A 72089-nucleotide genomic window follows, 5' to 3' on the forward strand; every position below is an offset into this window, starting at 1 on the left:
AATTTATATAAAATAGAATACAAGTTATTAAACTAGTTTGTTGGTAATCATATGTTTAAAAAATGAAAAGGGTGCTAAAAAATGTCACTTAATTAAAAGTAATCAACAAAAGAATTTGAAAATAAACATATTTTCAAATTCGTTTACAACAAATTAATTGATGAACAAAATAGTTAAAAAGAGGAAAAGTAGGAAAACTCTTTATGAAAACAATTTAATTGTAATTTTTTTAATAAAAAATTGCGGATTATTTTTTATTCATATTTTTGTAAATCTTCAAACATTTGTAGATAATAATTCTTTACATTTATAAACATAATAAATTTCCCACAATATATGAAATGCAAAACTTTTTAGCTATTTTCATTCAATGACATTAACTATGTTTTACTAATAGGTATAAGTAGACCAGTTTTCTTCAAATAATGCATGATTCAAATGAAATTCAACTTTTAAAATTAAAAAAAAGTTCATAGAATTTTTATTTTATTTATTATATTAATTTATCTTTTAGTGAATGTACAGAGTTTATTTTTATTATAAAATGTATGTAAATTGCGCATAGTAACTTATTTATCTACATTTGTTTCCCCAGTCCCTCCTCCCCTTTTTTCTGAGTTTTCAAGCAAAATTTTTTCTTTTTATAAAAAGAAAATTATTACACATGATGATAGAAGTTTTACAATGAAAATTGGAAATGCTAGAGTACAAATTTTGATTATCAATCAGTAGGCTTCAACTGTAGCTGCTCTGCCCCCCCCCCCCCTTCCCGCCAGCTACTAGTAGTAATCTTTCAACTATACTTCTAGATACCACTATTCCCTAAAATTATATTTTTCATACTTTTTCGTAGAAAAATTCTTAAAATTTGGCAGTTTTCTATGTTTATCAGCTTACAGTCGACAAAAGTATTGAAATAGATTCAATTGAGGTGAATAAGGCAATTGTTAAAACTTGATAATTAAGCAATTTGAACGAATGTACTCTTAAAAATAGGATAAGTTCTTTAAATATTCGAAAAATTCTTAATATTTATAAATACGTCATAATGTTTAGATAAGATGTGATTTTGTTTTATGCATTGCTTAATGATTAAGTTTCCTTCATAATGTACATTTCTCTGTAAAATAATATGTTAAACAATTACTTTTCTTAAATATATTAGTCCTGAATAAATGAATTAATGAATTGTTGAAAGAAGTAATGTAAATTAATTAATAAACGAATACTTTAATGGTTTAGTAAAAGGTTGAATAAATGAACGAATTGAACTATTTCACTTTGCCCAGCATGCACTTGACTAATTTTACAAAACTTTTGAAATAAAAATAAACTTAATACTAAAACAAATGAATACTGCACCAAATATTAGCAGGTCTCAATCAACTTTAAACAAAATCAAGTCCTGGTTTACAACAAAATATTAAAACATGAGTACCATAAAAAAAAAAAAAAATCCTTATCCACGCCGTATCCGGAACCGTATCCACGCTTTCGATTTTATTAATACTTATTTTAAACTGTTTAACCATTTTACTAAATATTGAGCAGGGATCGTTGATTTAAATCAGCTTGACTTAAACTATGATTAAATTCATGATTTTAATTAAGTGATTTAATAAAAAATCATTGATTTGAATCAAGTGATTTGTTTAACAAAATCATTGATGAAAATCAGTTGATTTTATTTTTATAAATTGAATTTAAATTTTTAGAATGCGTTGCTCTAAATTTAACTACACTGCATTATACAAACTTTAATTTCAACTGGCTAAACTACGCAGATTCCTCTTTCTGTGTGTGTAACAGATTTTCAGGCTCTTGCAATATATTGCTTTTATTCCAAAATTACAGCCCAGAAAAAAAAATGTATTTTTTCTTAAACACCAGGACTAATATATATAAGAAAAGTAATTGTTTAACATATTATTTTACACAAAAATGTACATGATGAAGGAAACTTAATCCTTAAGCAAAGCATAAACAAAATCACATCTTATCAAAACATTATAACGTATTTATAAATATTAAGAATTTTTGTCATATTTAGAGAACTTATCCTAGTTTTAAGAGTAAACTGAATGGTTCATTCGTTCAAATTGCTTAATTATCAAGTTTTAACAATTGCCTTATTCACCTCAATTGAATCTATTTCAGTACTTTTGTCGACTCTAAGCTGATAAACATAGAAAACGCCAAATTTTAAGAATTTTTCTACGAAAAATTATGAAAAATATAATTTTAGGAAATAGTGGTATCTAGAAGTATAGTTGAAGGATTACTACTAGTAGCTGGCGGAAAGGGGGGGGGGCGGGCAGAGCAGCTACAGTTGAAGCCTATAATCAAAATTTGTACTCTAGCATTTCCAATTGTCATTGTAAAGCTTCTATCATCATGTGTGATAATTTTCTTTTTATAAAAAGAGAAAATTTTGCTTGAAAACTCAAAAAAAAAAAAAAAAAAAGAGGGAGAAGGGACTGGGGAAAAAATTGTAGATAAATAAATTACTATGCTCAATGTACATACATTTAATAATAGAAATAGACTCTGTACTTTCACTAAATGTACATACATTTAATAATAGAAATATACTCTGTACTTTCACTAAAAGATCGAAATAAAAATTCTATGAAATTTTTTTTTTAATTTTAAAAGTTGAATTTAATTTCAATCATGCATTATTTGTAATAAAACTGGTCTACTTATATACCTATTATTAAAACATAGTTAATGTCAATGAATGAAAATAGCTAAAAAGTTTTGCATTTCATATATTGTGGGAAATATATTATGTTTATAAAAGTAAAGAATTAATATCTACAAATGCTTGAAGATTTACAAAAAATATTAATAAAAAAAAAATCCGAATTTTTTTTATTTAAAAAAAAATTACAATTAAACTGTTTTCATATAGAATTTCCCTCTTTTTCCTATATTTAACTACTGTGTACATCAATTGAGGAAGTGAGAAGCAAAGGGATGTAAGTGGAAAAATTAAAAATTTGGAGATAACCGGTACACGTGGTAGGTGAAATTCTCCTCTATCTTGGATCAAGAGATAGTACTAGTAGCCCTGGTAGTTGCTGCTATACAGCATGATTTAGAAAAAAATTTCAATGAAAGCCTACCTAGGATGTTAACTTTAAACGCGTTTTGCTCAAAACTTGAAAATATTCACTTACATCCCTTTGCTTCTCACTGCCTCAATTAATTTGTTGTAAACGAACTTGAAAGTAATTTTTTTTTTCAATTTTTTTTGTTGATTACTTTTAATTAACCAACATTTTTCAGCACCCTTTTCATTTTTTAAAGATATGATTATCAAAAAATTAATTTAATAACTTGTATTCTATTTTATTTAAATTTTTTTTCACCTGGCATTAAGTCATATGAATGTTTATTGTAAAAAGTAAATGAACAAGAATAAAATAATTCTCTTAATGCGTTTTTATTCATTTCTAAAATATTTTTCAACAAAGTTGAATGAACACTCTCCTCAGTTGAGGTTAGTTTAACTTTTAGGTCCAGAGGATTAATTTTAAATCATCCAAATGTAACAAATTACAGTACCCAAGAAAGTTCAATGTTTGTTATTTATTTCGTCCAATTTTTAATTACTCCTTACATGAATCGTAGCTCTTACATATCCTAAGTCTATTTCATGTGAATGTGCCATGTATTTATTCAGAACAACCCAAATGGAAAAAATTTTGAATATTACCTTATTCTTGTCTCTTTATATAATTTCATTTTTCTAACAACTCTAGGCAATTTGAATTTTATCATATTCATATATTACTGAATTTCAAAACATATTTATTCATCCATTAACACCAAGTGTAACCAATTCTAATACACTCTTCTTATCGTTCCTTTATAAGATTGCGCTATCTAATGTAAATAATCATGTATGTAAACGAAAAAGTCTATTTTTCCTTTTTTTTCCCACCGTAAACAATAAAGTTAACCTATGTAATTTTTTATGCATGAATATTTCTGCTAATTATAAAGAATAAATGAATACGAAAAAAAAGCGAACCTTCGTTAAGAGGGCTATGCAACCTTATTTTTAAAATTATTATTGATTGATACTCATAAATCTATCCACTAGATGGCAGCATGAACGATAAAAAAAATCAAGAAGAAATGGGGCAAGATGGTGTGTGTGGGGGGGGGGGGGGGCTCGAGCCCCCTTTAGAAATTAGAAATTCCTTGCTTTTAGTACTTTTTTTCTTTGCAAAAATGCAAAAACATTTATTCTCCAGCCATTAATAAATAAGTTATTAAAATTGTAAAATTTTAATGACTCTAATCTGTCCTGAAATCTGCTTTCATGGAAGAAAATATCCTGCTAAACCATGGTTAAAATATATGAGCGCCCACCTTACAATTTTGCATATGGGCGCCCATGCATTAAAGAGACGATCACTTAAACTATTTTTCCTTTCACATGTTGGAAAATTCTCTGAAAACTATACGTTTTTCTTTTTAAACTTATTTTATTGGAATGATTTTACAAATTATTTCGCGCATTCTACTTTATTCACTAACCTTGAATGCGCCAAGTGCAATATTTTTTTTTTGCTTGTTTTTTTCTCATTTAAAATATTGTCGTTTTATTGCAATTGATGGAATCAAAAGTTAAAAGAATTAATTCATACAGCATTAAGAATTCACATAAACTTCTCTTTGTACTAAGAGTCCGAAAGCTTGGTAAATCAGTTAACTGCTAATTATTATTAATTAAAATCAGTTATGCTTCAGTCGGGAAGATGAGAGGAATGGGACAGCTGCATTTATGCCGAAAGAAAATGATTCAGAATCTTTCCTGATTCTAATTTGCTACATTTACTAGACAAGAAAATTTTCTTTAAAATCAGCATAAATGCAGCTGTCACATTCTACCCGACTCTCACTATACGTTGCTTCGGATATTTTTAAAATGAGAAGTAACTTTAAGGTTTATGTTTTAGTTATAAGATTTAAATAGTTTTTAATTAGGAAACAGAAATAATGAAGCATTACTACCAACCATAGTGTAACAATTCACTTAAGTTTACACAGAAAAATGTTTTGCACTTTAAAAATTGAGACGTCTCTTATATTTAAGAAAATCTTCAGTTACGGTATATACTCGCGTATAAGTCAAGAAATTGAGTACAAAAAATGAGGTTTGAAAGTTAGGGGGGGTCGGTCGACTTATACACGGGGCAGAATTCCTGGAAAAATTTCACAAACTATTATAGGAAACAACACTCGAAAACGTGCACATTTTCCCCATTTTAAGTCCAACTCTGTTTAAGGGGGTCCGGGACACATTTTGAAATTTTTTTTATTTTGTACTTTAGAGTTTTGAAATTTTTTGAACTGATTCATCATTTATTTAATAAGCAAAATCATAACATAAATATGAAAAAAAATATTTTTTTATTTAAATTTAATTAGTTTTTTTCAAAAAAATGGGGTTGCTTTAAATTGTTATAACTCAAAATGTTGTTGGTCAATTTTCAATTTTTTTTCAAAAAAGTATGCACAAATATCTAAACTTTAATTTTTATTCGGCGATTTTAAAAATATTGATTCAATAAAAAATATTTGAAGAAAAATTTCGAACAATTCAAAGATGCTTTTTTTTTAAAAAATCATAATTTTTGCAGTAAACGTTTTTTTCAAATTCGCCGAATAAAAGTTAAAGTAAATTGCTTGAAAAAGATATGCTCCAAGTTTCATTACTTTATCTCTATCGGTTCCTGACTTATAAGAGTTTGAATGCAATAAATCGGGAAAAATTGCATCATGGAGAAAAACGCGTTTAAAGTTTTAAAGTTATGTACACATTCGTTAGATGCATGCAACAAAAATAACTATAACTTTCGTTCTATTTAAGGTAGAAACAAGATTCAAACGTTCTCTTAAGCAGAAAAAAACGGAGCAATTTTTCAAATTATATATAAAAAAAAAATTGCAAAATTTGAGGATTTTTGTGTCCCGGACCCCCTTTAAGTAGATGCTATAGAAGTAATTACGCACATTCTGCTATAATTTTTCATGATCTGACGGTGAAATAAAGAGTAAACGTCTGACTACGCGAAAATTGCCCGAATCGCCATATTCGCGATTTTTCCCGATTATCGGGAATGAATGCTCATTTTTTTAAAAAAAATAATGTATAATATGGTTTCAGTGCAGGGTTTTGTTGATTTTTATTCAAAATAAAAGCAACAAGTAACAAAAATCGTAACAGCGAAATCGAAACATTTGCAAAAATCGCGATCACAGAAGTGAACCGCGTTTTGTGCAAAAGAATTATAATCCAACGTTTTTTAACTTAAAAATTTTCATTGCGTTTCATTTCCCTCCTTTTGACAAGGTTTACATTCAAAAATAAGCGGCTAAACATTCCCGATTTTTTTTGAAAGTAGGGGCTCGACTTATCCGCTGGTTTTTGATTTTCCCCCGATTTTCCCCCTAAAAGTACACTGTTAAAAATTCAGGAAGATTTTCTGGTAATTGTTACTGTAAAATGACGGACTAATGCATAGCTGATTTTTACGGTAATTTATACCGGAGAAATAAGCGATCCCAGCGCCAATTGGTTGCTGCGGCCTACCGAGGATACCGTAAAATTTTACAGTAACATTTGATTTTTACGGTAATAGTTACTGGCAACATGGATGCCAGTAACAATTACCGTAAATTTTCCGGAAAATTTTTAACAGTGTAGGGTGTTCGATTTATATACGAGTATATATGGTATTTCCTCATCAGACTTTGATTTCTCTGTTTATTTCCATCATAACAAGGTCATTTAGGCTCCCTTGTCCAACATTGTCCTATAAACTTCAAAAATTTCCTTTACCATCCATATCATCTTCTACACCACCCATTCTATTGATAGAATCAAAACACTGGAATTCTCTAAATTATTTGCATAAATTTCGATTATTGGTCTGAATTCGGAGAATTCTGATTTGAAGACTGGGCGGGTTTTCGATAGTTGAGTTGGGGCAAAACGAATTGAAACTGCAACCCTTACCCGTCTTTCTTCATATTTCAACATCAAGTTTCAATTAAAAAAGGAAAAAGAAAGATATCGATTGCATTTATAAAACGTAAAATACGGTTAATACTGAGGAATTCTTTATGTGAAAATTATTGCTTAGAAGGCAAAATAGATACCAAAAGTTGCAAGCCCTATAAGTAATTTTTAAGCTATCTTTGTGGATGGTCAGAGGACGACAGAGCTGAGGGATCGGGGAAATTTTTGAAACTCTTAAAGTCTTAAAAAGTTTTAGTAAATCTCTTATGGTGTTAGGAAAAGTATTAGGGTTCCAAAGATATTTTTCAAATTGACATCAAAAACTATAATTTTAGGCAATTTTTCGTCTTATTATAAAAAAGAGAGAATAATGTGTCCTTTTCCAATATTTTTTCTCAATTGAAATCAATTTTTTCAATTTACTTTTGGTGAACTATCCAAAATAAAAGTTTTTTAAGGATGCAGTTATAGGTTATCTTGAGAGACGTTAGATGAGATTGCAGGTGGGAGGTAGTGAAATTTGTCCCTTGGAAAACTTTCGAAATTATAAAGACGCAATTTCGTGCTTTCTTTGGTAGTAATGTTAAGGAATGGGTGGAGGTTCGAGGGAGATCCTTGTGAATTAATTGAAATTGACGTTCTAAAAACGTATTCTACTCTTATCTTTGATGATATTTGGCAGAAAATCAGGGTTCTGGATATGTCTCTAGAAATATTTTTACATAGAAATTTCAAAAGTGCAGTTTTATGCAATATTATAAAACAGTAGAGTGGGGTAAAGGTGCTCTTCCTCGAAAAATTTTCAAAATTGAAGACCTTAAAATGCGCTCTTAGGATATGCTTGGTGACATTAGTTAAACATTTTAAGAGTTAAAAAGAGAAAAAAAAAAGATTTAAAATGAAATGAAAATAAAAAAAAAAAGTTATTTAACATAATTTACACATGAATAAGCATTACAACATCAGTAATGACAATTTCAGCAGGGGCCAGGACCCAGTAGGCCCCTTTGGCTACGCCATTCGCCCTTCGTGTTTTGAAACAGAAGATGCATTGCTAAAAGGTCGGGTAAGGTGAAGTAAAGTACTTTTATCTACCAGAGTGTCTGCTGAAAATTTTTTAAGCTTGAATTGAAATCTTTTCAATAAAAACTTTTGACAAATTTGATTCGGATTAACCGAAATTTCGAGAAGCAGGGGTACTGTAAATGTATTGTTGATTTTTTTTTTTTAAATATTTCAGAAAACCAATACTTTTCATTGTTTGATAGAAAGTATATTTATTTTCCTTATACTTGCTAAGATTTATTGCCATATCTGCAGGGCTGAGGAGTTGCCATATCAGCCTGGTCAAGAACTGAGGGCGTGGCCTAGAGTAGAATAGCAGTTTAGTATTCGTTTTATTGGAGGGAGGGGGTTCTGGCAACGAAATTGACTAGGGCCTTGGCTCTCAATGATCTTGTACACATGTGTTCATCCTAATTAGGTTTTTTTTTTTTTTTTGTTTTTTTTGTTTAGGGTGGTTGCAGCTAGGTAATGTTTTTCTACACATCGATTTAGGCATCTGTATTTTTTCAGATAAGTGATTTTGTTATTAAATTTGAATCCACATGGACCATCACTGTAGTACACATGATCTATTAAAGACGGTGCGTGTCTGGAACTTCTTGAAATATATTGATGAATGTACTATTAATGTTTTCCACTGGATTTTCCTACAAAAATTGAGCCACAATTTTTTACCCAGATCAAAAGAACTTTTGTTGATACAAAAAAAAAATCTTTTGATGCATTTATTGAAGTTATTATTATTATTTTCATCTACTATTTTTTTTAATAAGTTTCACACTATGCCAGTAATTTTTTTAATTGAAATGAATATTAGATATACTTGCTTTTGCATCATTTAATCATTTATCTAGTTCTTTGAATTTTCGAAATTTCACATAAAACACAGACTACTTTTCTGAATTTTTTTTTAAAGCTTGGAAATCAAAAACCTCGAATTTCTTCATGCGAGTAGTAGAAATACTGTTCTATATTCCTGCAAAATTTGAAAGTTGTCGGACAAAAGGAGTTAAAATACAACTTCAAAAGTAAAGTGTTTCTTTTATGGCACTAAGCACGTAATTGGGTTTCAATTTCAGCAAAGCTAATACATTCCTTAAAGCTTGAGATTAAAAAATATAATGCTTAATTGTATGAGAAAACTGAAATATCTTCAGTTTTTTAAACACGGTTAAAAGTTTATTATAATAAATTTGAAAAAGTTACTGAAAGCAGATGAATTGCCCTACTCTATAGAATACAACAATATTTAACTTTTATGTTTACATTAAATAGTTAGTAAATTACAAGCCTTCAAAAGTGCTTCATTTAGCATTTATGAGAATACTGTTCAATTTGACCTATTTTCAATCGCATGTAACTACTAAAATGAAAGGTATTAAGACAAAAGATTTTAGATGTTTTTATATAGGCATAAAGGGAACATGTACACCAAATTTCATTAAAATCTGTTACCATGCGGCCACCACTTTTTTGTCATTTTTTCTCATTTCGTATGGAATGACTTCTTCTTGAGAGATCTGTAAAGAATTGAATTTTTGAAAGTGTCCAATACAGTGAGTGCCGGATAATTGAATCAGTGGTTAATTCAATTAGCTGCTTTAATGAATCAAATCCTCAAAAACAACGAAATCCAGATTTGAAATTTAAAAACTGCCGAATACTTGAATCAAACACGCCGCTTAAATCAAGCGTATGTGACTAATCGTTTCCCACAAACACACAGTGCATCAGCGCAGTCTTTTTTCCATGCCTTCTTTTTGTCAAATGAGATTTTTTTTGCAATTAGTGAAAAGAGGTGTTGCACACTTTTAGTGAGCTTTCTCAGGAAAAGTCAAACAAAAGCAGTGAGACGGGGAGAGAAACCTATGGTGTCCGTATTGAGGGACTTTTGCAATTTATGCTTTGCACCATTCGTGTTTTTAAAAAAGAGAGTCTAACTTACTACTTATTTTTAGTAGTCAACAGCAGACATATTTTTTAAAGCGGATAAGTTAAAGTTTGTACTTTTTTCATACTATTTTACGATAAAATTCTTTAAGAAATCAATGAAATGAATATTTTGAGCAATCAACCTACTTTAAATGATGCATTATTTTGTTTGACTAAAATTAAATAGAGTTCTCTTAAATTGCTTTTAGAATACCACATTTGAAAAATGACTCAATTTTGCTTTAAAAGATGTCGATTTTATTGTACTTTTTCTTTGAAATATGTGGTATTAGTTATATGATTCTTTTCCTTTTGGAGTGGTTTCATGCGATGCAATGAAGAAAAAATAGCTCCCCCCCTCCAGCAAATATATATGTAACTACAAAAAAGTGACGTATGAGTTATTCTTTCGAAATCCAGTGCTGCGAGGCAGACCAACGTTCCCCGTGCATGGCGCACGTGTAACCTCTTTACAAGGCCCTTAAAAAAGTAATGTAAAAAAAAGTTATCAATTCAACATTCTCAAAAAATCTGATGAGAAATGTTTAGTGAAACTTATTGTAGAAAATCAAACTGCTCTCTAAATTTTTTCATGAGACAAAAAATGAAAAGTAGAAAAACAGACCAACATGCCCCACTCCCCCTACATATTAATTCATTTGCGAGCAGATATTATTTATTTTTGACTGAATTTCTGCTATAAGTTTAGCTTAGTAAAACAGACAAAATATTATGCTCACTCAGTGTGTTCTTTAAATTGAGTAAAAATTTATTATTTCACTGGAATTCCAATTGAATATTAGTGATTGGGATTTTTAAACTTCTCCAATATCACGTGAAATTTTGATATTTTTGAAAATACCTAAGCATTCAATCAAGATTTTAAAAACGTAAGAGTATTATAATGGGACTAAGTGGTTTGCATATAAAAAAAATCTGCCTTTTGAACTTCAATTGAAGACGACGATACTTCAATTGTATTACAACGCTGAAAAATATTTCACATTTTTAAATGTAGTTTATTGAACATCTTAAAAATGCACATTTCACCGATGCTTACATTTATTTACAGAATCTTTTATATCTATAGCAACTTTTGCTCTCTTGGCCTATTTTGAATGGAATTTGATAGTGTTCGATTTAGCCGATGAGGCTGAAGTTGCTTTCATAAAGCTGCAAGATTTGTCGCTTAGTGTTCTTTGAACAGTCGGTTTTACTGTTGATACTGATTTTGCAGCTGGGAGGGAACTTGAGATGGGTTTGTTTATCCTGAGTCGAGATTTTGGTTTTGACAGTGCAGTGGTTGCTGCAGCATTAGAACGGCGACGTCTAACTAATGGTACAGAAGTTCTTGGGTTAACGCTTTTAACAGTGACGACCGACGTTTCGCTGGATTTTCGTGAAAGATTCAAGCTTTTCTCACTGGATTGACATGAAAGAGATTTTTCACTCCCCCTTCGGGTGTTGCTTCCAAGACTTTGGTTTAATGATCTATCGCTAGATCTTCTTCTCTGATGCTTCGGATTATATACAGATGAGCTAGATTTCGCCTTCACTGGATTCTTTTGTAGAGAACCATTTGACATAAAAGATTTATTTTCATCCGAAGGCGTAGGAGGCATGGATTGAGTAACATCATAATTTTCTAGCTTAAGTGTTCGAAGATTTCTGTTTTTTGTTTCTGGTTTTAATAGTTTGTTGTTGTACGTTCTGGGTGATCGGTTATCTTTGGGATTTGATTCTTTTACACGTAAGTCATTTGAGTTTGATCGTGGAATGTTTATTTCGTTACTTCTTGGCGCATTTCTGAAACTTGACCTACTAGTGGTATTTTGTGATGTTGGGTCTTTTATTGTTTTAGTGATTGGTGAATTTTTGGATTGCAGGACAGGTGTTGCATTTCTCTGCATCGACAACCTCGTTGAATTCGATCTAGAAACATTTGACTTCGGTGTCTTGAAAGAAGATGAATCGTCATGCGTTTTATTGGGATGAGGAGCTGTATATTTTTCGTTTAATGAGTTTGGTCTAAGTAACGTCATTTTTTTAGTGTCCTTGAAAGTTTTATCGCTACAATTATTTTTTGAGCTTTTGCTATGCACTTTGGTTGAATCGGTAGGATTCTGCAAGTTTTGATCGTCTGCTTTTTCATTGTTACTCTCTTTTTTTTGCCTGAAGCTTTTCGGAGATTCCGCTATGTCAGTGTCATAACTGGAACCAGCTTCTTGCGATGCCGCCTCTGATTGTTGCGATTGCGTTTCTTCAAACCCTTCATCCTTTTCGGATTCTGTTCTGCTTTTTATCGGAAGTGGATAAGATTCAAAGTTTTTAACATTATAGCTTACCGGTGCAGCATGAACAATTTTTATTTGGTTTGGATTCGCTACAAAATTCTCCTTCAAGAATTTAGGAGTGATCATAACTGGATTGCATTCAGCAGTCAAGGACGTTTGATTTCCTTTTGAATCTTGCCTTTGATATCCTAATAATCGGGATTTATCTTCCGTAACTGGGTTTGATTTTTCTGCTCTCAAGCTTTTCCTTCTCATTGATAATACATTTTCAATTCGTGGACAAGGGGATTCACAGACGATATTACTTTTTCCCGTTTCCTCTTCGGTCAGATTTGATTTGTTATTAACTTTATTGATATCTGTGTTTGAGGATTTATTTACTGCTTTTAAGTTTTCTGATAAATGAAGAAGTTTCTTTGATAGTCGTGCTTTCAAAGATGTGGAATTCTTTTCCCTTTTCTTGGTATCTGTTAAAGCTTCAGATACTTTCGCATTTTCTTTAGGATCATTCAATAGCTTAATGATATCGTTTTCTTTTGCGTTTTTGGATTTTGCGCTTTCGTTTTTCCCAGTTTCATTTTCATTTTCCATTTTTTCTGAAATAAAAGTGGTTTTAGCTTCCGCAACATTTTCGGTTGTCATGGATTGGGAGCTATTGTCTTGCCTTATTGTTTTAGCCATTTTGACTATGCCATCTTGATTTTCATCTGCTTTCTTTTTCTCCATGTCAGATGCTTTATGTCGAGGTTTCGTCCTCCTCGTAGTTTTTCTTACAGCAGAAAATCTATCGAAATTACTCTCGTCCTCTTTGTCCGATGAAGAGTTTCTTTCTTCAGTCTCAGTCTTATTCCTATCAGCATTTGTATTGGTGAATTGTTTGCTTTCTGACTTCAAAGGAACCGAATCATTTAAATTGCTGGGTATTATGATTTGCCCTTTATGTAAGAGTACATCATCATTAGTCTGTTGAGGACACTTTTCAATTTCGATTTCCTCTCTTATTTTACTCCGGAAGTTTGTCTTATTATCATTCAATGCTGTTACTTTTTCCTTTTGCGACTCATTTCCATTGAGTCTCTCTGGTTTTTCATTGATTTTAGTGATTGTATTTATAGTAGGTTGTTCGATTGGATCTTTTGTTAGCAGTGAAGCTTGAAACAACTCATCTCCTTTGCGCTGATTTATTCCACTTTCATGCAAAGTAATTGAATCTTTCAGGTCTCTTGAATCGGGTTGCTCGTTCTGAGTGACGTCTGGACCTCTGATGTAAAAACTAATTGTGTCTGTTGTTTCTGGTTCTGATAAGTTTTTTCTGCTTCTACTGCGTCTCCGCTCATCATCGACTGATTCACTGCTGTTAGCTACATTTAGATTGCTTTTGCGCCACTTAGACTTATCTTTTAGTCGCCCCTCCGTTACTTCAGGTGATTTTTCGGTTACCAAAGCTGATTTGTTATAAGAATACAACTCAGAATCGGTTTTGTTTTCATGAGGCGTTCGGAAGTTTTCGATCGGGCTTTGGCAATCGTCCGTTTTATTCCACGTCGAAGTTATTCTTCCCCGAACTTCTTGTTCTTGGCGTTTTGATTTTTCCATTGCTATCTTTTCGCGCAGCCTCTTTTCTCGTTCTTGCTCTTTTTCATTTTCTTGTAGCCATTCTTCTATTTTGACACGCCATTGTTTTGGCTTAATGGCATGAGATGACTCTAAGCCTATCGCTTTTCTTTCAAAAAGCGGGGAATTACCAGGTGAGGCTGGACGTTCCCTCTCATTAAGCTCTGCAGACAATATTTCAGGTCTTCTCCTATAATTAAAACATGAAGTAAGTACGTCTTTCTATAAACATTATACACAGAGTTTTTTAAAACTTTGGTTAATTCTTTAGAAGGTGATATAAGAGCTCATGTGGAGCGAAAATTAACATAGATACCCTTGTATACCCTTGTTTTTGTAACAATTGTGTTCAAGGGCAGGTCAAAAAATTTAAAGCATCCCTAATTTCTGAAACTACTAAAAACGCACCACAAAATTAAAATGCTCAAAATACATGTAATTTACCGAAAAGGAAAGAATACACAAAGTGGCTAGTGTAATAATAGGCTGGATTAAACGTCGTTCTGAGCTGAGCATGAAAATGCCTCGATTTAAGCAGAAACAATGGTTGCATGTATAAAACCTTTTTTTAACGTAGTACATTTTGGGTTTACTGGACATTGGCTGCTATCTTTTTTTTTTTAGTGTGAAGCATTACCAACAGCCTATCATTTTGGAAAGACAACCATGAGTTAATTTATAAAAGTAAGGCAATTGTCTGTCTTAGCTTTTCTAACTGAAAATAAATTGCAGTTTAAGGGGTTAACGATCCTAGTTGTATTCACAGGTAGCGAAATACATTTTACTTACCTGCGGGATGACCGCCTCAAATGGGATCTGTCTAACGAACTAGTGTCCATCAGTTGCGTTTTGTCCAATTTTGGATCTGCTTCTGCAGACTGTTTCAAAAAGTCCATCAAGCTGGATTCACGATCTTCCGAGCTTAGCCTACTTCTACGTCGTCTCAATGTGCCGTTTGGTGTGACGTCAGGAGAGTCCATCGTATCCAAATCTCCAGAGAAGCCATTTATTGCCGAATTTGAAGATCCAATTCTTCGAGTGACTCTGGGAGATGCATCTTCTTCAGATGGGACACTGGATGTGAGGCTGTTCAGTCGAAGAAGTTCCGTTGGGTGATCCTGAGAGGAAGCTTTCACTTTGCTTGAACTGCGAGTGGATTTGAAACTGCCACTGTCACAGAAACGGTTCAGGCCACGACCATCTTCAAGCAGCATGTCTAAAATGTTATCGCTCTCGCTGCCGGAATATGAAGATGGCCGATTTTCTGAAAGAAAACGTAAACTTTAATTCAAAAGTTCACAAAACTAATAACGATATTTCTACACTAAAAGTGAAAATTAACTACACAGTAGACTTCCGATTATTCGGCTTGGATGGGGGTAATCCGGTTGAAACGGAGAATGAAAAATAAAATCATGTGATTGAAAAAAAAAATGCACTATTTAAAGCTGTATTAACAATTAAACAGCATTAAATTGTTTAAAATACACCACCAGCTCAGTTATTCCATCCGAGGACTGCAGTTTCGTGCTTTTTAACACTCATCAGTCTGGAATAGGAATCACCTGAGCTGGAGGCGAAAAACCTCTTAAAGGAGCCGAGAGCCAAACAAACTGGTAGCTAATGTTGAATTCGCACGCCAGATGAGTGACCGCAGTAATGGTGCGGTTCAACTCAAAGATTGATGGCAAAGCATGGTATTTTGTAATAAGTTACCGCCTTAAGCCAGGGCTAAGGCAGATATACATACTGAAGAAATACTTATAAGTATTTCAGCCTTAGCCCTGACTTAGTAACTTACTACAAAACATGAAACTGCATTGAACAACTGAAGAATAATATTAAAAACATTTATAAACTTTATGATTACCTTAAGGGAACGACATTCCCTGACTTTCTTCTATTGTATTTTAAACCTCCAAAATAACAATTATATTAAAAAAAACTTTACTTTATTTCAACTCGTTCAGGAAGATCAAAATAATATTTTACAGTTTCTGAAATAACCCCGCGATACAAAATCTTCATTTCATGCAGTATCTTTCTTTTTATTTAAAAATGTAATTGCTGATTGAACTGTCAAAATAAATGAAATATTTAATCACAGCCAAAGAATGTGACCTGATATGTTACCTGAAGAGTTTTTCTTTTTCAGTAACAATTGTTCTTCTCGCTGTCTTTTCAATTCAGCAGCTCTTTTCTCTTGTTGACGTCGTCTTTTGTTTTCCTAATTATAAAAAAAGTTTAGTTTCAATTTGCTTTGTAGAATTTCTTGCACTAAAATATTTTTTTTCTCTCAAAGAAAAAATATCTTGCCTATCTCAACCCAGTAATAGAAAGTAGTACTTAAAACTTAGTCTCAAAAGTAATGCTTGCTATTGCTTAGCTAAAGACGATAGGATTTCTTTTTTTTTCCGTTGTAGCTTTAATTTTGAAGCTTCAGAGCAGTGTTTTTCAAATTTTATGTGCCCGCTGCCTCCTTTTCTCATAAAGAACTTGTAATCCCTTCAATTTTCACAATAATCCTATTCCATCAATTCTATCCGTGAGTTGCAATTTATTTAATGGGTTGGAAAACAATATCATTTTTATGTAAAACAGATTTTATGCTCTAAAACATATTTTTTATTATTATATTTTAATATGAGTGTTGATAATTTATTTTGGCAACTCGTGAAAAAATATCTAGATATGATATTTTTAAAACATTGGTGAAATATTAATGCAATAGTTAAGGCATGCTTTTGAGCTTTAAATTTCTCATTCCATGGTGTCATTGAAAATATATATCAAAGTTCTTAGTGTAGGCGCTCAACCCCGAAAGCCATAAAGGTGACGTTTTGTTAATTTTTACTTTCTGTTACCGATTTTTTTCCCCGTGTGTGTGTATTAAAAATATGCTTGTAACAGCTGCATACTTCCATATGGAGGCGCACCTCACCAATTGGAAAACACTCCTTTAGAGTGAAATCCAATGATTATTTTCTTAAATGGCAATGAATTAATAAAATAAAAAACTTTGAAATTGACAGAGAAAAATAACATTGAGGAATTATTGAAAAAAAAAAGTATGTATGCGTCATACCTCAATTGCTGCTTTAAACTTTTGACAGAAGCTATGAAATATCTTGAAACATTCCTCTAATTTGAAAGACTGCAGATCTTCACAAAGAAACTCGGCAAGGTCTTCCCGGATTTTGTCCAGACTGTCGATATCCTTTTGAACTGTGTTCGTTTCTCTTACAGCAAACTTGGAATTAAAAAAAAAAAAGAAATAAAAAGTAGGTTAGACAGGAAGTTCGTCCAAAACTAAACTATTTTCCTGCATGCCAAGCCAACTTTCTGGCATCAAATAAGGCTCTCTTTGAATCGGCTTAGTCTTCAGAGAATTTTGTGTGTGTATATATATATATATATATATATATATATATATATATATATATATATATATATATATATATATATATAATAAATTTATAATTAACACATATTTATGAAACGAAAATTACGTCTTTTTATGCAAAGGAAAACTAGTGCTGAATATAAATATCGTATGAAATGCAAGAATTTAATATCTTCGTACCGAAAAATAAATAAGCTAAACAACAACGTTAAAAAAAACCTGCACACTGTTAAAAATTCAGGAAGATTTTCTGGTAATTGTTACTGTAAAATGGTGGACTTACAGAATCGCTGATTTTTACGGTAATTTATACCGGAGAAATAAGCGATTCCAGCTCCAATTGGTTACTGTGACCTACCGAGGAAACTGTTAAATTTTACTGTAACATTTGACTCTTGCGGTAATAGTTACTGGCAACATGGATGCCTGTAACAGTTACCGTAAATTTTCCGGAAAATTTTTAACAGTGTACATACGTGTTTCCGGTTTACAAAGAGCCCCAACAATATTTTTATTGCAAAAAAAAAAAAAAGTGAGCTTATGGATTTAAAGGCAGTCAACAAAAGATAAGTTTGCTAAATATTGTTACTAATACCAATCCACATAAAATGAAAGTACGATGTATGCAAATGAAATGAAAGTTATACATAAAGAGGACAAGTTTACCGTCAAAAATTCTTCCATTTGTTCTTTGATATCATCTTCGGATGTAGAGACCTGTTGTGAAATTTTTGACACTTTTTGACTGAGATTAATTGTTTCTGCTTTCAAATTTTCAATAGATAGCCTGGAAACAAAACAAAATAACATTAAGAAAAAAGAAAGTGCTGGAAGCAAAATAATAAAAACTAGTATGACAAAGTTTTACTTTGATGCATCTTCCAAACTGGTTAGAAGATCTGGGAAATCCAGCAGGTTTCGATATTTTTTCTCGGCTTCCTGCAATATTTTAAAACGTTCAAAATCTTATTCGTTTCTAAAATCTATTGCATTTTTAAGAGTTAAATTGATTTTTAGGACTTATTTTCATTCCTTTATTAGTGAAAATTATTATTTTTTTAAATATTAATATGTGATTGAAATTTTTCTTTGTGAAAGTGAAATCGCCAAATGAGGCATTGAGAAGCAAAGGGATGTAAAAAGGACATTATCAAGTATTGAATAAAACGGGTTTAAAAGTAAGGTCCTAGGTAGGCTTTCATTGATTTTTTTTCTAAATCATGATGTTTGGCAGCATCTACCAGAGCTACTAGTACAGCGGTTCCCAACTTTTTACCCCTTGCGAACCCCTTCCAAATCCGAAAGAAGTTGGCGAACCCCTTGGGTACTAAGTAATAAGTTATAAGCAAAAAAAAAAAAAAAAAAAAAAGGCACGCACACACAAACAATAATACTAGGAAAATTTTATTTTAGTTTGATACTGCTCCATAGTTTATAACAAGAACGTAAACATAATTGAAAAATATATAATTACAAATAATTGCTACGAACTAAAATGATACCTAAAAATATATGTATGAAAAATAAATTCACCAAATATTATACTCAGGGTCATTCCATACAGATTCAACGGATGAGTTCGCTCGACCATTTTTAATTTTTTTGAAACTCATATTCCAAAATGATGCATATGAATGATGTTTAAAACCACTTTTATTTTTTCTCTAACCTTAACCCTTGATTTTTTAGGGGTCATCAAAAGTGATTTTTGCAGTCAAAAATGGGACTTTTAGACCTTTGCATTTTGGCCAAAATCTATTTGAATTACATTTATGATAGTTAATTTTACGCTTTGATGTTAAAGTGCATAAGATGATAGTCTCACACGCTGAGTTACGTGGGTGTAACTTAATAATTAAAATAATGGCAACAGATAAAATTCTTCTTAAGCTGTCAATCATGTATGAAATACTCATTTATATCCAAATATTTCTAAGTTATCAAATTAAGAGTTTTTTTTACACTTAAAATATGTTTTTTCAGTATAATATATTATATAGGCCATTTAAGAAAGTGCAATGAAGTTTTCACAATTTTTAATTTTGTTTTAGTGCGTAAATTAACTAGCAAAATTGCTCAATTTCAAAGACCTGTATCTTTTTTACAAACAAAATAAACAAAACAATATATATAAAATGTATAGTACTTGAATGGAATATTCAATTGGCCAAGAAATTTCATTTTTAATTCCATCCCCTTTTGGTTTACAGGGGTCTAAAAATGTCATTTTTCTCAATTTTCTGATCTTTGAGGGGCTGTAATTTGTAAAGGGTAAACAAACACACAATTACAGCTATGTTTTCTCATTAGTGTGACTCCAGTGATTAGTTTTTGCCATATTTCATATTTCATTTTGCGTTTCCGTCCCCTAAGCGAGTTATGACCCTTTGAAATGAGCAAAAATTTTACATTTGACCTTGAACTTTAACCTGTTGCCATTATTTTAATTATTAAGTTACAGCCACATAACTCAGCATGTGAGACTATCATCTTATGCACTTTAACATCAAAGTGTAAAATTAACTGCCATAAATGTAATTCAAATAGATTTTAGCCAAAATGCAAAGGTCTAAAAGTCCCATTTTTGACTGCAAAAATCACTTTTGATGACCCCTAAAAAAATCAAGGGTTAAGGTTAGAGAAAAAATAAAAGTGGTTTTAAACATCATTCATATGCACCTTTTGGGGATATGAGTTTCAAAAAAATAAAAAATGGTCGAGCGAACTCATCCGTTGAATCTGTATGGAATGACCCTTCAGTGATTAGATTACTTTTTTCGAGCTTCTGTCAGCTTTGAAAAAACTTTTAAATTGGGATATTTGAAGAGCAAAGAAGTTTACAGTTTGGCTCAAATATTTGACATTTTCAATCTTACCCTAGGTTCAGCATTCAATTTGTTTCAGTATTTATCTCTGTTTATGACGAAAATCCTTCTTCACATACAAACGTAATACAAACGGTAATAAAATTTAAAGTACCTTTTTCTGACATGGGTATCGAAATTTATGTCGTCTTGAAAAAGATTACGAGTTCTGTTGTTTCATAAATATATATTGTCGACAATGATCTTTTGATTGATGAAGAATTTTCTTGTCCTTATGCTGTAAGTGAGGAATAAACATCGTGTATTGAAAAATAGTATAAACGCCTATAATGAATTCAAATTAATTACACGGAAGTAATTTTGAATAAATCAAATATTTTTAAGCTCACTTACTACGAAAGGAAATTTCTGTACAAATTTAATGAATTCTTCATTTATATCTAGTGCAAATTAAATTACACGGTTGCATTCCGTTGATTACTTTTACTGCGTATACCTCTCACTGCCAAGCTTCACTCACAAAAATTTTCTGAAATAATTTATTTCAGCATACTTATGGTATTTTTAGGTTGCTAGCCACTTTTTTTGAAACAATAAAGCTCGAAGTAAATTGTAGTCTACGCAGTATGAAAATTACAGCAGCAAATAATAACCCGATCTAATTTCTACGCATTTTCGGCGCACCACAAAAAAAGTGCAACGGCTCGTTGTTGCATTCAAATGGTTAAGAAACTAAACTTCAAAAATAAATTAAAGATATTTGAGACGCTCGCATATGCTACGTGTAATGTTTACTTCAAGTTTAATTGATTTTTCCGATCAGAAGCTACTGAGAAAACCAACGCCTTCATATTCTGTTATCTGAGGACAAAAGTGGAGTTCTTTTTGGCATAGGTTCAATGCTATCATTCTCAATGATAGAGCTAAAGCCAGCGTTTTGACTTAATTCTTTAAGTGTAAGATATGTCAGCAAGTATGTTAACATTTTAATGCTAAGAGTATCGAATGTGCGAAAGACAATGAATAATTATTGAACAAAATTTGCTTGAAATCGCTTGAACAGGAGATTTCATCTCAAACAAGAATGTTAAAATCCCGTCATTACAATATTATTTTCGCGAACCACCGTTGGGAGCCGCTGTACTAGTACTATCTCTTGCTTCAAGACTGAGAAGTTCACCTACCATTTGTACTGGTTATCTCCAAATTTTAAATTTTGTCTCTTACATCCCTTTGCTTCTCACTGCCTGAAATGTATTTTTACTTTTACACATAATTTGCTTGGTTATTACTTCCTTTTACAAAAAAGGAAGTATTGTATTCTCGAAAAACTTTTCACCCAAAAATCGGCCTTAATTTCCATTTTGCTCACCCCCGAATGAATGTTGAGTTTTTTTTTTTTTTCAAAACGACCACACGTGGGTATGTGCCGAGGAACGTACAGACACCCGAAATATCCATTTTGACGATCCCCGAGTTAATTACAACGAGTTTTCTCGTGACGTCTGTATGTACGTATGTATGAGTGTACGTATGTCGCATTACTCAAGAACGGAATGCCCTAGAAAGCTGAAATTTGGTACGTAGACTCCTAGTGGAGTCTAGTTGTGCACCTTCATTTTTGGTTGTATTTATATGCTCCAAAGGGGGTCTTTTGCCCCTTTTTTTTGGGGGGGGGGAGTCATAGTTAATTTCGATGTGAACTCAAGTGGTGTTATAATTTGGCGGACACTTGGCGATATATCGCCAGTCGTTTGGTCGCAAAGTTTTGTCGCCAACTTGGCGACAAATTTGGCGATTTTAAATTTTTTTTTTTTTTTTAAATCTGGTTTCAATTTAGTCACTGTTGGTGATATTTAGTGAGTAAACTATTGAATCATACTAAAACTGCCAATAATGAGAAAATGACTTTAAATTTGAGTAAAAGGAAGTCATGTGATGCACACATCAGCTCGTTTTTTAAACCAATGTAAGAATGTAGTTTTCCTTGAAAGATTTTAGCGGTTTTATTATGTACGTACCGCATCACCAAGTATCGGCAAAATTTGGGATTCACCAGTTTTTCAGTAACCGTTGCCTTGTTTATTTCCGGCATGCGGGAGAAAACGAAGTTTGAAAAATATTTTTTAGTTTAACGTAACAAATATATGTTTACCTCAAAAAATAATGTAAATTCTATGCATAATCTTATGAATGCTAATAAAAAGTTTAATTTTCTTTAGAGTATAAATTAACAATGCTGTTTTTGTAATTTTGGATCCTTTTCAGAAAAGGTTTTTTTTTTCATTCTTCTTTTTCTTTTTGACGTTTGCGAACGGCACCAATTTTACTTTCTGGAGCTTTGTTTTTATCGTATTTCATGGCGCAAATCTAAGTACTAAGCTAGAACTGAAACTTATTTTGTGTTTTATATTTTCTTAATGGTTTTCTTTAATTTTAGTTTAGCAAACATTTTTCTTGCGGGTTGTCGTCCAAAAACTTTGCTTCAACTTGTATGATGGCGTCATTATTTTACAAAGATTTGTGAAAATATAATTTTCTTTTGATTTTTAACAAAGAGACACCACACTTTTTTCCCTTTCAATCCAAACTTTCATCTATACCTTTTTTTCAAACATTATAGTGTGTTTGAAATGCTTGAAGTTTGCGACTAAGGTCTGCCTTTTTTTTTAAACAAAAAAAGTCATACCTTACTGGCAAATAAGGACCAGAAAACCCCCTCCCCTTCTTCTGGCTATGGGGAAAATTATTAAAATGCAGAGATCCTCGTTTATCCGACCCTGGATTATCCAGGCCTCTGGACTATCCGGATCAAATTTTAGCCTTAAAAAATGTTCATATAAAGGTAAATTAAAATTAAGTGAGAACGTAACTATGAGTACGCTCAAGATTCCCTTTTTATTTTGATTATATGTACAGCTCCTGTATGGACCACTGCAGCTGATCAATGATAAAACGTTTGGATAGTCGTGCTTTATTCAAAAACACGTGTTTGAACCAGAAGACGATGGACCAATTCTTTGTTAAGAAATTGTGTGATAAATGTCAGTTTAAATTTTGTAAACAGTACTATGTAATTTTGTTTCAAAATATGTTTTTTTTTTTTTTTGTCGTAATGAACGGTAACGAGTTTGCACTGAACAATTTTCAGTCGTTGCTACAAATCAAATGTAGTATACATTGCTCATGGATGTGACACTTTGGCGTGTGAATTTTCATTTTATTCCCGAAATTTTTAACTTTCACTTTTAATTGTGATATATTCGAATATTAGGAACCATTATGTATGATAATACGAAGTATCAACGTTCTAAAAATATCTTTTGTTCTGAAAAATAATGATTTGTACGTGTTGCACGTACAAATGCTTATTTTTAAATCTATGTAAACTTTGTAAAAAGTTGATACTTCATATTGCGATTCGTAATGATTCTACGAGTATATATTTAAATGGATCTACATTAGTTAAAAAGGTTTAAAACTACAGGTATACAAAGAAAATATATGCGCAAAAATTTCATTTGTGCAAATGAATTGATCAACATACATTTGAGGACATAAAGAGCCAGTAAGTGTGATTTGTACGTGTTGCACGTACAAATGATTATTTTTAAATCTAAGTAAACTTTGTAAAAAGTTGATACTTCATATTGTGATTTTTAGTGATTCTACGAGTATATATTTAAATGTATCTACATTAGTTGAAAAGGTTTAAAATTACAGATATACAGAGAAAATATATGCGTAAAAATGCTTCATTTGTGCAAATGAGTTGATCAACATACATTTGAGGACATAAAGAGTCAGTAAGTGTGAATTGTGCGTGCGTTAAGTAAGACTTAGCAGACAAGTTTATCAACACATTTTCCACTTACGTGTGCAACATAATGCATAAGACTCATTCCTGGTTTGTTAGATCTTGTTTCCGCCACTTTTAGCAAGGACATCATTTTGAATCCAGCTGCATTACCAGCATAGCCACCCTAAAAGAGCAAAGTTAGAGCGTAACTCTGAAGAACAGTTTTCATTTCAAAGAAGTCTAAAAGAGGAGGGAAAACTTACCGCATTAAGAAAATTTCCCGCTACTAGAAGCATATAGAGTACTTCATGCAGTTCTCGGCAGTGCTTCAGTTCTTTAGAGAAAAGAAGAAAAAAATCAAACAAAATAGATGGTTAGTAGTTTACCTTCGCCACGAACAATACACTGTTAAAAATTTTCCGGAAAATTTACGGTAATTGTTACTGGCATCCATGTTGCCAGTAACTATTACCGTAACAATCAAATGTTACTGTAAAATTTTACGGTTTCCTCGGTAGGCCACAGCAACAATTGGAGCTGGGATTGCTTATTTTTCCGGTATAAATTACCGTAAAAATCAGCGACGCGTTAAGTCCGCCATTTTACAATTTACAACTTAAAAAATGATGCTGACACCACATAGCTCTGTTGACAAAAACCAAATCACTAACCTTACTTCATAATCGACAAGCCGACCAATTATCAAACGTTACGAACTGACACTGTATTGCCGTCCCTCGTTATAATAACACGGTGCTTGTACAACACGGTTTCGATAATACACGGTACGAAATTGGCGACTATTACAACACGGATTCGATATTACACGGTGCAAAACTTGAATTTAATACTACACGACTTTGATAAATAAACTTTAAATGATTAATTTTATTTTTGTTGTATACACAGGGCCGTCGACAGGATTTATGGGCCCCTATGCAACTTTCTTCAGGGCCCCTAACTTTTTACTTAATCTTTAACCTTCTCTTTCTAGGCTCCGTTTTCACATAAATATTTAAAATTGATTTGCAATTTCAGGTATGAGGGACCCTTTTTGTAGCTCGGACAACTTTATATCGGTAGCAAAACAGGCCATTTTATATTTTTTTCTTTACGATGTGTCTTTTCCTACGCGCGCGTGTGTATGTGTACTTAACAGAAATGAATAATTAAATGAATAAAAAATATTTCTGCTGTCTGTCTTTTTTTTACCTCCTTGGAGGAGGAGGGATATCAGGAGAATGATGCAGGGATCTCCTCCTTTGAGTTGAGGGTAGAATATCTCGAACTTTAGGGGGTCCGGGGGTTTCTCCCCCGGGAAAATTTTTGAAAAATACACTAAAAAATTCTGCATTTTGAAGCCTTATACGGGATAATAGGAACTACAACATGTGGAAAGAAAAAAGGAAAACAAAAATTTCTTAAACTTTACACTCTTTTGCAAACTAAGACAATACAAAATACAAACTGCTCGTGGTTCGACGAATCGTTGATATTAATCGATAGAGATTAAGAGCGACGAGGGAGAAACGATGACGCATTGTCACTTGCTCACATCGACTCTCGGTATATTTAATTTTCTATCATCCCTTATCAACTCACCAACAAACGGAACACTGAATTAACTGAAAAACGATCAAGATTAAGATATGCTTTAAAAGAAATGGTGGAAATAACAGCTTAACCATTCGGACAAATCATACTTTATACAACTGATAGGAAATAAAATTGAAGCACTTTTCAAGCAGTATCAGAAACTTTTTAAATTATTTTCAAGGCCTCTAGAACAATTAAAATTATTCAGAGCAGTTCATTTGTACTTTCCAATCTCTGATATTTTAATACTTGCTCGTATAGTTATACATTCTAACTTAGTAAGAAACCCCTGTTAATCTGCACTACTTGTATTTTTAAATAACAACTGATGCAGAAAACGAAAAGGAATAGAGGTAGTGTAGTAATTTTTCTCATGCGAAACAGATTGACAGTATGCAGTAGAAGTAATACAAAAGCAGACAATAACAAAATAACTTTCAAAATACGGAATTCAGGTTTAAATAAATAGCAAAATGTGAACATGCTAGTCACGAAAATGTATCTCAAGCAAGCAATATGTTGCAGGAACGTCATAACCATACTTTTTTACATTTTTGATGCAGAATGTAGCGAGGAGCTGAATATGGCACATTTTGGCATCCCTTCTCCCCTCCTCGCATTTGAAGAAGTTTAAAATACCCCAAGTTCTTTAGGGTTTTAAGCACTTGAAAATGAAATTCATTTTTAAAAGTATTTTTCCTTTTTTTTAGGATCGAATCGTGCAATATTTTCGAGAGTTGGGGACCTAAGTTATTATAGCTTGTTTTGCTTATAGGTAAATCCAGCACCTGATTCTAATTAATGGTGACATAACTGTGCCCTTTTTAGATATGGGCGTTCTATGCACTTTGATAAGGAAACATCTTTCAAAGTGCCCCCCAATCGCCCCCTTCCCGTTTTTACTCTAGAAACAACACTAGAACTAGTTTCAATTTGTATCACTGTACTCAAAACTAAATCAACTCACATTTTGAATCTTTTCATCGAACTGCGTCGCTTGCCTATGTTTTGAATTTCGAACGCTGAAAATGCAAGCGCTTATATTTATAAGTCTTTTTTTTAAATTTCTTTGCCCCTTTTCCATTTCACTAAAATTCTGTTTAGCTTTCAAAAAGAAGCAATTTTTTTTAGCCTTGGAATTCACGCAAAAAAAAAAAAAAAAGTCACATTTATTTTTGGTTCAAGGCGTCGATAGTGGGCTATGAAGATAAGGACAAGTAGAATTTCTCACTTCGAGCCTCATCACTTTCACTGAATTCACTTCGATTGAAAACTAATAATCTTAACTATTACTCTTAACTCTAGGAGAAAGACTTCCTTCAAACTAAAAAGTTTTTTTTTAAGGGGGAGGGGGATTTATCTTCATCTTAGGCCCGCTTCGCGGGCCCCTCAATCTCTCACGGGCCCCTGTGCAATGCATAGGCATGCCCCCCTCTCTCGACGGTCCTGTGTATACACTGTTAAAAAAATGGATGATATTAAATCTAAAAAGATTTTTACTTCATTTTTATGAAACTGATACGAAAAATTGTGTCTGTCCCTGGCTCGAAAGTTTGATTTGCCCGTATTACACTAACTTTTAACTTTCAAAAATTTTATTTTTCTCACCAGTGTTCTAAAAGCAAAAAGATGAAACTTATTTTGTTTCCAATACATTGTAAGAAAATAACGTTAGGATAAACATTAGCTAAATTTGGCAGACGATAAGTAATAAAATTAGTAAAATTATTATAATGAATTTTTTTATACTTTCTTTTATTATTGAGCAATCACGATTGCTTATTGTTCTCACTTGACTGTTTTTTTGGCGTCCTATCATTTTATTTTCCCACCGCCATCTCCACCCTCCGCACCATCACCGTCGACCGGCTCCTCACGATGCTACTCCTATGGCGAAAACAGTCTCCAGGTTGCATCCATGTCCTACACACACACGCGCATACATACAACTACACACACGCACACACACACTTATATATATATATATATTTATTCATTAGAATAATCAACAGTACATACCCGCTGCAGCAGATAGTATAGTTTCGATAGACGGTTCTAAGTAAGCCATAATGGAGTTAAAATCTTCTTTTAATAACATTCCTTCACATCGAAGTTTGTAACTAAAAAATTGCAAAAGCAAGAACAGTGATTAATTTTCTTCAAATGACTTTTGAATAGAGAAATATACTTACTGCACTTACTTTGGTAAATCTATGAGTTGCTTTAAGAATTTTTCTGCGTTACCAAGCTTGTGAAATTCCCCTGTGTAGTTGCGTAGAAATTCGATCTAACAGAAAATAATGAAAACAATTGATGCAAGAGAAAACTATCTTTACAAATTATTCTTTCTATCATTTACTCAATGGCATAAAGTGGCACAGCATTACGTATATTAAAAATTTCCATTACCTTTTCCTAAAAAGAGAAATACCTGAAATTGAGATACTTCCCTTTTTAGAAAAATAAAATGGATTTTTAGAAAACTTTAATTTTTTTTTTCACTAACGACTCTAAAATGGATACAAATTTATCCTCTCACATACTACACAATTATTTTGTTAAAATGAATGCCAATAGAAATAAGTTTTCAGTCATCATATCTGCCGAATCTACTGCTTTTCGTGGGATCTTCCCGCTTTTTTAACCGACTTCAAAAAGGAGGTGGTTATCAGTTCATACCGTATGTATGTTTTTTTTGTCCACTCACAGCGTCTCACCTAGTGGACCGATTTTAATGATTTTTCTTTTAATGGATAGGGGATGGCTCAACTTAGGTCCCATTACTTTGTTTGACCATATTTTGTTCGTTAGAAAAAAAGTTATGGTCAAAAAACAGTAAATTTCATGCAATTTCCCTATTAAATGATTAAACATAAAACCCATTGTTTCAACAATTTGGTGCCATACAACAATAACATTAATAGTAATTGTGGTGATAATTTTGAATGGAGGCTTCTCTGAAGCAAGCATCAAGTTTCTTCAGTGTCATTGCTCTATAGTGGGGGTACACCTAACGTGGAAGCGAGGTTTATGCAGTGATTAGGATCTGCTTAGCCTTCACAATGCTACTAGGTTAGGTTTGCTTCAACTATAGTAGTATTTTTATCGTTATCAAGTATGCCAGTAACAGATGATTTGGGCTGAGTAAGGAGATACAGGATTGCACAAAAAGCAACTATGCTGTGAAATGTAAATTAGTTAGGGAAAACGTAATATTTAAATGGTTAATTAAATTAACACACAAATGAATTCCAGTGAGGAACAAAGATAAATTTTGATTGTCAATCGCTTAAAGTTTAAGGCGTGTTTTTATTTTTTTAGTATGGAGCATTTTTATGAAAAAAATAAGGTAAAGTTTCGTTATGGTAACTTCTTAATATTTCTGAAATACATTTACACTAAAAAGAATAAAATAAAAAAATTTTGAAAAAAAAAAAATAGAACCGACTTCAAAATTGCTCTAAAAAGTGAAAAATAATTTTATTCTTTAAACACCATCGATAATACTTTTAAACATAATTTTTGAAGTTGGCGCAAAAACGATCGATAAAATCATTCACAGCCATAACTCAGTTACAACTATAAATTAAATCAGGCCCAGTTTCTTCACTACCACATGCATTACGCATTGATGACAGCATATTTGAGTAACGATATAAATGTTTCGTTCCTAACTTTGGATGATTTTTTGATAACAATATGAACGAAGCATGGTTACAATGGATTTTACTTTTTGTTTTTGCGCCAACTTCAAAAATTATGTTTAAAAGTATTATCGATGGTGTTTAAAGAATAAAATTATTTTTCACTTTTTAGAGCAATTTTGAAGTCGGTTCTATTTTTTTTTTCAAAATTTTTTTAGACTGTTGGCTTTCCTCTTTAAGGTCCTTCGATACCTCTCTATGAAGCTACTAACTATTGTTTCGGTAATTATATTCAGCCAGATTAAAACGCATTTCTAAACTTATTTTGTTCATTAAAAAGTTCTTTTTACTTTCCTTTTTCATACTTCTCTTAAAAGAATGCAATATTATTTCTTCTGGGTCGGAATTGGATTTATTTTCTTTTCCATTTTCGTTTATTACACTGATCAACAAGGTTTTTGTTCCTCATTAAGTAAGTGCTGACTTTTATATTTTAGAGAGTGCTGAAAAAGAATACGACAATAAAAATATTCCATTACCCACAGATTTTTGAAAAATCCAAAATCTTTAAAATCTCAATTTAATGGCATTTATTCAATACATGTACCGTATTTTTGTCATTTACCATTTTATAAATAATTACAAAGCATAAAACTAGTATAAAACACAAAAAAATATATATTGTTTTAAAAGTTGTAGTAGAATGGAAGAGATTTTTGATGAAAAAAATTATACTTCTTTAAAATTTTCCTAAATTTCATAATTTATGTAGCTGTAAATGCCTTAACTGCAAATATTTCATTAAACTCAAATTTTAATTTTTTATGAATTCAAGTTTTCATTCATAAAACTAGTATAAAACACAAAAAATATATTTTTTAAAAAGTTGTAGTAGAATGGAAGAGATTTTTGATGAAAAAAATTATGATACTAGTTTAAATTTTTTCCTAAATTTCATACTTTATGTAGCTGTGAATACCTTAACTGCGGACACTTTATTATTGGTACTAACACAAACTTAAATAAGATATAATATTCTAATAAGATTCCAACAGCAATTCCGAGCACATTAGGAGTAAACTGACCGAGATATCCCGCTTAAATTGCAGAAATATCCTGAAGCGCTTCCCATGTTCATCGCTCACAGCTCCCATACTTTCAGGGAAAAAAATTCACTGACATTGAACATCCTAAGTTTTTGTCACTTTTTAACATATCCTAAAATTAATTTTTCATGATTAGGACTATTATTTTTTCCTAAGAACTGTGTCACAACATTTTTAAAATCAGTCTTTGCTGTTTTTCCTAAATCACTTAAACTAGCTTCAAAATTTTGGTCCTTCATAAGCTTTCTTATCTGTGGTTCAATGAAAATACCCTCTTTATTTCTGCATACAGTCGAACCTGTTTATCTCGAACCTGCCTATCTCGAAAACCTTTCTATGTCGAAGTTTTTCATTTCCCCTGCACATAAAGTATTAATTCAATGTTTTCCCCCATGCTTGTCTCGAATGAAATTTTATGAAAACCTGTATATCTCGAATTTCGACCAAAAAAAATCTTTCTTGAATTCGATCCCCAACGATCTTTATTAACTGGAATTTGGAGACAAAAAGCATTTTTCTTAAGCAGTCACATAATCCTCCAAGAATTAAAACTTTATGTACAAGAAGCAAGTTTTCCAGCAATTATATCCATTCGGAAACTGAGAGGAAGGGAACATTGTTGATTAGTAAAATTGCTCCCAAAGTTTTACTTTCGAGTCATTGCCCCAATTTCTTATTTTTAGAATTTTTGTCAAAACCTCTGTATCTCGAAACCTCCAGATCTCGAATTTTTCTTCTCTCCCGTAAAATTCGAGATATACAGGGTCGACTGTAAATGAATAATGGGAATTGTTCCTACAAATATTGAAATCCACACCCTCTATCCATTGATTTAACGAAATTCTTCATCAATCCCAACTTTATGTTTAAAGGTAGGGGAATATTTTTTAAAAAATCGATTAGAGGAACGATTTGTGTATATATATATATATATATATATATATATATATATATATATATATATATATATATATATGCATACATAAATATATATATATTTAATAGCAATATAAAATTGAACAAGAAAGGACAAAAATTTGAAAAATCGCAAAACACCCCGGGGGCCTCATCAGGGGGTTACTCCCCAAGGGCAAGGAAAAAACCATAAGATGTTTCGTGAGGGCTGTTGACGAAATTGCCTAAAAAAGCAGCACTAGTACGCCGACATCTCACAAAACAAGCAATAGGGGTTACAGAAAGTCCAGAAAATAAGAATGACAGCAAGTAATTAAAATTAACATGAACAAACCAAAAATACAAGCTTTAGAGAAAGTTAATTAGAACAATTTCATAACTAATTAAGACTACAAGAGAAAAAAAATCACACTTTACCTCAATGGCTAAAGAAAGAACATGCAACAAACAAATCCATGGAACAAACAAAATGACCTACCACCTCTCTTCCATAAGCTTGCAAATGAAATTTTCCGTAAGATGCTCCGGATATTGGTTCTCAATTAAGGTTACAGATAAATTTTGAATCGCTGTCTTCAGATTTGTTTTATTATTGCAGATTTTTTTATATCTAGTAATTTGTGAGATAATTATATTTTTTAACACTTTTTTACTAACACAACTGTGAAAATGAATTAAAGAATATACTTTAAAATCAAAATCATTACGTTTATCATACAAAGCTACACTGGGGTCTTTTTTGTTTAGTTGAATGTTGAGATCTAGGAAATTAACTGACTCATCCTCATTTGTCTCTTTCAGCAGTGGTTCATTTGGGTTAATTTCTTTATATAAATTGTGAAAATCATTGTTGTTAAAAATGATGTCATCTATATGTATAAAAGCTTCTATACTGTTGTTTATAAAAAAGAAATAGATTCGTAATAATGCAAAAAGATATTGGCAAATACACTAGAAAAAGATGTACTCATCGGGATCCCGTTGATCTGTCTGCAGAAATTTGAATCATTGTATAAGTAATTCCCAAAAATACAAAATTTAACTAGGTTTATCCAACAGTGTTTATCTAGATTGATGTATTTTTCCTATTTGTCAAAAATCCTAACTGAAACGTCGGTTATGAGATTGTGGGGAATGTTAGTGAAAGGATTTTGAAAATCAAAAGTATTAATACTATGAATATCGTATATACCACTGTTTAAGAAATCCAGAAACATCTCATGGTTTTTCTCCTACCCATGAGGAGTAACCACCTAATGAGGCCCCGGGTATTTTGGGATTTTTCAAATTTTCCTTCTTTCTTGTTCAATTTTATATTGCTATTAAATTTATCGTCTACCAGTACCATAGAGCTGCTTATGGCGCCTATTAAACTGAGTTGTGATGATCAATTTGATTGAATTGTCCAGGTTACAAATACAGTATATGATAGTGTTTCTTTATATATATATATATATATATATATATATATATATATATATATATATATATATATATATATATATATATATATATATATACAGGGGCGGACTGGCCAGGTCGGCTAGTCGGGGATCCCCGACTGGGCCAACCGCTGAGTGGGCCACTTCAAGCCATTTTTTTTATTGAACTTAATACATTTAAATTCACACGTAACATTTTTAAAGTGTCATTAAAAAAATAAATAAAAACATCAAATTCGTATAATCTATGTGAAAAAAGCGTTTGGAAACAGGTTTTTTTTTTTCCACCCTAAGCAGGGACCAAAGTAAATAGTTGAAGTTCACCACGTACGAATGCTTTCCTCTTTTATCAACTTTCTCTCTAATTTTTAGAGCTCTGGGGGCCATGGCTCCCACATTGAGGAAACTGGAGGGGGCCAGAGAAATTGGGATCCGACGCGGCCTGGAAAAGGGCCCGGGACGAAAATAATGAGTTAAAAACTCATATTTGTTCGTCTATTAACAAAAATTGAAGGCGCCTGCACCATTAGACAAAGCGGCCCCAGCACTGCTATAAATGTGTGGGTCATGCTTTGAGGTATTGATACATGAGCACGAGCTGGGGCAAACACAGGGGGGGGGGGGGTTGCGACAGTGGACACCTGTAGGCCCGGTTCCGAAGCTGAAGGCCCGAGATTTTTTAAACAATGGGTGATATATATGTTGGGACGTAGGGGGTAAACAAGATAGAGGGGACCCGTAAAAGTCATTTGTGACGTGCACCAAAATTTCTGTGCACGCCCCTGGTATTCACTGGTTGTGACAGATTCAACTAAATGCTGTCAGTTATCTAGATCATTGATCTATTGTAAATTATCGCTATAGAGTATTTTCATCTCCGAAGCGCGTACAGGAAAGCTAAAGCAAGTCTGGACTACGATAAACTGAATCTGAAACAGGACAAAATTTAACTTCAAGAGATCTTCTGAACATAGGCAGATTTAGGACTGAGTTCCGGGGGGCTGAGGAGAGCAAGGTTTCTTTCTTTTCATTCTTTTTTTTTTTTTTGAGCTACATTAGTTGAGGAGTAATTTATCAAAAGGGAACATGTCCAATTTTTAGAAAAATTCATTTTATGATATTTTCTAAATCTTTCACACGAACTTTATCAAATCACTTACTCTCAAGAAGTGCAAACGTGGAAAATCCTATTTTATTTAAGGGTAAAGTGTGGCTTTTTAATCAAAAGGTAACAAATCCGTCCTCTGACGTTTTATTTTGAACAAAAGGGGACACCTCCTGAAAGAATCTGTAGTACGAAGACTTTTATATCTAAAGAAACACATGTCCAAAATCCTTAAATTTTAATCCAATTCTTTTAGGTTCATGTACTTCAACAAGAGAATATCAGAAGGTGAAATATTAGAGTTTTGGTGAAATTGGAATTTTCAACATTCAGGTTTTCGTTTAAAAGGGCACATATCCAAAATTAAGATGGCGATATCTACTTGTTTTTTTTTTTTTTTTTTTTTTTTTTTTTTACACAAACATTTCTTACTCTGGCCCATGATTTGCTGTGCTTTTGTGCTCAATTCTGTACCCAGAGAAGTAGATAAAACTATTTTGCTCTTACCTCAATTCGTTTTTCTCACCTCCTGAACATTTTTGGAAAATGGATATGTTCCCTTTTGATAAATTAGTCCTCAGTTGTAATCAGGGCTAGATTTATACTTAACGGGGTACCTAAGGTATTTCAGATATGAGGTTCCATTGTAGTCTAAAAGTCACCAACGATACTAGCCTCAAGTCTACAATTGAGGACTTTGATGCAAGAACCAGGACACAAATGTAAGATCAGTCCTCTGCTTTCTAGTAAATAATGTGGGAAAGATATTAGCCTTTTTACCGGACACTGATGTTATTTGTTGGTCTTACCAAAAATGAGTAAGTCTGGACTTAGTTATTGGTTCTTGCACCAAGGCCCTCAATCGTATTTTTCAGATTTAAATATCGAAAAATTGCCAGACAAAGTCTTCGAACCTCCGCCATTCCCTTAAAGTCCCTAAAGATAGCCTAAAATTTCCCGTTTTGAAATTTTCGTGGGCGAGCTCCGTAACCCTTTTATAAACACTATAACCAAAAATTGATTTTAATTTCAGAAAAAATAAATGCCCTGAGGGAACCAGTGTTTCCCCCAGACCAAAAAAAGGGGCAGTACGCTTTTAGATAAAAGGGTACTGTTTAGAAAAGTTTTGTAAAACAAAAAAAGACGCTTTTTTCACTTTTTGGTTTCTTGGTGCATACAATGTTATAGTAATTATTTTTAAATTATTGAAAAGCTTTTTGATGTTTAGTTTCAAAAGTAATGCAAAAAATATTCAGATATATTCTAACCAGATTTTGTAGATAAGTTATTGAAACGAAAGAGTGACGTTTCAAGGACAGGCTTATGTGAATCTTTACCTTTTGAAAAAAAAAACTTTTGTGCACTTTTGTCTAAACTTTTAAGGGACAAAGAGGACTGATCAAGTTAAGGCTCAAAAGTTAGCTTAAAAGCGGAAGCCACAGCCTCCTCCTAAAAAATCTGCGGGGGAAACACTCGAGAAACCTGTCCCCTTTCCTTTTAATGTTTTTAAACACATTATAAGACTGTTTTTAAAATTTCAATGTAGAAAAATTAAGAAGGAGAGTCGCCGGATTCCCTATAGCAACTAAATACAGCTTAAAATTGGATAGAGTATACTTCAGTTTTTAATTGCTTCTAAATGAGATCCTAAGTATACTAAAAAAAACAAACTATAAACACGCCTTAAACTTTAAGCGATTGGCACTATAAATTTATCTTTGTTCCTCTTTAGAATTAATGTGTAGTTAATTTAATTATTAACATTTAAGTATTACGTTTTTCCTAACTAATTTACATTTCACAGCATTTAAGTTGCTCATGATGCAATTCTGTATTTTCTTACTTAGCTCCCATCATTTGTTATTGGCATAGATGATAACGAAAAAAAAACTACTGTAGTTGAGGCAAACCTAATGGTAGCATTGTGAAGATTAAGCAGATATTAATCACTGCATCACCTCGCTTCCAGGTCAGGTTTACCCCCCACTATGGAGCAATAGCACTGAAGAAGGGAAGATTTCGATAAGTCACATAGGGTTCTATAAATCTGCAAGGTTACCAAAATAAAATTATTTAAGCCAAAAATGAGACAACAGCGCCAGATTCCCTATTATTATCGAAATATCCCCCCTGAAGAAACTTGATGCTTGCTTCAGAGAAGCCTTCATTCAAAATTATCATTACAATTACTATTAATGTTACTGTCGTATGGCACCAAACTTTCATAACAATGGGTTTTAAATTTAATCATTTAATAGGGAAATTGCATGAAATTTATTGTTTTTTGCCCATAACTTTTTTTCTAAAGGACAAATATGGTCAAACAAAGTAATGGGACCTAAGTTGAGCCATCCCCTATCCATTAAAAAAATAATCATCAAAATCGGTTCACTAGGTGAGACGCTGTGAGTGGACAAACAAAAAAAAAACATACATACGGTATGAACTGATAACCGCCTCCTTTTTGAAGTCGGTTAAAAATACTCCTAAAAGTTCATTTGTAAAACGAATGCCCAAACAAGTACACTGTTAACACTGCGGGTTACATATGGCATTTTTTTTAGGGTGATACGCTTGTAGCTAAAGCGGCACCCCCTTAAGGGTACCATTTTGGCTCCCTCTTTCACCTAAAATTGCCATTTTTCCATAGGGAGCCAAAATGGTAGCCTTAAGAGTGCGCGCGCCGCTTGTGCTACAAGCGTTCCCCTTAAAAGATGCCAAATGCAACCCGCAGTTTTAAGTGTATGAATATATATATAACGATACGTAACTTCGCACATTATCTAAAATATACTGCGTGAAAATTGCCCTCAGCTATAAATTACTTTTAAATAAAAAAAAAACCGCCTTCAAAAAATACCCAGGAACTAAAAGCAAAAAAATAACTGATTACACTTACATTCTATTTCCTACAACAAACATAGAAATAAAATTGATTTTACAATTCCAGTGCAAAAATCAACTAAACTAAACACCGAATTATAAAATTAAACACTGATTTAAATTACTATACAATGAGTTATTTTAAATACCTAACTAATAATATACGATCTCTTAATTTTTGATAACCTTTTGAAGTCGGGACCTCCTATAAACAACTACATAACGTAACTGACAACTCACCGAATCCTGAATTAAACACTAATTTAACTATACGCGAAATTACTCTTTAAAACTAGACCTACTCTTACGTTAAGTAGTAGTTTATAGGAGGCCCCGACTTCAAAGGTTATTAAAAATTAAGAGATCGTACATAATTAGTTTGGTATTTAAAATAATTCATTGTATGGTAATTTAAATCAGTGTTTATTTTATAATTCAGTGTTTAGTTTAGTTGATTTTTGTACTGGAATTGTAAAATAAATTTCATTTCTATGTTTGGGTAGGAAATAGAATGTAAGTGTAATCAGTTATTTTTTGCATTTTAGTTCCTGGGTATTTTTAGAAGGCGGTTTTTTTTTATTATTTAAAAGTAATTTATTTTTTGCTTTTTAGTGGAGTAAATAACACGGCGAGCGTCTCTGAGATTTCCGACGACTGTGAAGAAAGGAAACCATACATAAAAAGCCGCAATACGAAATCATAACCTCCTTTTTTGAAGTCGGTTAAAGAGAGAATCGTTATAAATAAAGAACAATTTAATTTACGTATTACTTTTATTAGTACGAGCTCGTTGAATTTGAAAGCATATAAAAATAAATAATAATTGAAAAATTAATGCTTTGGGTAGCCACCACAAAACATAATAAATATCTGAACATTTCATGGTATTCAGCCATTTTATTTTTTAAATTTTACTCTTGATAACTGTATTCTTAATGGCTTTTACCTGATATATCTAGTACCAACGGCTCTCGCCAAGTGTCTGCCATGTGTGTATGAGACTGTAATGCTTAATTGATGCCCCCCCCCACCCACTAATAAGGAGCACGTTTCAGCGAAACGGTAAAATTTTAAATTCTGATAAAAGTGGCATTAAAGGACAATTGCTCTTCACAAAATGTTTTAAAAGGCTTACTTCGTCGACTTCTGGAAGAATTTTGAGCAGTCCCCGTAGTTTTTCTCCACCCATTTCGTTATGAGATCCTCGTTTTAACATGTCAATTATTTTTTCGTTGGAGCTGGAAAAAATAGCTGCTATTACTAATAAAACAGTTAGTCATCAAAAATATTAGTCATTAGTCATAAATCATAGTTAGTCATTCTGCAATTGTATTGCAACACAATTCTTAAGTCACTAAAATGATGACTGATTGTTTTCACAAAAGGCAATTCCATGATAGTAGGGGTGCCCACTAAGGGGGGGGGGGGGGTCATGGCGCAGACTGCGCCATTGAAAGTTTTTTTGGGGGTAGGGATATTTGAGCTGTATTCTTCTCATTTTTTTGGGGGGGGGTTCCGCGATATTGATGGGGTTGCGCCCTAACCCTTGGGGGGGGGGCACTCCTGTTGATAGCCGCACCAATCGTTGCAGAAAACAGCCTACAAAGACTTCAAATATGTTAGATCCTAGTTTCCTTGTATTGAGAACACAGACTTCAAAAAATATTGTACAATATTGTTTTGGATCAGTAACGGACGTATCTTATGAGGTACGTCCCTAACTGAGCAAAACATTTTATTTAAGTACTGGAAAATCGCCCGTCAAGGTATGACGGGAGAAAATTGCTTCTACATTTGAACGAAGCAATTGCCTGTTGGGTGATAATTTGATAGTTGGAATTTTAACTGTAACTTCAGTGGATTAACCCTAAACTCCAGTAGATAGTGTTCATTTTTGACCCCTCTTTCGTTTCTTCATTCCCCTGGAAAAAGTCTTACCAGTAAAACAGTTAAGTTACCGAATCCAGTTCAGCCCTCTCACAATAAAGCCTTTCCCTGGATTTTAAACATTACCAAAACATGTTATCAAATTATCATATCGTTGCACTGTTAAAAAATTTCCGGAAAATTTACGGTAATTGTTACTGGCATCCATGTTGCCAGTAACTATTACCGTAAAAATCAAATGTTACTGTAAAATTACACGGTTTCCTCGGTAGGCCACAGCAACCAATTGGAGCTGGGATCGCTTATTTCTCCGGTAGAAATTACCATAAAAATCAGCGATGCTGTAAGTCCGCCATTTTACAGTAACAATTACCAGAAAATCTTCCTGAATTTTTAACAGTGTGCGCGAGTTTCATTGTTGATGACGTCAGGAGCGTTACTCGATCATTGGCTATTATATATATATGTTACCTTTAAAGTATATAATGCAGTTATTTTATAGAATACCTAGTTATTCCATGAAATAACTGATCGTGTCCGCGTTAAACTGTAATATGTTATTAATTTGACACTTTAACTAGTTATTCTATGAAATAACTAGGTATTTCGTAAATTAACTAATGAGAGACAGTTAAAGTGTAAAATAAACAATTTATCTAAAATGAAAGAAATAAGTATTCTATAAATAAACTAATGATAGACAATTAAAATGAAAAAGAAGCAATTTATCCAATTTAAGCAGCGTATAAATGATATTTAGGGAAGCGTATCATAAAACCATTTGTTACAACAAGGATTACTAAAATGACACTTGGAATTACAAAGAACATTATTTCTGAAACAAAAACATTTTTTGCTGACATCCTGGGTTTTACACGAATGTTTTGGGGGTAACACAGTGGTGGAAGGTAAATGTATTTGTCGTGCAAGATATATGATATAGATTGTTTTACACATTAACGGACTGCAGATCGTTATTCTATGAAATAACTAGTTAAACCATTGAAATACAAGAGTTTTACACTTTAACGGACACGATCAGTTATTCCATGAAATAACTAGGTATTCTATAAAATAACGGATTTCATACTTTAACGGTAACATCTATCTATCTATCTATCTATCTATCTATCTATCTATCTATCTATCTATCTATCTATCTATCTATCTCTTGCAGCGAATATAGAAGTATTGTTTGTGTTCCTCCAAAAATTGAAGCAATGAGACAAAAATCTGAAGTCTTTGTAGAATGTTTTGCGTAACAATGGATGTGTCTGTTATCGTGGAATTGCCCATGTAAAAGAAATGTCAAAAATTATGTCAATTTGCTCATTATTTTCACGATACATGTAATGCAGTTTGTTATCTCAATTTGGCTAATGCATATGAAAGTTGCGAAATTTCAATTTCTTTCTCAAAAAAGGCTTGAATATTTAAATTTACATTTTCTTCTGTAATTGTATCTTCTTTCTATTAAATGCACATCTAACAATGTATATTGTAATAATGCAGCTCCAGTGCATTTGGTATTTGTATTTTTGAGTGATTGGTATTCCGAATACCTATGTAAAAGTGTTTGAAAACACTATGAATTCATGTATTCATTAATATAGTAAAGTTCAAACGCACTATCATAGTCTTTTAAGCGTCTATAACTGTACCATTTCCATCTATATCATACCGCAATTTATCAGTCTAGATGCATCTTCTACCATCTACTTTGTGATTCGTTTTCCTTTCCAGAAAATTGTAATAGCATGCTTGAAAAGCGTAATTAAATATTTTTATATGAATTTAGAGCAAATATGTCACAAAGCAATTGAGTAATGTATGAAACATACTTATTATTGTGATCAAACTTATTGCAGAAAAATCTGTACACGTGTAAATCGAGCATATTTACAGTGAAAAATATCTCAAGTATAATATTGTTTTATTTTATATATTTTATTTTATATATACATACACACACACACACACATATATATATATATATATATATATATATATATATATATATATATATATATATATATATATATATATATGTAATATAAAGCAAAGTAAGAAATGCTATACGTACCTGCGAAATTGCTTGAGGAATATATTCACGTTTAGGCTCCTTTTACCATCCAGCAGATTAATCTATAAATAAAGAAATATATGAGTATAGGTGGCTAATGATGTATGTGTGTATGTATCTCGCATAACTCAAAAACGGTATGTCCTAGAAAGTTGAAATTTGGTACGTGGACTCCTAGTGGGGCCTAGTTGTGCACCTTCCCTTTTGATTGAATTCAGATGTTCCTAAGGGGACTTTTGCCCCTTTTTGGGGGGAAATCATTGTTAATTTTGATGTAAACTCAAGTGGTGTTATAATTTGTCGGACTCTTGGCGATATATCGCCAGTCTTTTGGTCGCCAAGTTTTGCCGCCAACTTGGCGACAAATTTGGCTATTTTTTTTTAAATTTTAGCTTTGGTTTCAATTCGGCCACTGTTGATGATATTTAGAGAGTAAACAATTGAATCACATTAAAATTGCCAATAATGGGGAAATGACATTAAATTGGAGTAAAAGGCAGTCATGTGATTCTTACATCAGCTCGTTTTCTTTGTATTTAAGATGCGTTTGAAATACTTAAAGGGCCGCCATTTTCATACACTCTTCCCTACTTTTTTTTAGCTTACGACGGCCCTGGTATCACTAAGAAATTTAGAGCACCACTCAATTGGTTCCTTTGGATTCTTTCACTAATCATTGTGTCCTTACCTGTGTGATACCTGTCACAACATGTTTTATGATTTATTAAAATGTTGCGACATGTTTTATTATAATTAACTCATTCTTATACCTTTTCTTTTTAAAAAGAAAATACCCTGGTTATTTGTCATTTAACACATGACTTTTATGCATATAATATAAAAGCATGATTAATACATTTCAAATAATGAAGGGTATTTTCTTTTTAAAAAGAAAAGGTATAAAAATGAGTTAATTATAATAAAACACGTCGCAACATTTTAATAAATCATAAAACATGTTGTGACATTTCTTTATGCATATAATATAAAAGCATGATTAATACATTTCAAATAATGAAGGGTATTTTCTTTTTAAAAAGAAAAGGTATAAAAATGAGTTAATTATAATAAAACACGTCGCAACATTTTAATAAATCATAAAACATGTTGTGACATTTCTTTATGCATATAATATAAAAGCATGATTAATACATTTCAAATAATGAAGGGTATTTTCTTTTTAAAAAGAAAAGTATAAGAATGAGTTAATTATAATAAAACATGTCGCAACATTTTAATAAATCATAAAACGTGTTGTGACAATACCTTTCTGTGAAAGGAAGTTATTTTTCACAAAATATTAACTGTGTCTACATGCGTTAGGTATAAGAAGTATATCCATACTCGAAACTCACCTCTGAAAATTCTCTTTTTTTACGTTCTAAGCTGTCTCTTCCACTCCTGTCTCCTCTGTTACCAAGTTTTGGCGAGGCTGGTCCACTGCCCAGTTGGCTTTGTTGGCAGAAAAGACCTTCAATAGTCTCGAAGTCCAAGTCATTCGGGCTTCCGTCGTGAGCTTTTGCTATTAAGGACCACAGGTTGTTTTTCCCCACAATCTAGAGACATAAAATTTGATAAGATTCTAGTCGCTTTTACTTATATCTTACAATGTATTTACGCTAAGAGTAGTGAAAATTTTTTTGAACAAGCTTCTTATAATTGTGCTTTAAATATCTCTACTTCTGTAATGATAATACTCTATTTTTACTAAATTTCATAGTATTCAAAAAATTTATTGATACTGCTGCGTAATTTCTGCTTGAAATCAAACTGATTAGAAAAATTACAGTGGCGGTAAAAAAAAAATTACATCACCCGCACCGCAAAGGAGAGGAATATCATCCTGACTGCATTCAACACACAGTGTTATATAATAATTACAGGAAAAAAAAAGACAAAAATATTTTCTTTTAATTAAAAACTGAAGCTCAAAATCTGTTTAAAATATATTATCAAACAATGTATGAAGCTTGAAAGCAAAGTATATACAGAATAACTCTTACATAATAAATAATTATTTGTATAATGTAGTCATATACTTTTTGTCTAGTCCATTCAGTGATCAGAACAGGTTACGAGAGTTTAGAGTTTGACAGCGAGTGGAATTTTTTTTTTTAGTGAAACAATTACTGTATAATTGAAACTGTCGCAGTATAGATTACAAACCCTTCAATGTTTTTGTTATTTAGGTATATGTTTCATATTGAAGAATTTTCCTTTGAAATATGATGCTTATCCTTGCATTTTTTACCCGTGTTCATATGTGGCTCAGGCCTGTTCACATGTACCCTCGTCTAGGGGCACATGTGAGCAATAGCAGACTTTTTTTGAAAATACCAAAGTAAAGAAATAATTTTTAAAAAAATTTCCAAAAAATCCATGACACAAAGAAAAGTTTATTCAATCATGGGGACACTTTTGTGTTGAGAAATTGATAATATTTTTTGAAAAATAAAGAAATGAAAAAAAAAAAAAACAAGTTGTAAAATGTGCCCCTTTTTCCCCTACTGGAAAAAATATCACCGTAGTTAACAAGATTGTGGAAACCTGTCAACTTGTAGTTTTCTCATTAATTTCTTTGAAGCTTTGGTGCTCTTTGTAAAATGTCGAAAGGTAATAAGTTAACTAATCATGAAAAACGATGGATTGATTTTTCTTCAACGGGGGAGGAGTAGCCGTACAATTTCGAAAAAAAAAACAAAAAGAAAATTGAAGACTATTCAACAATTTTTTTAATTGAAAGACAATTATGGTGAAAAGAAACCCCGGGGGGGGGGGGGGGTCTAAAATTTTGTTCTCGAGTGATGAACGAAATGTTTGCAAACTTAATCAACTGGAAAGTAAATAAACAGGAAACTTATTCAGATGACAGGGTTTATTTTTTGTCAAAAAACGATAGGTAACACACTTAGAAGACGTGGAAGTTTTATTTATACAGTAAAAATTGCTAAATACCTCAGTTACTGACTAAGCATAAAATAGTGCGTATGAATTTTAGCCAGGAAGTCATGACCTGGGATAGTTAATGGATACCTACAATGTGACGAAAAGAAGTAGAATTTGGAAGGACTAAATGGGTGGATGTGCTACTGGCATGAGTTACGAAAAGAATAAGAAATATCCTTCCGGCGTCAATTAGATGGAGGCTCTGTCATGATTTGGTGGGTGCTTTGCTTACAATGGTGTGGGTTCAGTTGCGTTCGTTTTTGGTAAAATAAATTAACAAGCATATCAAAATGTGCTCGCAAATCATTATTGCTGAATTTATTGCTGGAGAAAATTGGAAATATCAGGAAGACAATGCACCTATTCATTTGAGTAACAGTGCAAAAATTTGGTCCCAAGTCTAATATTGAAACTTTGAAATGACCAGCTAAGTCTCCAGATCACATCCCAATCGAGAACTTGTGAGGTGACTTAGCAAGAAGATTTTATGCAAATGGGAGACATTTTACTTTATCAATAGAGCTGAAATCTACTATCGAAGATAAATGGTATGAAACAGATCCCAAACTTTGTCAAAAGCTAGGTCATCTATAAAAATAAGAATGTTTGAAGTAGTTCGAAGAAATGGCTCTTACGCAAGCTTTTAAATGTTTCTATTTTTTTTCTTCCTATGCTCTCTTCTATGTTGGTCTTAAAGATTTTACTCAGACTCGAATATGGATCTGTATTATTTTCTGATATTGAAATATTTACAAATGAATTATTTTGTTTTTATTTAAACTTGTGCTTAAAATTGATAATTATCGCTCAAATGATTTTTTGATCCTCCGTTTAAGATGTGTCTAATTTCTCAAAGAAGTTTACTGGCCGTAAAGTATTACTCAGACTGTATATACCAATTACATTGGAGGATTTGTAACCTGCGGAAGTTAAAATTATACTGTAGTTGTGTCGTTAAGGGAATATTTATCCCAAATAATATAACTTCTCACTGTTAAGTTTTAAAGTCTCTTAGCCTGTTCCCGTCACCTGATAGACACGAATAAACTTATAAGACTTCATTCAATACAATACAATTTACAAATAATTTTTTATCATGTAAAGATTATTCTAATTATACATTGCTCTTAAGTTTCATACAGAGTTTGATAATGTATTTTAAGATTAATTTCAGTTTTTTAACTAAATGAAAATATTTTATCTTTTTATTTCCTGTGAGCATAATGTAATACCACCTATTTAGTAACAAGAGTAAAACAAGTAATTAATAAAAATAAATAAACTCTCAATAATAATAATATGTAACAATAAATTTACAATCTGATTATAAAAAAATAATAATTATCAATATTTACACAACTGTTTAACACTTATAATATGCTACACTAATGTAATTATTATGGAGAGAATATGGGAACTGTCCACATGCGCCCCTAAATGTTGGGTTCATAAGTGCCCCATCATCTACCTTAGCACTAACTAGCGAAAAGAAGAGACTCTTAATTTAATTTAAGAAATTTAACTGTTTGTCACAAATTTACTTGAATGATGATATAATGGTTTGCAACAGTTCGGGATTTGCTTAATAGTTACTATAAATGTGTTTTCACGAGGAAAAGACTGATAAAATTACATATAACACCTGCTAAAACAAAAAAGTTGCCTCCACAGTAACATAAAATGGTTCATTGATCAAAAAGTTTGACCAAGAGGTAGAACTGGTACTGGTACTGCCATTACTTGAGAATTTTTTCAGGATCTTATGCTTGAAGTTATCTTAGTAAAACAAACCATGTTCACACGTGCCTGTCGTTCAGATGTGCCTCCCCCTTTTCCCCCTATAAAAACTATCTTTATGAAATTCTTTTTAGGGAATTATTATTAAACTGCTAAGCTTCAGGACCACCATTTTGTATCAGTAAGTATTTCTGGAGACTGTATTTACCCGTACCTTTTTTAGTAATTAAGATATATTTAGTAATTTCTGTATGACTGTTTCGAATAAATTTTTCATATCAAGTACAATCAAATCAATGTTTTTTGTAATTATTTTTTGCTTACATTAATTGTTAAATTTTCAAAACTGTACATTTCTGAGATACAAATACAAATGTGACGACAAGCAGCAGGCACTGGGTCCAGCTAGACTGGTCCTAGTCAATTTACAGTCCCCAGTGAAGATCAATGGCCCTCTTAAAACTATCTACTCCCTTGCTCAATACCACCTATTCCGGTAAGCTGTTCCAAGGTTCAACTACCCTGCTATAATAATAATTTTTCCTAATATCCATGTCAGCATGAGATTTGAACAGCTTAAAACAATGACCCCTTGCCCTGATTTCAGTGCTAAACTTCAGCCCCGTAACATCTTTCATTTTAATAAAATTAAGCAACTGAATCATGTCCCCTTACGACGTAAGTCCCTAAATAAAACTGATCACGTATCCTGTTAAGATATTTATTGGTTTTCATTCATTTAAATATGTGATTACTTTAGTTAGTTTATTATTTCTGAGAGATTTTCTTACCTTGTTGCTTGGAATTTTGCTCCAATTAAGAGATTTCATCTTATTTTTTGGTTTAGGCGTAGACTGTTGAGGAAGTGTTACCGTTTCCGGGTCATGAGTGACTTGCAGAGGTTTGACAAACGCATTCGGAGCAGCCCCTGTCAAACCCGGTAGAGGGGGCGGCGGTGGGGGAGGTACACTTCCAGATGGAAGTGGTGGTGGTGGAGGTGGAGGTGGTGCTGGTGCTGAAGGAGCAGCAGGAGGAGGAGGAGGTATTGTTGGGGCCGAGGACTTTGGAGGTGGTGAGATAGCCCTTGAAAGAGAAGCCAATAGCTCTGGACTGAAAGCCATGGAGGAATTGGACGGACTCAGAATTCCAGGAGTTCTTGTTCCTTCGGGAGCATTCCAAGATAATTGTAGAGGTGTGCGTTTACGAAGTCGGCCTTCGTTGGCTTCTGCAGCACCATGGCAAGAACACTGGCAGCGACTCCCGTTCTCATGAATACTTCTGAGAATCTTGTTAATGCTGGAAGGGAAATTTGGAGCTCGTAGCAGCTTCTCCAAATCTTCTTTTGTTTCGCAAAGCGTAGCTCTATGTACCAGTTTCTCGGCTGTGTCCCAAATGGAACTAGAAATGGGCAACGAAATGTCTATGCGGAGTAGATGCTGAAGGATACTCAGGAATGGTATTTCTTGTGAAGTTTCAGATACCTTGTGAGATCAAAATAGTCGAGTAAGTACAGTTTAAAACATAACATTATGAATTGAGATAGATGAAGATTGATAGATTGATAGATTTTTTATTTTCTTGGTAGTTCATAACAAATTAAAAAGTTAAGCTATCTTTTCATGAAATTCTATATTTCTCTCTCATAATCGAATGTTAAATAAGAGCGAAAATTACTCTGAAAGTAGGGAAGAGCGGTGTACTTTGTCACAATTTTCACTTGTGATTTTTTAACCAGGTTTTGGTTAGTATTTGAGCCAAAACAAATATGCATATCTTTTTACAAGTTACGTAAAATAATCAGCTTTCTAGTAAATGCCTAAATATGGATTAACTTGTTTTCCCCTAAGCACTGCAAATGTGACAAAGTGCCCCATAGCAGGGTATTTTGTCCCATGTAATTTCAAAGGAAAAATGAGATTAGCCGTTAGCATCTTTTTAAAGTATGTTAATCACATTATTTAAATGAAAAGTTATATTTGTAATTAATTGCGGAATGGACAATAGTCTACTGTATTGCAATTATAAGTTCTAATAAATTGTTTCTCAGTAACCTAGTTGTACAGACTTAGCCACTTGATGTTTGAATCATCCTCACCTGCGTCTTAATTTTCACAGACGTTGAAGACGAACCCAGTTCCACATTTCTCCTGGGCCCACTCTTTGCGCTTCGTACACTATATCCATACTTGTGACAAAATGCCCCAATTTTTTGTGACATAGTTCCCCGCGTGTATTTGTTTTGTTTTTGCAACGGTTTCAGCAGCATGAAATTAACAAAGCTTTTACACAAATACGTTAATTCACAGCTAATTAACCAAGGATTAACGTAAAATAATATTCACATAGCTTTAATGGATGGTGGCAGAGTAGAAAAATGCCAAACACCTGCTAAAAAATTACTTTGAGCACTCAATAACAATAAAACACTCTTTGTCAAGTTCACTGACACACGACGTGTCTGAGACTGTCTGTGCAGGGGGCAACTTGGGCTGGTTGTAAACTTTCTCTCCGCAGTTACAATTTTTCACAATTCAAAGTTACAAAGTACCCCGCTTTCCGCTATTTGGTTAATACGTTTAAAAAAAATATTGTACAATGAGTTCATTACCTGCCTGAGAATGGCATAAAATACATCTTGATGACAGTTTAGATCAACTCCATTTGGCATCTCAGCTTCATCTGCATCTTTTTGTGCATCGAAAAGGTCCAGTTGTACGCCCAAATCGGTGTCAGTATTGTCGGAAAACTTGACTCTATCAACAGAAACAATAGCACTGGCAATTGATTTCTGAAAATTTAGCTTCTACAAAGATAGTTAACTCTATGTAGAAGCTCAACATTCATAAAAAAATGGCTTACTGAAAAACAGAAACTGAGTAGATTGTTTGGTATTAAACAAAAACATAAAACTCGCGTACAATATCGCACTCCGGGAAAAAAAGTGACACAACTCAAATTTTGAGAAAAACGTACTAATTATAGATTTAAAATCTAAATATAATGCTATTCTGTGTCACAAAACTCGCACGAAGTTACTACATAACTGGTGCGTGGTGACGTAAAAACGATGTAGTCAAGCTATTGGTTTAAAATCTGATTTTTCGGTCGAAATTGGCTCTACTTAGAGCTTCGATCCAAGAAACTAGGAAACGCCTCTCGTTTATTGAACGTGAGCTCTATGATTTGCATCTCTCTATTTCAAATTCTATTTCTGATTTTGATTATGTTAATAGAACTTCTTGGTCTAGAACCCTTCGTTCTTCGGAGAATCATCAAGTTGTTTTGAAAAAGAAATTAGCTAAACTTTGTAGAAATTCGAAAGTTGTTCCTTCGGAAAATTTACCAGTGGTAAATAAAAATGTTGTCGTTAATATTTCAAGTGTTCCTTTAAGCAGTTCTCAAATTAATGCTCTGAAATGCAATGATAACTTTGCTCTGGCCAGCAAACCTTCTTTTTCTAAGCTTATTGCTCCTATTGAGAAAGCTTTTAAATTTAGTGCCTTATCATCCAATCAAAAAGATTGCGTTAGGCATCTTATTGCTTCTAATGTGGACTTTAATTCTAGAATTTCCAATCCCGTCTTTACTAATACTGTTAGTCGTACTGTAAAGAATTTAATTTCTAATTCAGATATTGTTGTTACCAAAGCTGACAAGGGTGGTCAAATTGTTGTTCTTGACAAATCATCTTATGAATAAAATATAACAACGTATATAAAGTACAAATTCAAAATGAAAAAAGGTTAAAAAACCAGCAAACAGCTGTTTCGGCACTCTAAAATACAAATGCCATCATCAGTGCAATTAAAAACGAAGACAGGTTCAACCCGACTAAAACACAGTCGAGGCGAACATTGGAATGAGAGACGAGTTGTAAAAGATATGAGAGCAGTACCGGAAACGATGACGTCAAGGTTACGTCAGAACTACAGAGGACAGTTGCACTCAGGAGAAAACGTCACGGACAAAAAATAAATCAAATAACAGACTTCCAAACATTAGGAAAAGGGGGAGTGCTAGACAAATCATTGACGATTAAATTAGCATTTTTCCATATGTAATATGACTCCCAAAAATCTAAATCATGAATGGACGAACACTCGTGAATAACCTTGGCGGAAGAAAAAATAAAATTATGGCCACAAGACCAACAATGTTGAGCAATAGAGGAGCGTTTGAGATCCTGTTTTTTGACGTAGTTTTCGTGTTCTTTTATCCGGAATTTGAGGGATCGTCGAGTCTGCCCAATGTAGGCCAATTTGCACTGGCAGGAAACACTATAAATGCCCCATTTGTCAAGGTTCTGAACAGGGTGTTTAAGCTGTGAAAATTTTAATTTATTAACAGGAGAAAAAGTGACGGAAAAATGAAACTTTTTTAAGATTTTGGCAATTTGTAGACTGATTTTAGGAAAAAAGGGTAAGACAACGGAACTCGAATAGTTCACAGGAGCAAGTGTTTGATTTTTGTTAGCTGAACTACATAGCTTCTTATAAATGGTATCAATAATATCTGATGTGAATCCCCGATCAACCGCAATACCTCGTAGGTAATTCAGTTCTGATGAAAGTAAATTGGAATTTGAACAAATGGCTAAAGCACGGTAAATAAAAGATTTAAAAGCAGCCAATTTTTGTTTAGGAGGGTGAACGGATAACTTGTGGGGGGGAAGAGAAACAGCAAAGGGTTTACGGAAAACAGTAGTTGTAAACATATTGTTATGACGAGTGATGGACACATCAAGAAAAGAAAGATGATTTCCAGATTCCAATTCAACAGTAAATTGAATATGTGGGTCAATAGTATTTAGGATGGATAAAAGGTTATCGAGGTCACTGACAGACGAGTCCAAAAGCACAAAAATGTCGTCAACGTACCTGACGTAAAAATCAAATTGTATAATTTTAAATAATTTAATTTCGAAATAGTGCATGTACAAATCACTTAGAATTGGACTCAAAGGGTTGCCCATAGCAAGACCTTCAGTCATACGGAAAAAATTACCGTCGAAAACAAACGTGTTTAGTTTTAAGCAAGAACGTGTTAAATTGCATAATTCATTGATCTCAAAATCGGAAAAGTGATGTTCAGTTAATCTCATTTTAAGGCAGTCTAACGCACCTTCAACAGGCACGTTAGTGAAGAGTGATTTCACATCAAAAGAGGCCATTCTATGGTTATTTAGCTGAAAAATTCGAAGTTTGCGAACAAAGTCAAGAGAGTTCCGAACAGTAAAACAATTGCTAGAAAGAAGAGGTGAAAAAACGGAAACTAAAAATTTGGCCAATTTGTAAGAAGCACTACCAATGTTAGAAACAATGGGACGGAGAGGAATGAGTGGTTTATGCACTTTAGGCAAAGCGTAGAATCTGGAACATTGTGCAACAGAAGGAATCAAGCGTTTTTTGTGAAAATCTGGAATCAACGGAGATGACTTAATGGCGTTACTGATAGTTTTTAATTCTTTACCACAAGGATCTTGTTTGATTTTTTCGTATGGCCCGTCTAAAATTAAGTTATTGCATTTGTTGATATAATCTTTTTTGTTTAGAACAACAATTTGGCCCCCCTTATCAGCGTAAAATGCTAATTTAATCGTCAATGATTTGTCTAGCACTCCCCCTTTTCCTAATGTTTGGAAGTCTGTTATTTGATTTATTTTTTGTCCGTGACGTTTTCTCCTGAGTGCAACTGTCCTCTGTAGTTCTGACGTAACCTTGACGTCATCGTTTCCGGTACTGCTCTCATATCTTTTACAACTCGTCTCTCATTCCAATGTTCGCCTCGACTGTGTTTTAGTCGGGTTGAACCTGTCTTCGTTTTTAATTGCACTGATGATGGCATTTGTATTTTAGAGTGCCGAAACAGCTGTTTGCTGGTTTTTTAACCTTTTTTCATTTTGAATTTGTACTTTATATACGTTGTTATATTTTATTCACTATGCAGTACAAAGTTTTCGACTACTTTTTATGTAAATCATCTTATGTTGACAAAACTAATGATTTGATTTCTTCTGGTCCATACTTAGAGATCTCTAAGGATCCGAGTGAAAAGGAGTTAAAGGCTATTTCTTCTGCTGTCAAGTCTGTTCAGTCTATTCCATTAAATGTTAAACGCTCTGTTATTCCTTCTATTGCTAATTGCGCTAGATTTTATGCTTTACCTAAGGTACATAAAGCTGGCATTCCTTTCAGGCCCATTGTTTCCAATATTGGTACGGCTTCTTATAAACTTGCAAAATATTTAGTCTCTGTGTTTTCTCCTCTTATGAGTCATAATGTATTCACAGTAAAAAACTCTATCGATTTTGTCAAAAAAATTCAGACTTGCGTTCCAAATAATTCTTTTATGGCTTCTTTTGATGTGAACTCATTATTTACGAACGTTCCGGTCGAGGGTTCATTGTTATGCCTTCAGAGTAGACTGTCTGAATTTCATTTTACTTCTAAGGAAATTGAGGATTTAGTTTTCCTTACTCAAACTTGTCTAAAGCAATGTTCCTTTGTTTTTAATGCTAAATTTTATACAATGTCGGATGGTTTGGCAATGGGAAACCCACTTAGCCCCATCCTTAGTGATATTTACATGCATTACTTTGAGCTCAAGTTGTTTCAGAAACTACAGTTTCAATTCTATGTTCGCTATGTTGATGACTGTTTTGTTCTTATGAATCACGATCAACTAAGCATTGATGATGCTTTATCTATTTTAAATTCCATTGATCCTCATATTCAATTCTCTTGTGAAAAAGAACAGAATAATTGCCTTCCATTTCTGGATGTTCTCGTTTCTCGAACTGAGTCCGGTTTTGAAACTACAGTTTATCGCAAACCTTTTGCTGTTTCATTACCCCCACATAGATTATCGTCTCACCCTCCTAATCAAAAATATTCAGCTTTCAACACATTTGTTTATCGTGCAATAAATATTTGCTCTTCACCTGAGCTTCTTAATGCGGAACTCAACTATTTAAGAGCTGTGGCTGTTGATAGAGACTATCCGCCCACCTTAGTTGATTCCATTTATAAAAAACTTTGCAAAAAATCTCAAAATATTGCTCTTAATAGAACTTTTAACACTAAGAATTTAGTTGTTCTGCCTTTCTTCCCTGGTATTAGTTTTCAGGTTGCTAAGATTCTGAAGCGATTCCAATTCCAAGTGGTATTTTCTCCTATTAATAAACTTTCTTTCTCTTCTCTTAAAGATCCTATTCATCCTCTTAATTGCTGTGGGATCTATAAAATTGTTTGCAATTGCGGACTCGGATACATCGGACAGACCCGCCGTTCTTTGAAATTTCGGTTAAAAGAACATCAAAACTATGTGAGGAAACAACAGCTGAATAAATCCAGTATTGCCCAACACTGTTGGGAATCAAATCATTCTTTTGACTTTAACTCTTATCAAATTATCCAAAAATGCCCCAATTCGTTGGATCTTGATTTCTGGGAATCTTTCCACATCCTGAGGAACCGTTCTAATTTAGTCAATGATCTTACTGCAATTCCCTATTTTTCTTCTGTGTGGACTCCTTTGTTAAAATTGGTTTAGTTTTTATATTATTTTTTATGTAAACGTCGTACATTTCTTACTTTTATTTTTTTCATTTTTTGCTTTCTTATTTCGTTTTGTGATCAACTAATTCCAATATGTTTATCCTTCACTTTGTTCTTAAATGCATTTCTCCATTTGATACATTGCTTTCACACATAGTTTTTCCCGCTGGCAAATTTATTGCTAATTTATTCAGAGTGGTTTCATTTTTGGACTTTTGCGTTGTTTATGGGTTTTTTTGGAAAATTTATTACGTAACGGTTTTTTTCCTGATGGAATTATATAATAAATTTTGCCACCAGGTGTCATTTTATCTTTTTTGTTTTTGTTTAATTTCTAGTTTTTGATATTTATACTATCTCCTGTTCCACCGTGTTGCTTTTCTCGGATGACTTTTCATCCAGAAGCTCACATTTCTTTGCATTGAAAAAGGTGTTCCTTGTAACACCGAAACACGTGTCTGCAATATTTTGCAAATATTTGTGCTTTCTGACGTTGGATTACTGATTTTTTGATTTTTTGAATCTGAATTTAATGTTACTTCTTGCTACGAAACTCACAAAGTTAGCTTACATAACTGGTGCGTGGTGGCGTAAAAATGTTTAATCAGTTGTGACACATCATTAAAATTTCATAATTTAGAGGAGACATTTTCGAACATTAAATAAACATTATTAATATAGACAACAAAAACTGACTGGAAAATATCACATGATAATTTTCTTGCGTGTATAGTAATCATTTATACTTAAGAGTCATTTTTTTTTAAGCTGAACACTTTTGATAGTTGATGTCTTCAATTTTCGCATAAATTTCAGGATGTGTTAGTGGTGCTATGATAAGAAAATGCGAAGTTTCTTTTTTTAAAAAACTGATTTGTTTGTCCTTGAGTAGGGGTCAAAGTTTAAGGTCATAAAAAAAAGAGCTAAATATAAGATTGCCTTGCTTCAAAAGCAATGAGTGAACCAAGCCAATTTTTTTCAATGAGGATACTACTGGATACTAGGTACATTCTAGTATAAATATTTTGGTGACTCACGCATGGCTTTGAGGGCAAAGGTCAATTGAAAATGCAATTTTTAAAACATTTTTTGCCTTGTTTGGGTCCGGATATCTGCTAAAGCCGTGAGTAACTCTCGGAAATAAGTATATGATTAACTACTCATTGCAGTATAGTACTAAGAAAAATATAAAATAGCTTTCGTTTCTCTTGGCTTTAGTAGTTAAACGGTCTCATAGTCGATGATTTTTTTAAAATGGCCAAGTTTAGAGGTCAATAACGTTGATCGCGACGGGTCAACAACTTTAGGACACATCTGCAGTTATAGTCCCAGTGGTGTAATTTGAGGTTCAAGTTAGACACCAATGGTAACTAATTAACTTTTTTAATTACGCGGTCTCAAAGTTGATAATTTGAAACAACAATAATCAAAGTTTTAGGTCAATTACTCTATAACGCCCTAGTCAATAACTTTGAGCAAGAGCTGTAATTATGCTCTACGTGGTGTGGTTTTAGACTCATGTCAGAAAACCATGAGATCTAATCATCTTACTTAATTAAATGATCTCAAAAATGATGATTTCAGTATAAAAGAGAGTTTTATCACGAGTTTATATGCGTGCTACTCAAAATCTTATGAGCTCAAACTCTCATAAATACTAGAACGAATCAACTGCCAAGTGTACTTAAGCCCCCAAAATTTCATGCTTCCAGTGCAATAAAGTTTTCTGTAACCTTGACCACAACGATTCTCACAAAGCTGATCCGCCATTTTGGAGCACTATATTTTGGAGATCCTAGATCCTCAGGATTCAGATTTCGGAAGCTGAAAATTAGCATCAGGTTAGTTTCAAAGACATCTCTACGGCTCTATAAAATTTCATCCCGTTCAGGAGGATCGAGAGGGGACAGTTTGAAAAATCAGGTCAGTTGACGTGGAATCACTCTGATATAAAATTGTGACAATTTACATGCATCTTTGTTATTTTTGACTTTATAATGATCATAAATGAATGCTATATTTTAGGAAGAGGATTGCAATTGGGTAAGAGGTTGAGTTAATAATTACAGTAGAATTTGCATATCTACTTAGTAATTAAACTTTTATAAATAAACAAATTTATTAAATTTGCCTCAAAAGTAAAAACATAAGTACAAAGTCAAAAAAAAAAAAAAAAAAAAAACACAAGTTTGTTAGACAATAAAAAAAGATGCGGGTGAAATGTGCATAATGTTTATATCAGAGTGTCTTTGTATTTATGTTTTTACTTTTGAGCCAAATTTAATAAATTTGTTTATTTATAAACGTTTAATTACTGAGTAGTGTATATGCAAATTCTACTGCAATTATTAACTCAACCTCTTACCCAATTGCAATCCTCTTCCTAAAATATAGCATTCATTTATGGTCATTATAAAGTCAAAAATAACCAAAGATACATGTAAATTGTCCCAATGTTATATCAGAGTAATTCCACGTCAAATGACCTAAATTTTTAAAATTGTTCCTGCTCGATCATACCTGAATGGGATGAAATTTTATACAGTTGTAGAGATGTCTTTGAAACTAACCTATGCAAATTTTCAGCTTCCGAGATCGGAATCCTGAGGATCTGTAATCTCCAAAGTGGCGGATCAGCTTTTTGAGAAGAACTGCCATGTTGTGATCAAGGTTACGGAAAATTTTATTAGACTACTGGAAGCATGAAATTTAGGGATCTTGAAATACATTTGGCTGTTGATTCGTTCTAATACTTATGTGAGTTTGAGCTCATAAGAATTTGAGTAGCATGCATATAAACTCGTGAAAGACGCTCTTTTATACTGAAATCATGATTTTTGAGATCGTTTAATTATGTAAGATGATGAGATCTCATGTTTTTCCTAGATGAGTCTGAAACTACACCAGGTAGAGCATAATTACAGCTCTTGCTCAAAGTTATTGACTCAGGCGTTATAGAGTAATTGACATAAAACTTTGATTCTTGTTTTTTCAAATTATTAACTTTGAGACCGTGTAATTAAAAAATTTGATTAGTCGCCATGGGTTTCTAACCTGGACCTTAAACTGCAACAAATGGACTATAACTACAAATGTGTCCCAAAGTTGTTGGCCCGTCGCGATCACAGTTATTGACCTCAAAACTTGGCCATTAAAAAAAAAAACATCGGCTTGAGACCGTTTAACTACTAAAGCCAAGAGAAACGAAAGCTATTTTATATTTTTCTTAGTACTATACTGTGGTGAATAGTTAATCATATACATATTTCCGAGGGTTATTCACGACTTTAGCTGATATCCGGGCCTAAACAAGGCAAAAAAAGTTTAAAAAATCGAATTTTCAATTGACCGTTGACCTTAAAGCCATGAGTGAGTCACCAAAATAATTATACTAGAATGTACCTAGTATCAAGTAGTATCCATATTTAAAAGAATTGGCTTGGTTCACTCATTGCTTTTGAAACAAAGCAATCATATATTTAACTCTTTTTTTCTCACGACCCTAAACTTTGACCTCCACTCGAGTGCCAATAATTCAAATTAGAGAGGAAAGAAGTTCCATTTTTTATTATCATAATACTAAATAAAATATCCTGAATGTTTCAGGAAAATTGAAGGTGTCAATTCAGGCCCCCATTCGCTTTGTCCAGCTTAAAAAAGAAAATGACTCTTAACCACTTAAAACTACTATTGTCCTTGATTTTCAGCAATGCTGTTTTTTTTTGAGTTGTGTCACTATATATATATATATATATATATATATATATATATGAATGAAATATATATATATATATATATATATATATATATATATATATATATATATATATATATATATATATATATATATATATATGTGTGTGTGTAATATACCATTATAGGCAAAATTACCCAGACACTTTCCATGAACGACTTTTTTCAAATTTTTGGAGAAACCCTGACAAATTATTCTGTAATTTTAGTCCCATGAAGTGTTTGCTTCGATTCACATTGAACAGTAAACCTAAATCACGAGTGATCAACAAAAATTGAAGACATCAAACTGGAATTTCCTTCTTGCCTTGAAATTTGAAAACTCGATTATTGAAACTGTCTGGATACTTTTGGCTAATATGATGAAAAACACTACGTAGCCAAGAGTATCCGAGTTTGATATTAAAGGTTTCAACTCCATTTTTAGAGTAGCTCCGATCAGTTGTGTCATGCCCTTGACAGTGTTTACTTCTTTTTCGGGAATTCGCGAAAGCATGGGACGTGTCATTGGCGACGGACTTGAGTTGGAATAATTTCGCAAAACTGCTATAAAAATTACTTAACTTATCCAAACATCCTTTTCTATTATCACAAAAAGAAGTAATTATTGTCAAGGTCAAGCCTCAACTTATCAGAGCTACATTTAATATTCCACGACTTCTTGTATACTGCCTTTAGAAGTAACAAGCCCCTCGTTCGTAAAAAATAAAAATTAAATATTTAAGTATAATTTTTAAATGAGTTTATTAAACTTCTTACCTCAGTTGACTTATGGCATCGAATACTTTCAAGCCTGTAAAAATACCAGTCATTTAATTAGCTTACGAACTTTACAAAAAGTTTGAAAATGAAAAAGTCTAAAGTTGGGAAACTTGCCTATGAGTTCATTTCGCAGACGGACTCGTTCGTTCAGAGATTTGGCCGTGGATAGTAGATTGTTTAAGAAGTTAACCACCACCGTCAAGTATTCAGCATTGCTTGAGTTTCGAAGCTCTTCCACTATGAACTTAAAACGGTAGCGGGTCTTCTTAGAAGCCTGGGAAAAAAAAACATTCTAAAGCATTTAGTAAAAAGAAACGAAGTGTTCTAAATTCTCACTCTTTGAGGGGAGGAAGGATCATTAACAGGGCCGGCTACAGAAATAATGTTTGGAGGGGGCTCCGGAAATTGAAAAGCACCCCTCCCTCCCCATCATACAATTTTTTGTAATCAAGTATTCATGACTTTATTTTTAAATGTTTCGGTCAGGATCCCTGAAGTCAATTAATTTACTTTTCAGTTGATGAATATTTTGCACGAATGTACTTTGAATGTGGACGTAAAATATTCAGCATTTCAAGCCAATTAAATACTAAACCCCGCATAATTTCTTCCTGATGCTATAAAATGAGCGGCTTCAATGATGAACATTGTAATATGATTACAACACGAAATAAATAAATATGGAAGTAAATACTGATAAACGTCCTTAATAGCTTAAAACGTTAGCAACAAAGGACTAAATGTGTATTAAATTTAATCACAGAAGCACTTTTTCCTTTAATTAATTTATAATAGGCAAGGTTATGGCAAGGTTATTAAATAAACGCATACTTCATTTGATTTTTTGATAAATAAATTTATGTTATACAATATTACGTAATAAGGAAACATAGCTTCGTAAGATATACATCTAATAGAAGAATTCGGAAACTATTTCTTTGCGAATTTCAAAGCAGTTACTGATATGATGTATCTTTTACCCGAATAATTGAACGGGTTTAACTTCTGTGATCGGGTGGGTGGAATTACAATAACGCAGACTATCAAATAACAATTTAAGTTTAACAGTTATTGTAAATATTTACAATTTTAATGGAGATTACATCGGATTAACTAAAAACGAATACAGTTACATAATGTTAATAATGAGTAATCATTTTTCGTTTTTGCGCGATTTTTAATTTTGCTGTACTGCATTTACATTTCTGACATTTAAGAAAAGGACTTTTCAGGCTATTTTGGGTGGTTTATTCCGTTTATTTCTTTTGTTTCTCAAGAGTAAACTGAAAACTAGCAAATTTTTGAACGCTTTGACGTAAATGGAAAACAAATGTTTCCTCAAGAGTCATGATTCACTATTTTCAAGCTTTTCTTAAGCTAGCTATGAAAGGTACGACACGCATTTTGATTTTCCGCCAATATTTTTGAGATTAAAGTAGCCATTTTTAAACTTTTACAGTTTCTAGTGCACACATCTAATTTTTAAACTTTTTCAGTTTCTAGTGCGCACATCTAATTTTAAATGTCAAGTAATACAGTCTGTTTTTTTAAACGATAAACAAATTTCACAAGACATTAGATGTGAAACGTGAACAATTTATTAATTTGCACTACGAAACCGTTTGATTCTGACGTTTTTAAAAAAATATCAATACAAAAGTTGCTTTTTCCCTCATTAATGAATGTGCATGCATAAGTAAAATAAATTATACTTCTATTATAATTCAGAAAGCATTTCTGCTTAAGCGATCGCCAAATCTGAATTAACATTATTAAGAATTACGAATTATAAATTTAAATTACAAAACGAATTACAAATTGTGCTTCATAGTTGAATTTACTCTATCGCTCTTTTTAAATTCAAGTTTAAAATTTAGTAATTAATCAGATATAAACGGACATTAATGTGACATTGTTTATTTCAGTTTTTCTTATGCGGTGTGTTTGTGATTTCTGTTTCATTTCCAAGTTCGTTTTGCTTTCATTAGTTTGTGTGTTTTGTGAAGTAAAATCTTATAAATGTACTATTTTTCCCTAACATAAATATAAAATCTAACTACTTAAATTAAAGTTTAAAATTTAGGGTTAGATCAGAATTTAACGGCCATTAATGTGACATTTTTTATTTCAGTTTTTCTCTTACATGGTGCATTCACGGTTTACGTTTTACTTCCAACTTTGATTAGCTTGTGTGTTTTGTGCCATTAAATCTTACAAATGTACTATATTTCTTTACGTAAATATAAAATCTAACTCTTTTCAAGATCAATTCAAGTTACGAGTATTTTAAATGCAATGCAACGAGGTTTAATATTTGCAAAAAAAAAAAAAGGATATAAGTGCTGCCAATTGTTTTCTTATTAATTTGACATACGAGCCACCAGAAACGGTTCTCTTGATTCTTAAAATAAAGCAAAACAAATAAATAAATATGGAAGTAAATACTGATAAACGTCCTTAATAGCTTAAAACGTTAGCAACAAAGGACTAAATGTGTATTAAATTTAATCACAGAAGCACTTTTTTAATTTATAATATTCAATAATTTAAATTAATTAATAATATTCAATTTATAATATTCAATTAATTATAATATTCAATTAATTTATAATATTCAATTTTACAATTGCATCACAAATTCGCCACACCACATGAGAAATCAATATGAATTACAGTAGCATTATTAGCAATACTTCATTTCATTATAAATTTAAATATGTTCAATGAATTGATTTATTGTGTTTGTATCTTCATGATAACTTGTCCCCTATACGATTTTTTAATGAGCTCTAATTTTTGTAGTATTAATCTTGAACTGTATCAATAAATCAGTGACGCAGCAAAGAGGGGGAGGAGGGTTAAAAACACCTCCCAAAGCCTTTGGTTTTAACATAAATACAAATTCTAATACAAAAGTTTATGCGGTAGAATCCATGTCAATTCAACAAGGGCTGTAACATGATGGTCTCGGATTTTCTTGAATTTAACATAAGTTAAAATTCATAAAAAATTAAGATATACTTTTTTTTTTTGCCCAAAAAAATTCCTTGACCGAGATACAGGTCGCCAAAGATGGCGGTCTTGTCATGATTTGTCACTTGGGATTTTCGTCAAAAATTTTAAAGTCCATTATCTCAAAAACGGTAGAACATATTTTGTTGCGGTTTGTTTTATTTAAAAGGATATTTTTTCTTGTTTAAAAGCATATGCAACATTTTGAAATATGCGCTTTAGTTTTTTTCCACAGTCTTTTGAAAAAAAAAGTTTAAAATAATTTTTAAATTTTTCTCAAATATGTCAATTTCAAAAATTTTCATTTTTTTTACAGTTTATTAGTACCATTGAGCACTATGTTCCCTGAAAAGGAGAGCTTCCACTTTTTCATTTAACAGATTTTAGAGGCATTTGAAAAAATTAGGGTTTTAAAGGAACTCTTCACGTAATAATAGCAGACCTGAAAAATCAAAAAAAAAAAAGTTTCGCAACAAGTGACCAGAGAACACTTTTAATTAAGTTATATAGCGAAATTTTCATTTTGAGTCTCTATTTTATCCAAACATTTTATTTTTTTAATGAAAATAAGAGCGCGGCCTCCGGCCGATTCGTTGCATTTCCCCTTCATCGTAGCGCCAAAAGAATAGTTAAACGGAATGCTATTTTGTTCTCACTAAATTCAGTATCCAGGATAAAATGGCGACTCAAAATGAAAATTTCGCTATATAACTTTAATAAAAGTGTTCTCTGGTCACTTGTTACGAATTTTTTTTTTTTTTTTTTTTGAATTTTCAGGTCTGCCATTACGCGCGTGAAGAGTTCATTAAAAACCCTCAATTTTTCAAATGCCTCTAAAATCTGTTAAACGCAAAAGTGGAAGCTCTCCTTTTCAGGGAACGTAGTGCTCCGTGGTACTAATAAACTGTAAAAAAAATGAAAATTTTTGAAATCGACATATTTGAGAAAAATTAAAAAAACAAATAATTTAATTTTTTTTCAAAAGACTGTGTAAAAATACTAAAGCATATATTTCAAAATGTTGCATATGTTTTTAAACAAAAAAAATATGCTTTTAAATAAAACAAACCGCAACAAAATATGTTCTACCGTTCCTGAGATAATGGACTTTAAAAATTTTGACGAAAATCCCAAGTGAGAAACCATGACAGGATCGAAATCTTTGGCGACCTGTATCTTGGCCAAATATTTTTTTTGGGGGGGGGGGGCAAAAAAAAAGTATATAATTTTTTATGAATTTTTACATATGTTAAATTCAAAAAAAAAATCAGAGACCATCATGTTGCAGCCCTTGTTGAATTGACATGGATTCTACCATATAAATATAAAAGGGCTGTTTTGATCAAAAAAACTTTCATAAGGTATTTTTGATCAAAAAATCCCCTTCGAAAGTTTTTTAATCAAAAAACCCCCTCCAGAAGTTTTTTTGATCAAAATAACCCCCTCCAGTAGGTAATTTTTATCAAAAAACCCTTCCAGAAAGTTTTTTGATCAAAAATCCCTCTTCAGAAGGTATTTCTAGCTGCGCAAGTGCAGTAAATAAATAGAAATTCTCTGCGGTAAACGTTATCTGTGCTTGTATTCTCAATTCAAATGCAAATATATTTAACACGATTGAAAATTATGATAATGTTGACTTACCTGATAATGCTCAAGAACTTCTATTGCTCTCTGAGAACCCTGTGAACTGTGAACACAAAGTTTAGCCAGAAGTTCGAACACTTTCTTCCTAACTGTGGCACTCGAAGATTCCAGAGCTAAGATAAAGCGGAAAATTAACTACAATTACTTTGACTGAACTTGATATTTTAACTAACAAACTAACATTATGTTAATAAAAGCGAGCTGATGAGTTCATCACAAGACTTCTTTTTACACCAATTTAAAGCTATTTATTGGCAATTTCAATGTGATTCAATACTTAACTCTCTAAATATCACCAACAATGGCCAAACTGAAACCAGATTAAAAAAAAAAAAATTTGAATTTTGACATCTTGAATTCAAATTATGTTTTTCGCAATCACGAGTGTGTGTATGTAGGCGTGTGTGTTTGTGTGTACGGGTTATGTGTATGTGTGTGTATGAATGTGTGTGTGTGGGGGGGGTATGTGTATGTGTGTGTAGGCATATGTGTTTGTGTCTGTGTGCATGCATGAATGTGTGGGTAGTTGTATATGTGTGTGTGTGTATGTGTGGGTGTCTGTAGTATGTGTGGGTGTCTGTAGTATGCGTGTGTCTAAGTGTTTGTATGTGTGTATGTGTTTGTGTGTGTATGTGTTTGTGTGTGTATGTGTGTATGTGTTTGTGTGTGTGTGTTTGTGCGCGTGTGTGTGTACTTGTGTATGTATGCGCGTGTGTGTAGGACATGGATGCAACCTGGAGACGGCTTTCGCTATAGGAGCAGCATCGTGAGGAGCCAGCCGGTCCACGGTGATGGTGCGGAGGGTGGCGGTGGGAAAAATCAGCGTAACGCCAAAAACAGTCAAATGAGAATAATAAGCAATCGTGATTGCTCAAAAAAAGAAAAGAAAAAAGAAAAAAATCGCCAAATTTGCCACCAAGTTGGCGACAAAACTTGGCGACCAAAAGCTTGGCGATATATTGCCAAGTGTTTGCATAAATTATAACACCACTTGAGTTTGCATTGAAATTAACATTGATTTAACCCCAAAAAGGTGTAAAAGACCCCCTTTGGAGCATCCGAATGCAACCAAAAAAGGAGGTGCACAACTAGACCCCACTAGGAGTCAACGTACCAAATTCAACCTTCTAGGACATACCGTTCATGAGTTATGCGACATACATACGCATATACGTTCATACGGACGTCACAAGAAAAATCGTTGTAATTAACTCGGGGAATATTAAAATGGACATTTCGTGTGTCTATACGTTCTTAGGCACTTATCCGCGTGTGGTCGAGTTTAAAAAAAGAATTCAACATAAATTGGGGGGTGAGCAAAATGGAAATTTAAGGCCGAATTTTGAGTGAATTTTTTTTTTTGCGAATACAATACTTTTTTGTAAAAGGAAGTAAAAATCGTCAGCGAAAGTAAATACAGGCTCCCTCGTAAAGCACAGTTAATTCGTTCCATGCAGTATCGAAACAGTGTTATTTTTTTAAAAATAACTTTTTAACTTATTATTTTATACTAATTAATCATGTACATAGTAAAAATCATATCAATATATGATTTTTATCGATATATGATTCATTGATATGAATCATATCGATATATGATTCATTGATATGAATCATATCGATATATGATTCATATCAATATATGATTTTTACGATATGATATATCGTGTTGTATCAAAACCGTGTTTCGTGTTATATCGAAACCGTGTTATACGAGACTTAGAAATAATGTGAATCAAGGGATGTGTACCGTGTTATATCGAAACCAAGTTTCTTAAAAACAGAGTAAAAACTTATTAGAGTTATTATCAAACATTAACAGAATGTATTAAACAAAAATGAAATTCCATCTTTTTAAGCATAACTTTCGTGTTATATCAAAACCATGAAGTATTGAATTCAAGTTACGTACTGTAATATCGAAAACGCGTTATAATAGTCACAAATTTGGTACCGTTTAAGATCGAAACCGTATTCTACAAGTACTGTGTTACGCGAAGGACGACTGTACTAGATCAATTCCAGACACATATTTTGGGCCACAAGGAACCCCTTTTTCATAGTAAAAGGTAGGAGATGATGATTGATGAGAAAACTTTTGATGAATCTTCAAATCAAAATTGATCGATCTTCATTTGAATTAGAATTGATGAATCTTCAATCAATCTTGATTGAAATCTTAAATGATGATCAAAATCAGTGTTTCTGTAATCTTTATTAATGCTTAAAATGATCGTGTTTGCTGTCTTGATTGCTATCCAAAATCTGCGTCTTGTTGATACCTAAGATAACATTAAGACATTTTGTTCCATTGAAGAGCCAAACAACAAGGAACTTCTTCCTTGTTTCTGTATATTTTTTCCTCCTTTAACGTTACGAGTTATTTAGTTAAGATATGAATTTTTGCAAACTTATGACGGTGGCATAGAATTTAGCGAGTATGATTCGAAACATTGCTTTTACAAAGATTTCAAATGCATCTTATCTTGGGCTTCTAAATCGCTGCGTAATTGGAAAACTAAGAAGCACAATAGCTCAAAAAAAAAAAAAAACACACAACCTATTGCACATTGGTAATAATAGTGACCTAGCTCAAAAAAAGGGGGGGGGGGAACCAAGGTTTTACGCGATACTAGTTTCAACTGATTTATTTTCCAAAACATTCAATATACGCAAAAGACATTCACTGGTTGGTTTTATAGTCTAATAGAGCATAGTTAGAGTTCAATTTTTTTCCAAAATGTGAAGCACTAGAGGAAAAAAAGCAAAAAAGAAATGATCTCATTTCAATAAAAACTTGAGGAAAAAATCGCATAACAATGTTGAAATTGCTCACTTTTTAAAAAGTATTCAAGTGCACTGCGCAATCCAAAGTATTATCCAATTTCAATACTTTTTTGGGGGGATAAAAATTTAGTTATGACCAGTCGCAACCTTTCTGTTCTATAGCAACTCGAAAAACCATCCTTTTAGCGCACCTGTAACTCCTAAGAAACATGTTAATGGTTAATGTACTGCTCCCTTCCCTCCATATAAAAATAAGAGCTGTGGAACTGTCGAAAAATGAAAAAAAAAAAAATAATTTGAATTTTTGACATCTTGAATTCAAATTGTTTTTCGCAATCACGAGCGTGTGTGTGTATGAATGCGCGTTTGTGTTTGTGTAGGCGCATGTGTGTGGGTGCGTATGTATGTATGCATGTGTGTGCGTGTTGTGTATGCAGTACTGTGTGTGTACGCGCGTGTGTGTAGGCGTTCATGTGTGTGTGTGTGTATGTAGGCATATGTGTTTGTCTGTGTGCAGGCATGAGTATGTGTATGCGTGTGTAGGAGTGTGTGTTTGTGTCTGTGCGCAGGCATGAGTGTGTGTATGTGTGTGCAGGCGTGTGTGTGTGTAGGATATGGGCGCAACCTGGAAACGGTTTTCGCAAGAGGAGCAGCATCGTGAGGCCGGTTGACGCGACGGTGGTGCTGGCAGAGGGTGCTGGTGGGAAAATAAAATCAGCGTAACATCAAAAACAGTCAAGTGAAAACAATAAGCAATCGTTATTGCTAAAAAAAAATGGGGGGGGGGAGCCATTTCCAAAGAGTGGGACGTGATGGGGGAAAACGATAGTCATTTTTAGATACAGGGGGTCATTTTACATAACTATCAGCAAGAATGATTGCCAGAAGCATTTCGAAGGTTTCTTTCTTTTCTTTTTTTTTTTTTTTTGCGACGCAGTGTAACTAGAAAACGAGTATGTAACAGAGTCAATTTATTTCGAAAACTGTGGAAGCTCTTGAAATCGATAAATTGATGATTATCTTAGAAAATTTAGTGTTTTAACGGAAAATGAATAACGGCTACCAGATTTGTGACTACTCGGAATTTAGTGCAGTATAGCATATGTAGGAGTAGAGATCCTAAATACGGAGAGATTGGACAACTTCGGAACGGCGGCCATCTTATGTTCAAAGATGCTCACTCCCCGTAGACCGTAATGCATATTCTGCCCCAAATATCACTGTACATTGTATCGAAAAAAGTAGAAGCTAGTTATGATATTATGAAATGAAATGTGCAGATCACAAATTTCTGTTTGTTTTCTATATTTATGAACAAGTTTTTGAGAAAATTTTTTTTTCTTTGTAAGCGCTATAGCGATACGAAACGATTGGCGCCGGATTGCCAGACTTGGCGCTCACTCCGTTAAATTGAAAATACGAGGAGAAAAAAAAAATCAGTCTGTTCTTTAAAAATTCCATGTCCTGTATTCCGTGGGAAAACTAAAAATTCACAGCGCAGCATTTCAAGCTGACAACACTTGGACTAAACATGGCGGAGAACGGCCGTTGTCCAATCTCTCCGTACATAGGATCTCTATGTAGGAGTTTTTAAAATTTTCTCCTAGCAGTGATATGAAGCCATATAGTCGCTCTAGTAAAGTTTTCGCAATTTATGAGGAAATGGCAACGTCATAGAACAAGTGCAGACCTTGGCACCGAATATCATCCACACCTGGCTGTGAAGCCAAAAAAGGAGAACGCGTCAGAAGGTCACGGGACCTTGAGCCTTCCTACCTCCCTCCCGGCGCCACCTTAAAAGAACTTGAAAGGTCGTCATACTCCCAAATGTTACCATTAATATCTCATTGATTGATCATTTCTTACGGCTATTTGAACAAAATAAAGTTATTCAACTCATATCCGTTCTTGAAATGGAGCGTTTTCGGAAATACGTTAATAGCATTGGGCGAAGAGAATCACTTATCACGCGCTGACTTTTGGGCGAGTATTTATTTGTATCCAACATTACGTTCATTTAAACGTAAAGGCTGAAAGCACTAAAAATGGTTTTGTTATTGTCACCTACAACTGACAGGATTAAGAAAATACAGTTGGCTCTGTTTAACGACTTTCAAGGGACCGTAAAAAATCGTCCTTAAGTAGAAATCATCCTTAAATAGAATGCTTTTAACACTATAATGGACTATCTGGGACCGTGAAAAGCCGTCGTTAAATAGAGAAAGTCGTTAAATAGAGCGTCGTTAAACAGCGAGCCAACTGTAAGAATTAAATGAAGCGAATAATAAAATTCAGGATTCTGGGATTCGGATATCAATTTAAAAGATTAAAGTCATTTTAAGATGACCTTGCGCAATGACCCCACACAACCCATTCTCGTCTTCACTTTTATTTCTCCATTTTTCCTTTTTTGAAGAAAAAGAGACTCGTTTCGCCTAATATTGCCTGCGTCTCATGTTCGATATTGTGCCCTGTCCCGTACTGCGTGCTTCTCTAACCTAATTTTCATTTTTGATACCATGCATTAATTGTAATACTTGAAATCGAAAAAAAACTAAAAAACACGTACTTAATGTCAAGACGGAAGAAATTATAACTTGTAAAGTTTATCTTTCACCTTATAAGAACGACGCAATCTGATTGCTGAAGCGCTGTAAAGCATTTTCAGAACTCTAACACCAACAAACACCTATACTGCCGTGTGCAGGTAAAGGGCAGTAACGGCAAATTTTTCATTTTTCATTTTTTTGCATTTTTGTCATCTATTGTACGTTATATTTATTATACAAGATCGCTTATTTGGTTTCCGCTGAAAAAAAAATGCGCGAAAAAGACGTCTAATTCCAACATTTCCCTATTGTTAGTATTAAATCCAAAACGCGTTTCTTCAACTATCTCGAAACCTCATTTCTGCAGATACTTCCGTTTACCTGGCCCCTGCCGTGGGCAGGTAAGCGGCAGTATTAGCAGAAATGAGGTTTCGAGATATTTGAAGGGACGCGTTCTGGATTCGATACTAAAACAGGGAAATGTTGGAATTAGACGTTTTTTTTTTTTTTTTTTCTCGAGTTTTCTCTTCAGCGGAAACCCAGAAAGCAAGCATGTACAACAAAGCTAACGTACAAATAGATGACAACAGTGCAAAAAGATGAAAAATGAAAAATTTACCTGCTTGCGTCACTGAAAAATGACGAAAAGCTTGAAACACCAATATATAATTGCATGTATGTGACTTACTTTCAGTACACCCATCGTAAGTGTCGAATGACAGTGGTATAAGTCATTTTAAGAAATTTTAAAACAAGTTACATGTAGCTTTTGATAAAAGTTGATTGCCAATGTTTAAATACAAATCCTTCTCTTGAAGTCAAATATCGTGCGATCTGGATTTTTTTTACAGATGTTTTTACAAGTTAGGATGACTTCCTGTCCCCCTCATTTAAATCACACTAATTCTGATGTTATTTATGCAGTGCCCACCTATTAGAAGATTAATTTAACCTTTAATGACATTAGTCTGTGATGAAACTACTGCCTCCAAGCTCCTTATACGTACCATTTATATTTTTTAAGGAAGAAATAAGGTTAATTCGATAGAATAAGGAATAATTTTCGATATTTGTTTCGACGACACAAGTAATATCTATTTGTTTCTATAATTACTACATAATACAATAACATTTGAAGAATATTTTGAGAAATTTTCATTAATATTTATGCAGAAATGAGCCGTTGACAGCGACTCTTCGCGAACGTCTCAAAAATAAAAAAAGTTTTTTGCGGTGCCCTTCATAACTTATCATTGGATCATTTAAAATGGAAAAAAAATGATTTATTGGGTTAATGAGTTTTTTTTTTCAGGTAACAACGTCGAGTTTTTATTCTTTAATTGATTTTTCATTTTTTTTACAACACTTTAGAAGTCAGAATACCGGTTTCTCATTTTAAAAAAATGAATATTCAACTATTTTAAAACTACGTTAAAATTAAAATATCATGATAATTCACGTTGTTACTTACACAAATTTATTAAGTAAAAATTTTTTAAATATTTTTTTTTTAGTTTTCTTACTTTAGTTGGTACGGTGTGCGGGGCATCGCACTGAAACTTTTTTTTTTTTTTTTTGTCTTGAGACGTCCGTGGAGAGTCGAGGTCAGCGACTTTTTTCTTCGTAAAAATTAATGAAACCTTCGCAGATTATTCTTCAAATTATAGACATAAATATATATTTATTGTGTCGCCAAAACAAATGATAGAAAATATGCTTTTTCTTTTGTATCGAACTAACTTTAGTCAACCCTTAAATCTATATTATTTTCTTCACAGGGTTATTTTTATACATCCAAAGAGTAATTATATAACTAAATTCAGCAAGTTGTGTACTTTAACTATTGTTTTTTTTCTTTCAAATAAAAAGATTATCGCCTCTGACGTTATTTTGTACCTGCTTACGTAGCATATCTTCTAAAAAGACTACAAAGAATTTAGCGCATGCAAATTTCCACTGAGAAGCAGCTCACTGAGAAAGGCAATCAGAGCATTCATTGTCCTTTAAAAACGGTACAACATCGCCGGTGTCACCAGTGCAACGACACGCTAAGTCGGTGTTTTAAGCACTTGCTGCGAGTTTTTCAATCTTTACTAATAATAAAGTTGAAAGTCGGTCTGGATCTCTGTCTGTCTGAATCTCTATGACGAGCACATCGCCTAGACCGTTCGGCCGATTTTCATGAAATTTGGCACAAAGTTAGTTTGTAGCATGGGGGTGTGCACCTCAAAGTGATTTTTCAAAAATTCGATTTGTTTTTTTCTATTCCAATTTTAAGAAAATTTTACCGAGCAGATCATCACAACGTGGAACAGTAAATTACGAAATTATCATAACGTGGAACCGTAACATTAGCGAGCAAATGAGCATAGCAAATTGGCGAGAAATTCGTCATCCATTATTTGTAAATAAATATACAGGCGAACCAAATGACCTTTTAATTTTCAACTACGGGCAAAGCCGTGCGGGTACCACGAGCAAACAATAAAACTGTTTAAACTTCGGTATCGTTCATTCATTTTCCAAGTAATATTGCAAGTTCAGGTAGGAATTCTAATAGTCCTCTTTACTGCCTCTCATTGGGATGTGACCCAATGTTCCTATGTAATTGTTCGTCATCTGGATGGATACTATCACTCCTCTTACTTGTAAAACTAATTTAGAGTCACTGAATATAAATATATACAATCGCGGACTCCAATTTAACGAACCTTTATTAAATGGATTTCGTGTCTTAGTGAATTTTTCCTTTTTCCTCGACTAAAATAAAGGCAAAAACCCCTATTTACCGAATTAACGAATTACTCTATAACAAAAAAATCGACTCACCTAGAAGGAGTGATCCGATTGAGACAAAAATTGGTGGATAGGAAAATAATGCACAGAATTGTAAATGATTAAATTCTCAGAACAATTGAATAATTCATGTCAGAGCTACAGTAACAAGTTCAATAAGGTATTGACCTGCCTCTATCCTGGATACAAGCTGAAGCACGGCGTGGCAAACATCGATAAAGCTCCCGGAGGGTGTCCTTCTTTTTCTCTTTTAAATTCGCTCCAATTGTCGGACGAGGTTATCAACAGTCCTTGCCAGATGCAATCGCCATCCCACCATATCCCAGACATGCTCGATGGGAGAGAGATCTGGTTATCTGGCAGGTCACGGAAGAGTGTGACAAGCTTGCAGACAGTTCACAGCAACACGTGCCGTATGTTATTTGGCATTATTCTGCTGAAAACTAGCCGACGGTACTGCAAAAGAATCGGCAGCAAAACAGGTCTTAGGATGTCGTCTACGTACCACTGTGCAGTAAGTGTACCCCTAATTACGACCAAAGGAGTCCGGTTATCAAAGAAAATGGCCCCCAGACCATAATGTCTTGTTGAGGGCCAGTGTGGCGTGCAAAAGTGAAACCAGGATCCCTCCTCTGCCCTGGGTGTCTCCAAACACGTCTTCGATGATCGTCATGACACAGTTTGAAGCGGGATTCGTCACTAAAGACTATAGGTCTTCAATCGGCACCATTCCAACCTGATCGAGCCAGGCACCCCTGTAATCTGCCTCGGCAGTGTGTAGGTGTCAGTGGCAGGTAGCGTAACGGCTGGCGCGAGCGTAGATTTCGTCGTCCTAACCGTCTGTAAATGGTCATGATGGACACTTATGTTTGGGTTGAACGTCTGATGGTTCATAAAGCAGCTGTTCGGACAATCACTCTGTCATCACTATCTGTTGTGATACTAGGTCGACAACTACCATCCTGACGCCATTTTCCACCCATCCTTTCCAGCATCATCGAATCGCCGCATCGCTTCGACTCAAATGACGAGTGATTCTCCGATTTGACCAACCGTCCTCTTTCAATCCAATGATACGACCTCTTTTAAACTCGGACAGTTGCTCGTAATGAGCACAAACCATGCGGTGAGGTATTTTTAAGTTGTTGAAAGGTAATCTGAATCGCAATCAAACCGAAAGTTTTAACAACTTTTGAAGAAATGCTCTTTATATATATCTGCTGGATGCGCTGGAGATCAAACTGTTCATTCATTGGACACCAAATTTTAATCATTTGCATATCTGGTCAAAACAATCATGCGTACAAAATCTCAAAGCAATCGAATAATTGCTTATTGGTGCGTCGATTTTTTTTGTTATAGAATGTATTTTAGCAGCTGAAAAAAATTTTTTTTGTTTATTTGATTTAGGAAATATTGGGTTGTTTTCCTAATGATATATCCACCTTGTGCGAAGCAGAAAAAGTTTTTTTTTTTGGAATCAGCAATGTTTGTCGGGCGAGTGGGCAACCAATGAATAGCCATTCTATTGCTGAAAGCGATTTTTCTAATGCTTTACATGGAATGGAAACTGTAAAAACATATCTCATGCAGCAGGCTGTAAATGACACAGAAGTTTCTTCCCTCCATCAAGTCGAAAGATAACTATTTTAAGTAAAGTATCAAAAAAATTGTTAAAATCAGTACAACAAAATTTTAAACTAACTAGTGTGTAATAAGTCGTGGAATGCTGAATAAAAATTGTACCCTTTTTAATTATGGATATTTTTGTGCAGTTGCTTATTAGGAATGAAAGATTAAAAAAAAGTGCAATTTTTAAAAAATCGCACCCCGATGTTGCGAATAACCCCGATTTAACGTATAAAAGTTTAGGTCCCGATGAATTCTTAAATCGGGGTTCGGCTGTATATATATA

The 72089-nt window shown here is 33.0% G+C and overlaps 1 protein-coding gene across 1 annotated transcript; it reads right to left on the reverse strand.

The window, feature by feature from the left end:
* Nucleotides 1-11060: 11060 nt before the first annotated feature.
* On the reverse strand, nucleotides 11061-46436 carry LOC129219154 (formin-J-like). The gene is made up of 14 exons (XM_054853474.1): nucleotides 46107-46436; nucleotides 41988-42188; nucleotides 40633-40694; nucleotides 37798-37900; nucleotides 27769-27854; nucleotides 27587-27687; nucleotides 24235-24305; nucleotides 24048-24155; nucleotides 18216-18286; nucleotides 18014-18134; nucleotides 17030-17194; nucleotides 16066-16171; nucleotides 14734-15208; nucleotides 11061-14134 (listed from the first exon to the last, which is right to left on the reverse strand). Exons 1-14 carry the CDS (start codon nucleotides 46434-46436, stop codon nucleotides 11146-11148), a joined length of 4989 nt encoding a protein of 1662 aa, XP_054709449.1. The 3' UTR covers nucleotides 11061-11145.
* Nucleotides 46437-72089: the final 25653 nt, after the last annotated feature.

The sequence above is a fragment of the Uloborus diversus genome, chromosome 3 (genome assembly GCF_026930045.1).
Source record: "Uloborus diversus isolate 005 chromosome 3, Udiv.v.3.1, whole genome shotgun sequence".
Lineage (NCBI taxonomy): Eukaryota > Metazoa > Arthropoda > Arachnida > Araneae > Uloboridae > Uloborus > Uloborus diversus.

Excerpts from the sequence above, each read along its gene's own strand:
- LOC129219154 (XM_054853474.1), bottom strand. The coding sequence starts at position 46,436 with ATGGCTTTCAGTCCAGAGCTATTGGCTTCTCTTTCAAGGGCTATCTCA. Across the intron at positions 24,306-27,586 it reads TATACTATCTGCTGCAGCGG|AACTGAAGCACTGCCGAGAA; the intron begins GTATGTACTGTT and ends TTTTCTCTAAAG. Across the intron at positions 14,135-14,733 it reads TTGAGGCGGTCATCCCGCAG|GAGAAGACCTGAAATATTGT; the intron begins GTAAGTAAAATG and ends TTTTAATTATAG.